The sequence below is a fragment of the Plectropomus leopardus genome, chromosome 14, assembly GCF_008729295.1.
Source record: "Plectropomus leopardus isolate mb chromosome 14, YSFRI_Pleo_2.0, whole genome shotgun sequence".
NCBI classification, from domain to species: Eukaryota; Metazoa; Chordata; class Actinopteri; order Perciformes; family Serranidae; genus Plectropomus; species Plectropomus leopardus.
In genome coordinates this window covers 9,856,073-9,912,994 of record NC_056476.1, presented here as the reverse complement: position 1 = coordinate 9,912,994, position 56,922 = coordinate 9,856,073, and the positions used below count along the sequence as shown (strand labels likewise).

The 56,922-nt window shown below is 39.3% G+C and overlaps 2 protein-coding genes across 5 annotated transcripts; both read right to left on the bottom strand.

Annotated features, from left to right (window-relative positions):
• Nucleotides 1-16,879: 16,879 nt before the first annotated feature.
• diras1b (DIRAS family, GTP-binding RAS-like 1b) lies at nt 16,880-41,914 on the bottom strand. 2 transcript variants are annotated; one of them, XM_042500351.1, is made up of 4 exons: nt 41,821-41,914; nt 41,285-41,384; nt 23,536-23,877; nt 16,880-22,409 (listed from the first exon to the last, which is right to left on the bottom strand). In XM_042500351.1, exons 3-4 carry the CDS (start codon nt 23,842-23,844, stop codon nt 22,122-22,124), a joined length of 597 nt encoding a protein of 198 aa, XP_042356285.1. In that variant the 5' UTR covers nt 23,845-23,877; nt 41,285-41,384; nt 41,821-41,914; the 3' UTR covers nt 16,880-22,121. The 2 variants fall into 2 exon arrangements, with proteins under 2 accessions (XP_042356285.1, XP_042356284.1); XM_042500350.1 differs by lacking the exons at nt 41,285-41,384; nt 41,821-41,914 and adding an exon at nt 39,907-40,040.
• Nucleotides 41,915-43,489: 1,575 nt separating this feature from the next.
• zgc:101744 (Receptor expression-enhancing protein 6-like) lies at nt 43,490-55,509 on the bottom strand. 3 transcript variants are annotated; one of them, XM_042500354.1, is made up of 6 exons: nt 55,442-55,509; nt 55,207-55,340; nt 47,938-48,031; nt 46,884-47,022; nt 44,454-44,644; nt 43,490-44,251 (listed from the first exon to the last, which is right to left on the bottom strand). In XM_042500354.1, the coding sequence occupies exons 2-6, from the start codon at nt 55,319-55,321 to the stop codon at nt 44,245-44,247; spliced, it is 546 nt and encodes a 181-aa protein (XP_042356288.1). In that variant the 5' UTR covers nt 55,322-55,340; nt 55,442-55,509; the 3' UTR covers nt 43,490-44,244. The 3 variants fall into 3 exon arrangements, with proteins under 3 accessions (XP_042356288.1, XP_042356286.1, XP_042356287.1); XM_042500352.1 differs by having other exon boundaries at nt 44,476-44,644; XM_042500353.1 differs by having other exon boundaries at nt 44,476-44,644; nt 55,472-55,490.
• Nucleotides 55,510-56,922: the final 1,413 nt, after the last annotated feature.

Sequence of the window (56,922 nt, the reverse complement as noted above, 5' to 3'; positions counted from 1 at the left end):
TATCCATGGTATCCAAAATGTTGCATGGCCGTGTTTCTACAATAGGTTAGAATGAACAAACTGAATGCAGGTGCTTGCATGAGCCATTGTAGTTATTAGCCATGTGTGACGAGCCAAAGAGTGTTTGAAAAATACAGCTCTTTAACAAGTAACTGTTATACTCAATTTTTTTACTGTTTAAATCACTGGGTCTGTTTGTTTTGAAGAAGAAAAGTCCTCTGTGGATAATTCAGCTCCAGGTAAAAACCTCTTGAACAATGAACACTAAAGGACTCAAGCTTGGCACACGAGAGAAGTTTCAGGTGGTTGCAATCTGCAATCCTCGCCACTAGATGCCACTATCTCACACACTGCTCCTTTAAAATGGCCAAATTTACAGCAGAAATAAATGGTAACAGCCATGGTTTTGGTCTCCATAGCTAATGTCATTGTTCAGGGCAACTGTACAGGGTTGATTTTTTTTATAACTCACCCGTTTAAATTTATCCAGGTCACCTTAGGTCACTTCTGGCTCCAAAAATCCAAGATGACAAAAGCCAGAGTGCCGAATGCCAAGCTTTAAAACAGAGGTTAAAAAAATGAAACAATGGGTTACTTATTTTTATACAGTCTATGGCTATCATTATTTTAAATTAAGTTAACTGCCTGTTTGCTGTGACTCAATATTTTTACCGTCAAACATTAAAGCGGTATCAATAATTTCCTTTAACTCTCAGCAAATAAGAGTACTTCCCAAAATGTGAAACTATCCCTCTAAAGAAAAGTTCACAAGTTGGTCAAGGGTGCTACATTTCAAGATGTTTTCATTCTGTCGCAAACATGCAGATCTTTCAGTTTTGCATAACAAAAACAACATTTTCAGGACTAAACACAACTCACCATTCAATGTGGGTATTTTTTGCATGGTGTCCCCAGAGGACTGTCTGCTTTTCAAACTGTGTACACACACTAAACAACTGTTCACCTCTCACCACTCCCAAAAAAACTCCTGCTCCCAACAAGTCAGTGCAGCAGGTGGCACTTATTGACCTAGTGATTAGAGAGCAGAAAAGCACTGGGTTCAACTCCCCTGACAGTCCATCAGCAGCTGTAAGTCCTGTCCAACAGACTCCACCCTGCACTGTCACTGTACGTTACTGCTGACAAAAGCCACGGCTAAATGCTCAAATGTAAATATGATGTCACAAAGCTCCCTTCTTTCAGCAATTAACCGTCAAAAGCAGATCTCAATGCAAACGCCTCGCCACTCCTTAAACCTTTGACCTCTGACAATCAAACAGCTGTGGGAGAGTGTGTGTTTTTTGTGTATGTTGTCCTAGTTGCCTGTCACCCACCAAAACTGAGGGCTGCTCTGGTGTTAAAGGATAGATCAGGAGGTTGATTTTTGCCACTGGAATGAGGTCCGATGTTGATTCATCCTCTAACAGGATGCGATCCTAAACCTAACAGGGCTTTTGTTTCTATCAGGTCTTTGTATCTGTGGTTAAAAACCATCCTCCGCTATCGTAAGCCTCTAAAACCTGAATGACAAAAGTAGAATAAAAGTAAGAAATGGAGACAGACATGATCCTGACTGACGCAACAGAATAAGTAGTACTAAAAAAATCCAACATCCACAGAAGGGGATTCTGTGTTTAGATTTTGTATCTTACAAACACTGTACAGGGTAATACTCAACTGACCAGGTTCCATGGACTCCATAGAAAGAAGAAACTCAAAAAATAAACCCAAAACAGCTACTCTTCAACTGATCACTTCTGCACGTCTGAAAGAAAGTTTATACACTTAGTTTGTTTCTCTTGACTTCATTTTTTTCACTTCTTCATCAGCTTTTACAATCAAGTTTGGTTTGTCAGAGAGGAGGAGCATTGTGGAGGAGAGGAGGAAACCGAGAGGGGATCACTAGCTCGATCCAGTCCTCGACCAGTTTGAGCTCACAAGCTCTTCTACTGGAGAGACTGGAAATTTGACTGCTAAAGCCAGTTATTCTAATAATTAAAGTCAGAATTTATTAGGCATTTAAACAAGACATGCCCTTCTCTGCTTTAGAGGAAAACAAAACAAACAGCTGAATCTTTGCACTATCTAATACAGTATATCTCTTCCCTTATAAAAAATGCCAATTAAAAGGATCAAACATAAGCGGAGAAAATAGGGAAGGGAAAGCGTCACTTTTACTTTTTTAAGATTGGGTTCTCCCCTCCAGCTTTGCAATCCTTGCAGACTGATTCTTGGGTGTGGTTAGTCTGCAACCTCACCCCCTCTCAGGGTAAAGCACAGGGAGGCTTGATGTACAGTAGAAACTTTTGTTTAAGATCCTAGCAGGTATCTGGTTAGGTGTTCCCCCTAGCTCACAACTGGATCTCCTGTAGTTTCATTAATACTAGCAACATGAAGAGAAACCTGATCAGCCAGGGGCAACACCTATGTCAAAGCAAAACAATAAAAAAAGTATTATCTTATCTGTTAATGCTTCAACAAAATATCAAAACGTACATTGAGTTCACAAACAAGTATTTCTTAAGAAAAATGCAGTAAACGTCCAGGGTTAATAGCTTGAGTTCTGTGTAGCAGTTCACTATGTTCCCCTCATAGGTGCAGATCTGAGGTCAGCTTAGACATCGATTTCAGCCAACTGCGGCCACAGTGAGCCGCAGTGGAATCGGTGACAACAGATCGGCATCTAGAGACGACTCTCTGTACAGGTTGGCACAGCTGGAGGTTTGGCCAAAGGCTGCAGACGGCCGCAGTGAGGCCACAGGCAGAGAAGGTCTGTTGATACGGGTTTGGGTGGGAACATGCTAGCCCGACAGAGGCAAAGGCTTTTGCTCCAAAATTACCCGCCATGTTTCAGCACAGGCAGGCTCGTGGGCAGAGACCTTATAACACTCCCACAAAAAAAAGCTTTTATTGAGCTTTTTATGGGACACCAGGTCGTGTTTGGCACGGTCAGCAGTAGCGCCTACCGCCCATTTGTGTTGCCCACATGCATCCTCCCACTCATTGCCTATGGCACTGCTGTCCATCCTTTACCCAACCCCTCATTTCATGACAAAAGAAGGAAAACAAAATCCTGATTTCCTACTGATTATTAATGTCCAAATCCCTTTTCAAGTTAAGCTGTAGTTAATTTACCAGCATACATGAATATTACCAAAGCACCTTGGATCATACTCAGTGATATACTGATCTCAGCCACTGTGAACAGAAGATACCTGCCCCTTCGCGGTGGCTCCGGGGTATGGCGCTTTTCCAGAGTGGCTATTTTGGGAGTGTTTCTATGAGTGTAGATGGCCTGCTTGTGGGTTGTGTTTGTATGTGTGTGTCTGGGGATCAATTTAAGTACTGAAAGTGTGCATTCATGTGTGTGTATGTGCATGCGTGTGTGTTTATGTCTGTGTGTGTGTGTGTGTGTGTCTGATGGCGAGAGGAGCGTAGCGCGGCTATAGGATGATACAGGGCTTCTTGTCCTTAAAAGGGTTTTCGGATGTGGGAACCCCGACCAGCAGAGGGTCGCTACGAGCGTGCTGCTCACAGTAACTCATCAGGTCTGCTGCTGCTTTAGACACCTGGCGAGAAATGGGAGAGAGAGAGATAAGGTGAGGGAATTAAATGGAGGGATATTTATCAAATCAGACAATGTGCTCACTTGCAATTAAACTTTTTGAGACTGCTGAATCCTCAAAGTGGATATCAATGCAGTCAAGATCAGGACAGCACCTCACTTAAATTATAGCATTTTTTATTGCCACATGGATGTTTCGGGCCACGCCCCTCTTCAGCGTATACTTTCGGCAATATCACAGAGAAAGCCCACAGGTGAGGTTAATTATAAGCACATGCCTGAAAACACCTACAGTGCACATTTTGAAGACACAGAATCACCGTAATGTGTATTAAAATCATAAATAAATAAACAATAACTATAAATCTAAAAATAAATCAATAAGTAAATGAATATAATAATAGTAATAACAACAAAAACAATGATCATAATAATAATAATAATAATAATAATAAAAAACTAATAATATATTTTAAAAAAATAGGAAATAAATTGGAAATGTACGGGAAAAGAAAAAGATGATGGTGGATAAGAAAAGGGAGTTTTTTAGGGAGGGAGATAAGATGTGAGGAGGGGGGATTTTAACTGGGGGACATGTAGGAGAAAAACTGGTCATGTAGGAAAAGAAAAAAAATGATGGTGGACAGTAAGGGAGTCATGAAGAAAGGAGATGTGATAGGGAAAGGTGAGGGAAAAAGAGAGGGAGGGGAGCGAGAGAGTGGTGGGGAGGGATTTAAGTGAGGAGACATGTAGGAGAGAATTTAGAAATGTAGGGGGAAAAGAAAAAGATGATGGTGAATGAGAAAAGGGAGTTGTGAAGGAGGAAGATGACAGAGGTAGAGGTGAGGGAAGGAGTAGTGTGCAGGGAGAGAGCGTGAGGGATTGTAATAAGAGGGCATGTAGGGGAAAAACTGGACATGTAGGAGAAAACAGAAAACAAAGGATGATGGTGGAAAAGTCAGGGAGCTCCAAAGGAGGTCGATGAGAGAGGAAGAGGTGAGGGACAAAGAGAGGTGTAAAAAGAGAGAGAGGTGAGGTATTTAAATGTGGTGGCATGTAGGAGAGAAATTAAAAATGTAGGGGAAAAGAAAAAGATGATTGTGGAGAAGAAAATAGAGTTGTGATGGAGGGCAGATGAATGTTAAGGAAAGAACGGTCAGATGAGAATGACAAACAACAAACATGGCAGTAAACTATCGTCCTACCTTAATGCGTTCAATCCCTGCCTCAATCCTCAGCTGTTCCACCAGTTTCCTGGCCTGGGCGATATTATTAGTGGTAGACATACTGATCCATCAGAATACACCAACACAGGAGAAAACTGATGACAGAGAAAGAGAGTAAAAAATGTTTGCTATGCAGATAATGATGGATGATTTCATCAAATATGCTGGCACACCTCAGGTTGTTATGCAGACAGAGGAAGGGCTAGGTGACTCCTGAAAACTTACGGGAACATTCAGGAACGTAGTTTTACATGTTCAGACGGACATGTTGGGTATGTTTTGATTTGGGTATGGGTATGGGTATGTTTTGATTTGTGTCTCATGTGTTACCAGGACAAGATTTAGTGGCTTATCCTGACAAAATTAAAGGTGAAATGTGACAGTTTTAGATTCAGAAAACGTTATTGTTTGTTGTGACAGAAAATTGTCTGTCAAAAACAAACTTGGACAACAAACATCCTGCATGCGTTCCTTTAAAGAAAGCATCATAAATACCTACTACAATAGAAAAAAATACAGTATTCTACTGTGTGCAAAGTATAACAAGTACATAATGCTTATACAGATGTGTAGATCATTACCTTTTGTTTAAGATGTTGGCAGTTGGAATGAAGATTGACTGTTAACTTGTATGCCCAAACAAACGTGACTAGTCAATACTACTTGAACTACAAATCGAAATCAGAATGCCTCAAATTCAAAAATCTTGTCCCGTTGCCCCCTAATTCTGCAAATGCAAATATTTGTTTATAGCAATTATGTGTAAAGTAGAGCCAACTACTGTCTGTACATATATACTGCAAAAGATATAAAAGATACATTTGTTGTGGTAAGTCAATTGCTAATTGTTGCTTGTGATGGTGAAACTAAATAAATGTTTACCTTAATACAGTACAGTAAATACAACACTGATGAATGTGAGTACTCTCCTTTTATGCCAATTAATATTTTTCTTTCACTACATTTAAAAGGGAATTATTGTACTATTTACTAAACTTCATTTATCTACAGTTGCTGGTTACTTTGGAGATGATATTTTCTCATATTATGGATTAACCAACCACTCAAGAAGTGCTTTAAATAAGCTTTGCTTTATCCAACTACATGCAGTAAAATGCTTAATCATTAATGCATCAGCGTTAATGATCCAATAATATCATAAATAATAATAATATCCAAGAATAACTCTCTAAACGTCATTTGCGCATAATGAGTATTTTATTTTTGCCACTTTAAGTTAATTTTATTGAGAAAAAATCTATAATTTGCATTTAAGTAAGTTTCCTCATGCTGGACTTTTATTTGTAAGAAAATCTTTTTACATTGTGGTGCTCTTCCATCACTGTGGAGTATACACAGGAGTATGCTGCGTGATGTATTTACAATTAAAACAACAATTAATGATGATTTACATTAGCCTCTGGGTTACTGTATATGGACATTTATACTGCATTGATTTATGAGCTGAATCATTTGAAGTCAGCAGTAAATTTAGGGGAGTGTGAGGCCTCAGTTGTAGAGTTATAGCACCACCACGAGGTGACTATATGGTTGTGCATTACTATAAATGACAAACATGCAGTTTCTTGATCAAAGTACAGTTTAAGGAAGTAATATGCATAGTATAACTAATGCTGGAGCATGACTATATTAAAAGCAACTTATTTAATATTTCTTAGATCATTAGATCACTGTTTACCAATCATGTTAAATATTCTTCATGATTTGAGTATGAGCAGAGATGATATAGTGTTACCTGACTGATGGCAGGCAGACAGAACTCTCTGAACACAAACGTGACTGGATGGAGATCTGAGCGATGCACAGACGGCCGGGAAACACTTGCCAAGTCAAAACGACAGAGCCGGATGGCAGCTGAGCTCACATTGGCTTGTCTCTGTGAAAAAAAAGAGTTAGGTGAGATTACAACAGACAAACATCACACACATTTAAATTAATTAATTTAAATTAATTAAATGTTAGTTTCCATTTGTAGTTTTGTATACCAAGCCAGTGAGAAGTGGACCGTGACAAGAATCTTATGCTGTATCTAAGAGTTTGTTTAATGGATCCATATGAGGAGATGTTTGTTGTTTTAGTAATTAGAGTGAAATCTGCATACATTTGGTCATTATCACACAAATTTGAGTATGAATAACTGCTGAATTCAATCATCCTACTTGCAGTTCATGTTTTCATATTTCAGTAAGAATTTTGAGAACATGAGGGTGTACTTTGCTTCACTGACAAACTGTCATCATCAGCCTTTTTTTTTTAAAAAAAAAAAAAATCCTATAACAACATCTATCATCACAACCAGTAATACCAATTCACTGATCAGATGTAGGACATTCCTGCACTGCTGATCCAAAAACAGGAATTCCCCTCATACCTGGGCTGTCAATGATTCATTTAAAACCCTCCAGTGTCTTTCTTTTACACATCTTTTAGCAAAGCGCAGAAGTTTCCTCAGCAGCGCATATGATCAAAACACACCTCACTGCTCACATAAATCACTGTGAGTGTGTTACGACTGTGTCTCTCACTCCGTGTCTGTCTGTCACCCTCTCTCCCGGGAGGAGAGTCCTGCCTTAATTACTCCTACTGTGGAGTAGCTCAGAGATTCATGTCTGTAATTAGGGCCTTTGTGTGTGTGTGTGTGTGTGTGTGTGTGTGTGTGTGTGTGTGTGTGTAAGAGATAGAGAGAGAGAGAAAGAGAAAGTCAATACATTTATAACACCTGATGAAATTTTCTGTCACCTCCATACACATATTTGTTTTTCTAAATTTATGAGAACATTTACTGATTGTCTCACAGCTCACCCTAATTCTAAATCCTAATCTTAACCTTGAGTCCAAATCCTAATCCCAACTAGACACTTAGAGGCAAAATGCCCCCATTTTGAAGGGTTTCTTTTTATTACTGGCATTTTTCTGTAAATTTTCTCTCTCCTACACATGCTAACTCGTTTTTGACATCATTGGATTTACTCCCCTAATTCCCTGGAGATTAGGCATGAGTGTATCGATACTGCTCATCTTGTTTTGTGTATTGATGCTAGCATTGATATAATTGTTGGCAAATAAGTACATTAGTGTGATGTTATAGATCACGATCTGGAAACATGAGCGCTCATTAGTTCTTGGAATTAACACACAATTAATGTTATGTTACCATTAAAAACACAGCACAGTAAATGTGTAAATGTATTCAGAAGTAACCTTTAAATGATGCATTACCCTCACAAATTATGGCAGGTTGCTCTCCCTAAATAAGATACTTTTAATAGTAAAAAATATGTATTGGAATCAGTTTTGGAATTTTTGGGGGGTGTCACCCACCCTGAAAATTAACCCTAATATTAGTCTAGATTAGAGCTGCACATTACATTGTTTTGTTTATTTTTATTTTTTAAACACATTTTGAAAGACTACAATGTTGCACTCATTGTTTTTTTAATTAGCTGAAAGAGAGAATCAGTAGAAAACTGTGAGAATCACTCTTTTAATTATTGGTGCCTTTTCTGTTCAGTTCAATGTTCAATTTGTTTGATGTAAGAATGTTGGAAATTATTTCCTTTCAATTCAACAAGGAATTTGTTGAATTTTAGCAGTATACTCAGTAGAAATTCAGGACTTATCTATTTTTTTTTTCAGGAAATATCGTTATCGCATTTCTCATATTTGCCTAATATAGTGCATCCCGAGTCGACTGTCCACTACATGCCTTACTCCAACCGTGACCTATATATATATATATAAGCCTAACCTTTACTAAAAGCAAACATACAAACAAACAAAAACCCTAACAACTTTTATCCCGAGACTGCAATGATTCATGTGAGGACCCTGATCGTTGCCCTCAGTTAGGAGCTAAGTGTGTACACGTGTATCTCCCTAAAATGGTTTTAATACAAAAGCACACATGGAAAGACACACAACCTTTCCATCACAGCATATGTTCTCATTCTCTGTGTGTCCCTAAATCACTCCACTGCCAGCCGGCAGAATAATAAATATGCTCATGAACAACAGCAACTTTCACAGACAATAAACCAAGTAAACACAACACATTACAACCTGTATACCACAGAGCTCAATCAACACCTGTCACAGCAAAAAATGACAACTATAAGCTTTCTGAAGGAGTAGTTTTTGCTGTCAGACCCCAATATGGGATCTGCTTCCCTTTAAAATAATTTCTTGGAACATATGTGGGCAATTATTTGATAAGTATTTATTTCAAACATGTAAAACAAACTAAAAAAAGATTAAAATAAAACTAAATAACAATAATTGAGATGGATGATTATCTATACAAAACTCGATCAATAGATTTTAATAACCAACAAAAATAAGATGTTGAAAAGGAGTAGTAGGAGGTATAAACTAATGATTTCCTACCCCTTTTCAGTCACTCCTCAGTTGATTCTTGAACTTCATCGCTAACATATTGAAAGGAGGTGACAGCACTTATATCCAATTTGTTTTCACGCTTCCAAATGTTGGTTTTCGTATTTTCTCACACGTAAAAGCAACAAACGTGGCAACACAGGGAAAGTATTCCAAAATACAAAGCCTAAATCACTTCTTTTTCCACACTTCATTAGTATTATAAACCGAGAGCCTTGATTTCTTCAGCCTGTTGATTTTTCAAACTTTCTGCTATGGCGCATTCCATGCTGAGAGAGGGGAAGCTGCAAGAAACAGCACAAATATGAGTTTCAGCCCCTCCACAGTTAAACCTCTCCTACGCCCCCCAAATAAAAAACATTTCCTTGTAATAGCCGATGCAGAGACAAATATAAACAGTAAGCTGGTCATTTGTCTCGGCCTGGACCAAAAACATCACCAGAGCTGGACAGGCCCCGGTCAGCCTGCCAGCGAGCCCACCGCCGCTCTCGAGACGCACAAGAATGCATCAATCCTTATTGATCCTAGCAGCTCCTGAGCGCTGATCGGGCCTGCAGCACGGAGCCATGTCCTCCGCTATAGGCCCTGCTCGCTGCTCTACCGTGTGAAAACACAATGCGGGCATTTTGATGGATAGAACAGCATGTCCTCTCTCTCCCATGGCTATCAACACTCCACACATACACACGCATACATACATAAACACACACACACACACACACACACACACACACACGCATACGCACAGTGCGCGAAAGCACAGGCAGACCTTGTGCACATATCAAAGCCAGAGATATTTTCCCAAGTGAAGACCAGACTAGACCGCTTCAGGTCTGCAAACAGGCCCTGATTGTTAGCCGTGGGAGCAGGGTGGTGACATGTTTTGAGGGAGGCAGGCTCCAGCAGCCAATATAAACCCATCCAGCGACAATGGGCACAAGACTGGAGCGCATGCCTTTATGTTCCGCTATTATGCAAATTGGTCGGCCTACTTCAGCATATAAAAATCCAGAGGTTTTTTTGAATACAGTGGCTTGTGCGTCCTTAAAGTCCAGCCGAGCTGTAGGAAATCTTCCACTGACCCTGTCCCCGGTCCTCCCCACCCTCTCCGCCGGCAAAGGGCTGGGGAAAACCGGATTCGTGACACTGATGGAGCCCCTCTCCGCTGCAGCCGCCCTCGGTGACGAGAAGCCGGGGTTGCAGAGGCGCACAGACGCGTTACAATTATTAAACACAGGGAGAAAAATACCCGAATATCTCCAAACTCACCTCCGAATGCGCTGTATTGGTGATTTAAAGGGCCAGATCCGCTGGTTTCTCACCCTCTCTGCTCGTTCACTCCCCGTCTTCGCCGAGCCAAACGCCTCCCCCTCCGCTACCAGTGTCTGTCCACTCCCCTACCCCCCCCCCCCTCCCTCTCTTCCACCCTCCTCTTCCTCCCTCTCTCCTTCTCCCTCCCTCCATCCGATCCGGTGACAGCACCTCTAACCCAGGGGCTCCTAAACAAACATTCACACAAATCCTCTAAACAGCAGGAGAGTGAAAAGACATGGATGTATTTGAAGTCATCTGGTGGTGCATCGAAGATTTAAGTAAATTTGGAGAGATGTTTTGAATTGTAGATTGAATGGGCTAACCCTTGCTGGAATGAAAGCCACATTAAAATTAATTCAGAAAATATCTTCTCCTGCCTGCTCTCAATGTGCACACCTTTATGAAGTGAAAAATATCTTCCTGGATTCCTAAAATCCTCGATCTGCAGGACACAGGCGTATTGAATGACTTCATGTCACCAGCATATTTAATTAATCTTTTTTATCTGTGGACATGTACTTAAGAATGTAGTGCTTGAACATTATATATTTTCAACATTTATTGTATTTTTGGGGTAGTTTGTGCTCAGGTAAAGTTCACTGGCATTAAACACTGGCATTAAATAAGACATATTTGAAAACTTTACCATAACTTGAACCCCACCTCCCTTTACCTTGGATGGATTAATGAAGGCACAGGGGCCCAAAGTGTCAGGGTCCCCTCTGGCCTTCACCTGGAAAATGTGGTGGAAGTGGTGAAAACAAACAAACAAAAATGGTGCAAATGAAATACAGAGGCCATAATAAAAATATTTACAAAAAGGGGCAAAACAACCACAAAGAGACACAAAATTACCAAAAAAGACAGAATTATCCAAAAGAGACATGAAATAGCCAGGAGTCAAAATGATCAAAAAGATTTCACAAGAACTGCAAAGAGACACAAAATAACTACAAAAGTGGTGAAACAACTACAAAGAGACACGAAGTGACCAGGAGGGGACTCAAAATGGTGCAAAAGATGCAAATGAAGAAGAAGAGACTATAATAGAAAATATTTACAAAAATGGTCAAAACAATACAAAAGACAAAACTGACCAGGAAAAGACTCAAAACCTTTACAAAAAGATGCAAAGGAACTACAAAGACATGCAAAAAAAAGTACAAAAAGGTGCAAAATAAGCGCAAAGAGAAACAAACCGACCAAAAAGACACAAGACAAAAGATGCAGGATGTAGAGATACAGCATAACGACAAAAAGTGGTAAAACAACCACACACAAAAACAAAACAAAACACAAAACGACCAAAATAAGACACAAAATTACCCCAAAGAGATAAGCAATGACAAGGAAATCAAAATCAAAAACTGCAAAAGCTGCAAAGGAACTGTAAAAAACTAAAACAACCACAATGAGACCTCTAACATCCACAACACAAACAAAATTACGAGGCAAATCAACCACAAAGAGACACAAAAACAAAAAAAGACAAAATTAGGTCAAAGAAATGAAACAACCAAGAAGAGAGTCAAAGCGATCACAAAAAGATGCAAAGGAACTGTAATGAGACACAAAATAACCACAAAAAAGGGGTAAAACAACGACAAAGCACCCCGAAAATACAAAACAAACACACAAAACAAAAAACTCAAAATTACCCCAAAGAGCCACAAAACAAGCACAAAGAGACATAGAACAACCAAAAAATGGAAAGAAAATTACCTCAAAGAGACAAACCGCCAAAAGAGACACAAAATCACAAAAAGATGCACAAAGACAATGAAAAGACGCAGAGAAACAACCAAACAAAGGGCCAAAACCACCACAAACTCTGCAATTCTTGCTCCTCAGTGGTGGGGCCTTTTGCATATCTGTGCCCAAGTGCCCATTGTCTCACAACCAGCCTATGCTTCCTACTTACCCACCCTACAAGCTGTGTAGACCATTTAACCCCATCATATGCATGTCGATGTGTGTACCTGGCAGTAAAAATGTCTCCTGTACACATGTCTCCACTGCTAGGTGCTGCCACACGGTGGCGCCGTTGACCCGGCTGTTGTTCCGTGTTCTCCGGGGAGGTGTGGGCCGCTCCTGCTATTCCTGGCAGGCCCGGCGCAAACACACATAGCATGCATCCTCTGTTTCCACCAAGCCGTAGTGCACTCCTCCACACGGAGCTAAAAGTGCCGCATCTGCTGCACGATCATTGGCTGAACGTGGACGGCTCGCTCTGTGAGGAAGGGGGACAAAGGTCTGATGAGTAGGATAACATTTTTTACACTATATTTTTTCGGTTTTGGGGGGCGTGGTGATGCTGACAGAGATATGGAATAGTACTGCACATATTGACAGCATTACGTCTTCCTCGTGGCTGTATGGAAACCTTTCTCCATCTACTTACTATAACCTCAGGAGAGCTATTTATAACTCGCACAGTACCGCATTGGCCTCATTTCCACTGATGTGTGAAATTATGCTGATGCCTATACATTTCTCTTTCATTTCTTCACCTTATAGCTCTCCCCTTCTCCCTCCTTCATTTGTCTCACCTCCTTCTTCCATTTCACCCAGTATCTCCCCCTCCCTCCTGCGTGTCTCGTGCGTGGTTACAGTGGATTACAGCAGAGCTTTTCATTTTCTAAGGAATGAGCGGTGGAAGCCCATGAGTCACGACTGAAAGATGCTCTCAGGCTGACAGAGGTGGCACCAACACAAACACACCTCTTTTTTTGGGGGGGTCCCTTGCTCTGAGCTGTAGTGTGTGCACGCAGACTTTCCCAGATGTCCAGAAGCGCACGTGTGTGTCTGTGCATGTGTGTGTGTTCATGGACAGGAGTGTTATCTCATTAAGATCCAGCAGAGGGGCTGCCACACTGGCCTGCGGGGTGAGAGTTTTCGTCTCTCCGCGTTGTTATACACTCCAGCAGCAGCCTGGGAGACCTCTGCCTGTCGTAACGCATCTCTGTCCCCACCAGGGTCACACCACGCTCTCATGCGACAACCGTTGTCAACGTCACACCGTCTCCATAGCAACCGCGCTGGGCACAGCATCCCCAAGCAGATGTTAGAGGGTTAAGAGGGAAGTGAGAGAAAAGGAGTGGGAGACTGTGAATACAGCATCTATCTCCGTGTCTGTGTTTTAATCATAGAATATGTGATAGCCCTAGTTATATAATGATAGTTTTAGATATATAAAGTTATAAAATTATAGTTATAGAACTGTAGTAATAGAAAAAAAGATTAGGTCATAGTTATGTGTAAAGAATCATAGTTATAGACTCATATCCATTCCCTTTCTCTCTATTACTACACTCCTACCCCCACGAAGCCCCCCTCATAGGGACTCTACCGCCAATTTATGACCAACTTAAAAAAAAGTAAAAACCGCTCGAAATTTTTCACACAGCACACCCACCTTGCTTTTTTTTCCGCACCTCCTCCCCCCCGGTTTCCACTAATTATTGTTTAATTAACAAAAACCTCCAAATTAAATTAACCTCAGTTAAATAAGGAACCTACCTTCTTCACCTGTCTCTCCTTAACTTTTAAAAAATCCCCCAGGGCTCATGAAACTTCCCATCCCTATAAGATTCATTACACTAATTCAAAAGTCACCCCTTCAACAATTCGAATTTACCGGGCTTAATTCTCCCCATGGCCGCTTAGACAATTCCCCATCAATAATAAACCCCTTTCATCACACCGCCGTACCCCAATCCCCGACATTACCATTAGACTTACATTTCTTTTCCCCCCCGCTTTATTTTATAAATTACCCCCCCTTACTGTTTTTTATAAACTCTTCATGCCTCCCCCTTATCCCTTCCCAATGAATAGCTTACATCCACCCCTGTTGCCACCAATTTTTAACTATTTTCTTGACATGTTTTTTTATATGTCTTAGTTTCTTTTAAAAATCTCACGCCCTCCAACTCCCCCATAACAATTAATACTCCCCATATTTCCCATCCCAGTTTCCTCTTAAAAATATAAATTACCCCCCCCTTCATAACCCTACGGGATAACTCCCTCCACTCAATATACATCATATTGGTGGTCTAAAATCTTCACCCCCCCTCTTTTCCCCCCAAACATATCCCCCCCCCCCCCCCCCCCCCCCGGGAGGGGGAGACTGTAAATACAGCCTCTATCTCCGTGTCTGTGTTTTAATCATAGAATATGTGATAGCCCTAGTTATATAATGATAGTTTTAGATATATAAAGTTATAAAATTATAGTTATAGAACTGTAGTAATAGAAAAAAAGATTAGGGCATAGTTATGTGTAAAGAATCATAGTTATAGACTCATAGTGATAGGCCTTTTTATTATTATTATTATTATTATTATTATTATTATTATTATTTATTTATTTATTTATTTTTAAAGAGTTATACAATTATAGTTATAAAATCACAGTTATAGTTATAGAATCATAGGCCTTATTAATATTATTATTTATATTTAAAGAGTCATAGAATTATAGTTATATAATCACAGTTATAGTTATAAAATCATAGTGATAGGGGACATGAATGTCTGTACCAAATTTCATGGCAATAAAATATAGTATGGGAAGAAAAGTCAAGGGAAGTCGTGAGGATTCATCCTCAGGAAAGCAAGAGTGTCTGTACAAATTTTCACAGCAATAAAATAAAATAGTTTTTGCATTTTTTCAGTCTGGATCAAAATGGTGAAACGACTCATAAACCACCAGAGCAATAGCATCAGCATGGCAAAAACTCATCAAACTCCTATTAGCAACCTTTACACAGTTAAAGTTGAGTCATCACACACCAGCGGCAGGTGAGAGGAAAAAAATCAAATAGACAAGAAACACTCCTCAGTTCACATTTTTATTAGGAAAATCATTTTGCAGATTTGATTATTATTATCATCTATATATATATATATGTTATTTTCAGTTATTCAGAGGATGCATCAGCACAGTATATCTTAATAGGAAGACTATTGCTAGAATAAATATCTATACATCATAATTAGTTAAATAAAAAAAAGTCCCAACAGAAAAAAAGACATAAACCGATTGAATAATTTACAAAAAACAATAAGTGCTTAAAAGAAATAAAACATTTGCAAAACCGAAGCCGTAACTGCTGCTGAGGAATTTATTTAAAAAATACAAAGATGATTCACAGTTTGTGTCCTTGTTCTCATGCTGGCTGGAACACCAATAGGGACCATGCAGGAATGAAGGGCCAGAGCGACAGGATAGTACCAAACTACATTACCCACAAAGTCTATATGCCCCACTTCACGCCCCCTGTCCACGAAAAACAGCTTGTGAGGATCTGAGGCCATCAGAAGAGATGTAAAGGGGCGAGCCGGAGAGGTTAACGGGATCCACTCATCCTCCAGCACTGATTTCCCTCAGATCCTCGGCCTCTTAGCTCGACTCAACAGGACTGTAACCTGCCTGCGTTGGTAGGAATGACTTTATGGATAGTTAGACTGGAAAACCACAACGTTACCTGTGTGTTTAGATTTAACTGACTGCCCTTCGTTTCGGCGTCACAGGGTCACGTTTCTCATCCTGCTATGGAAGAACACATGTGAACCACACTTCCTCTGCTGTACAACAACATGCTCTGAAGCAACATGACCAGTAAGTACCTCTGTGAACTTTGCCTGGTCCGCATCGGAATTTGGGACAAGTGCTGCCACTGTCGATTTCTATGGAGACCCAAAGTGTTTGATATTAAATAAATTAATATTATGGAATAATCACATGAATTACATGAAGAAAAAAATAGACAATAAAAATGTGAAATAATCTAAAATATTTAAGAATACTTTATCTTGCACTTTTTCACAATAGCCTTAATTTTTAGGAATATTTTATTCAATTAGAGCTATTTTTATCCCAGATGTCCTGTTTTTATTTCACAATTCCATTTCCTACACTGTAAAAATAAACTGTTTGTTTTAACTTTAGGAAAGTTAGTAGCTGTGCTGCCGTAAAAATTTAATTTGACAAGTTGAGGTAATTTTGTAATGATTCAACTTGTCTTCTCAAATTCAGTCAAAAAAATTAAGGCAGCCCAGACATTAACTTTTTTAAACACAAATAGTTTGTTTTTATAGTTCAGTAACTGTTTATTTTACAATTAAACTTTCCATCAAAACAAACAAGGAAGACTCTATTATGCGATTGGCTGCGGCTTTGCTCTGAATGAGCAGATGGCCAATGACATAACTGGGTCTGCCCTGTTTGTCTTTGGTGACGGACAAAGACTTTGTGATGAAAAAGTGTTTCTACAAAACAAATGTTCATAGGAAATAAAAAATACAACAAAAACTTACAGTTAAAAGAATATAAATTTAAATTCATAAGGGCTGAATTTTAAACATTAATTGGATTCTTTCACAATTTCATGGTTATGCTCTTTATTTTATCATCATTTAGTCATATGATTATTCATTTTACATCTTAATAAATTTATTGAATATCGGTCACTTTGGGCTGCCGTACATTTCCCCTTTTAAAGTCAATTAACTGCTTTTCTTGAAGAGAACATTATAGCACACTTTGAAAAAAGCCCAAAGTTTCAATGACTTCATGACAGCTGGTGGAGTTGACACAAAGTCACCAAATCTCCTCCAAAGAAACCTCTTGCCCCGTTGCTTCAAATCAGCCACTTTGACTATGAAAAGGAAAGGCAGCTGATGGCACCTTCCCACCACAGCATCATTTCCTCTGCACACTCTCTTCTCTCATCTCTGAAATATTAAGTCCTTTGAACACTATTTACAGCTATCTACAATCAGGTGTGAGCAGGGTCGGCCTTCCGTCTGTTCAAATGCAACCGACTCACAAACACAAGAAAAAAAAACTGAAGGGATGACCGTGAAAGATACTCAAGATTTCTTTGGGCGGACAGATGATTTATGGAGAAGTAGTGCTGACGGTGGTGCCTGTACGACAGCGCAGAGCAGAAAAAAACAGCCAGTGAGAAAATGAGGTTTCACTGACAAGGCCTGTGTGAAAGTAATATGTGTGTAGAAGAAGAAGTGTGTGTGTGTGTGTGTGTGTGTGTGTGTGTGTGTGTGTGTGTGTGTGTAGCATGCAGTCTGTCTATTTTGCCTCCATGCCTGTTTTATATACTTGTGTGTGTGTGTGTGTGTGTGTGTAAAGGGGTGTGTTTGAGCAGGATGACTCATGCAGAAATGTGTAGGCATTCTCCACAGGAAAGCGTCAAACATCTGACAGACATTTGATAAGATGGCACAACAACAGCACACAAACATGCACGCATAAACACTCGTGCAGGCCGCAGTGAGGGGATGCAAATAGGTGGCTGATTGCACACAAAGATGGACCCACTCATGGTCACACACACACACAAACACAAAGATAAACACACACACACACACATACACACACACACAGAGCAGTGAATATGCTTCATTGATGAATGAGATGAGACAAGCCATGGAAGGACGGGGGCAGAGGTGTCTGTCCTGATTCATGCCAGCATTTAGCTCACACAGCCCAAGAAACTCAACAAACGCTCACACACTTCCCATGCACGCCTCCTCACATGCACATTTGAATCTTACGCAGGCTGGTTAGTTAGTGCCGTTTTTTCACACTACTTCTATTAATAACGCTGCCTCTCGCTCCAGCTTGTTGTCCATACTGCTCTCGCACGCTGTCTCATTGTTTTTCCCTCCCTGCTGTATCATATTCCACGCAGGAACATGAGCAACGACAGTCTCCCGTAGACGTCAGCAGAACAACAGATTGCACAAACATGCGCTCGCAAGCTGGCATTTGCGTGAAGCAACCAGACGTGTCAGAAACTCATATTTATGCAGCGTGTGCACCACCGCTGCCAGTAGCCACACATCACGTCAGACCAGAACTGCTTGATAGTTACAAAGATAATTTCCAGGTTTTTTTTTTTTTTTTTTTACCTTTAAACACAGGTGGCTTAGGAGAAAATGGGCCCCTGGGTACAGACATGCAGAGGGCCCCACCACTTCTTCTTCACTGGAGACACTGAGTCTTTTTGAAATTGTGATGCATCTCTCTGTGGTTTTGTGTCTCTTCAGTCTGTAATTGGTCTGTGTAACTTTGTAGCCATTTGTCTCTTTATGGTTGTTTTGCCCCTTTATAGTCCGCAGCTGTTTTGCATCTGTTTTTAGTCATTTTGTGTCTCTTTGTGGTCAATTATGTGTTTTGTAGTTTTCCTGTGTCTCCTGATAGATGGCCCTTTTCATAGTTTGCAGCTGTTCTGCATCTGTAGTTGTTTTGAGTCTTTTCGGTCATTCTAACCCTTAAAGTAGTAATTTCTTTGTAGTTCCTTTGTGTCCTTTTGTAGATATTTTGTATCCTTTTTTGTGGTCATTTTAAGTCCTTTGTAGTTGATTTGCCTCTTTCTGAAGTCATTTTGAATCTATTTGTAGTTGCTTTTTGTCTCTTTGTGGTCATTTTGAGTGTTTTTAGTTGCTTTTCGCCATTTTTTTAGTATTTTTTTCTTAATAGTCATTTGAATTTCATTGTAGTTGCTTTGAGTCTCTTTGTGGTCATTCTGAGTCTCTTCCTGGTCTGTACATGTTTTTTTGAGTTTTGCAGGTGAAAGCCAGGCGGCCCCTGCCACTTGGGGCCTCTGAACCTGTGCCCTGTAGGCCCATTTAGTAATCCACCCATGCCTTTAGATGGACACATCATGTAATTACATGACATAAATCACTCCATCTTTCTGGCATCTAAAACAAACCAATACAGTTTCAAATACAACTTTTTAAAAATATAAACTGGTGAGAAAAATAATAATAACAAAGAGTACAAGTGAGCATCCCTGGCATCTAACAGGTAAAGGGTACATTTTACAATGCAGATTTTTGAGTTAAACAGGACCTCACGTTAGTGCAAAGTACAACACATCGATAACAACAGATTCATTCAGCTTTCAAAATAAATTTTTTTAAAAAAGCCATGGAGTTTGAACCTTTAGTTACATATTCACATTTTGCTAGTATTATCTGACTGATAGATCTGAAGAGTGGATGTGTCAAATACAATATATCATGAGCATCATTATTAAGCTGTATATTACAGTACATAGCAACATCAAACCTCCTACTGTAACAACATTTCCTGGTTACAAAGGACTTATTCCCAGAAAGACAGCGGGTATAGTTTTATCTTTACATGGGTAACATCTTACTTGAAGCTCTTATAAACATTTCATTCAACTACCATATGCTTTATTTACAATAACTACACGTTTATGTGGGTCTGTGGGTGAGAATAATGCAGGAGGGACATTTTACATGGTGCTTATAAATGAGGCATTGCTGATTAATAAGCAAGACTTCAAGTAAAATGTCACCCTAAAGTGCCCAGTTGTTGATTCTGCTGCACACATAAAGACAGAGAAGGAGACAGACGGAAACAGTTGCTGTGCTTTTCTTTTTTTTATCCAGATAGATGGACACACAGTTAAAAGGGGCATCATCTGTGTCTTTGGGTTTAACAGTACAGGAGCAGATTATCCTCCACCCAAATTGTTGTTAAAACCGCCTGAGAGATGGAGAAAAGTAGACAAATAATCTGACCCTCCTCTGCGTCTTACTACAATCCTGTAGTCGCATTTACGAACTCCACAGCGAACCTGTCACATCATCGATTACCCTGTTGTTCAGCAGAACCACAACCTCATTGTGCCATGTACGGGACAAATAAAACACTTTAACATCGAGAAGCTACCGGTGATCGTGATGCGATTGTTTCTCCATGTTCTGGACTGGTGAATAAATGTTAAAGATGCGCACAAAGGAGACAAAAAAGGAAGAAAACCATACAAAAAAAAGTACAAATAGATATGTTGGTAAAAAAGTATTGTGCTTTTGGCTGTCCTGTGTACACTGTGTACAATATTCAGAGCTCCTGCGCGGAAAAAAAGGGTGTGTACATGCACTTTGGACATACAGTAGAGCTATTGCTCCAGGATATTAAGCGAGGCAAAAACATGAGAAATTACAGCTCTGTGTGTGTGTGTGTGTGTGTGTGTGTGTGTGTGTGTGTGTGGTTATGATATAAAGTGCAATGTGAGGGCATTGAGGCTGAGTGTTTGTCTTCATGTAATCAGTCAACGGTGTTACTGGTTTTTTTTTAAACACTTGCATGGATGCATTTGTGCATGCTGTGTGTGTAAATGTGACCCATTCTGTTTCCTGTTAACTGAAGCCTGCATGAGAGGTAATGCGACCAACCAAAGAGGAAACAGAATTAAGCGAATCGGGTCACACTGAAGAATCAGCATGGGGCGATTTTACATCCATACCTTATTTATTTATTTTCCTCTGTGTGCTTTTTGTTTAAGGAGGGCTTTTTGACTTTTACATGACTTTAAAGAGCATCATAAACAAACAAACAAGAGAAAAAAAGGCAAAAGAAGAGAAACCTTCACATGAAAGGTGCCAAAGTAAACTGACATTCTTGACTTCGCAACCGAAAATCATCCCTTTTCGTCTTACCAGCTTGGCAATGATTATCCGAGTGTATTGTCCTCGTAGACAAGGCAGACTTGAATTTCTGTTTCCTGCGTTTGATGAGAGTCCAGCTTTGATTTCATCCTACACTAGATGAGAGTCTTAAAAGGATTGTTGCGTCATATCTTTGTGTGAATACCCTGCCGCTGGATGCTTCTCCACTTCAGATGAGGACGTATGTGATGATTTTTTAACATAATGGCAGCTCGATAAAAGGTAAAGTAGGATCTTTTTTAATCTTTCAGGACAGGATGTTTAGGATGAGAAGATTGAGTTTGGCGGCACATGTGTAGACTAGATGGAATATATTTAAATACCCCATGTTTATATACATCAGAGTCCTGCGGAGTGGCTCTGGGATGTAGCTGGTTCGCATGTTTTGCTGCTGTAACGTCGTCAACGCTCGCAGTCTCAAACCTGCATTTTCTAGCATGGCGGACTGTCTCTTAAAATAGTGTTTCTACCAGATAAGTGAGCTTAAGTAACGACTCTGTTTCATACTCACGACTCTATATTTGTTACGATGCGACGGATGAGGGATGATGAGGGATGTGAGCTGAGCAGTGTGGGAGGGGTTAGATGCAGAAGTGAGAGAGGACACTTGGATCAGAAACTTTCAGTCTTGTTTTTCAAGCGGTGCTGCAGTCTGTGGTTTTTATTGCAGTCCAATGTCTCGATGAGCTCCTCTGCCAAAAATTGTGGCACTTTAATGATGTAAAAGTCCACGCTGTTTCCGACTATGGCTGACGTCCACAGGTAATTTATCTGCGACGCACACTTCTTATTTTTTTAATTTGCCTCTCCATACTCTGCGTCAGCCCCCCCTCATCGCTCCTTTTAGCAGAATGCACATGGATGTAAAGCTCCCAAAACTGAAATTCCTGGATGTTCTCAAAAATAACTGTGTTTGTGAATGCACCAGTCAAACAGAGGAGGATGATGAGATTCCCGTTGCCTTCAAGACATTTTGCTCTCAGTGAGTCCCTCCTCTCTCTCTCTCGTCTTCCCTCTTTTCCTCCTTTTCTTTGTATTTCTTCCACCCTCTCTCTCAACCTCCACCTCCCCTCTCCTCCTCTCCGGGAATTACATCACGCTGCATTTGCCCTTCAGTCTCTCTGCGCGGGACTGCTTTCCCGAGCGCTTGCCATCGATGTTGAGGCTCATGTTCCTCTTCTTGTCCAGATTGAGGAGCTCTTGGAAGAGCTCAGTTACGTTGTGGTTGGTCTTGGCCGACGTCTCCATGAAGGCGCACTTCCATTGGTTGGCCTGGGCTTCCCCGTCCTTGGTCTCCACCTCCCGCTGGGTCTCATCACTCTTGTTGCCCACAAGCATGATGGGGATGGCCTCGACGTTGCCCTTTATGGCCAAGACCTACAGAGGAGGAAAATAAGGGCAGTGCTTGCAATTTCTGGCCAGTGCACACATTTTTTTGTTACTTTTTTTTTTTAACCAAATATGTTGTTGTATTAATATAAATTTCATGATTATTTGCTTTCATGTAAAGTTATATAAAGTCCTTGAGTTGCACGTCATACTGGAATTGTACAACTAAAATCAGGTTAATATTTCTTATTAAAGCTGGGGTAGGCAGTTTAATTCTGGTGTCACTGGGAAAAAAGTGCCATATTAACCTTTGGGCATACTGTAATTCAAGTGGACTGAGAGAAACTTCTGCACCTCCTCTTTGCTCTGTTTTCAAGCTTAAAAAATCTAAGTGGTGAGGGTAGACTTTAGCGCGCCTATCTCTTCTGTGAATGTCTGATTCAATGGACAAAGTTGCTATTCCAGCAGCTGCAACAACCACCTACACTGCAAAGCAAGCCGAAAAAGGAAGACAGACTCATCAAAGAGAGTATCTAAAAGAGAATCTGACAAACAAAATAAAACATGGATCTATATCAGTAAAACATTTCAGAAATGTTGAGAAAATGCTGCTTATAGTTCAGCATTTTGCTAACCGGAGAAAAGGGTCACGGCTGCAACTTAAAGTTCATGTTTATGTAGTTAATGTTCGCAAGAGCCTCCAATCAGTGTCCTCCACCTCACTCCCTGCTGCTACAAACCCTCATGCAGGGAGGAGAGCAGGCAGCCCCTTCAATGAAGTGAAGGGATGGTGGGCTGGATAGCTTGCTAGCTAAGTCTTGTCTCATTTTTGGTCTAATGAACCCAGAAAGCAGGGCAAGGAAGGGATGAGTGAATGCAATGCACACAACTGCACAATGAAATAAGATTAAATAAATGAAGGTACGGGAAACACATGGTCAGTGCTTGAAATGCATGCATATGCAATCGTCGTGTAATGGGAGGGGCTTAGGACCAAGAGAGGAGAGCTGCAGGAGGAGGTTGTATTTTTATATTTTACAGGGGTTTTTTTTGCCTTTGATTTCTGCCGACCCTAGCTTTATGTGAAACAAATTGCCGTAGATTTTACCTTTTTGCAAGAACATCAGAATAACAGATTTATCCAGTATTTAGATTAGCTGTAATGACTCCCCACCTGTTGGTAAATGGGTTTGAGCTCCTCCAGAGACTGTTTGCTCGTGATGGAGTAGACCAGGATGAAGGCGTGGCCTTTAGAGATGGACAGGCGCTGCATGGCTGGAAACTGGTGGCTCCCTGTGGTGTCGGTGATCTGAAGGGTGCACACGCTCTTATCGCAGCTGATCACCTGGCGGTAGGTGTCCTCCACTGTGGGGATGTAGGTATCCCTGAAGGTGCCCTTCACGAAGCGTAGGACCAGGGAACTTTTCCCCACTCCCCCTGCCCCGAACACCACCACGCGATAGTCGTTGCTCTGCTCCGGCATTCTGCCCCCCTCAGGCTTATGACAATGTTACACCTGTGATGTTGAGGGTGGGAGCATGAGGAGGAGGAGAATGAGGAGAGGGGAGAAGGAGATAATTTTAGCAAATAGGAATTTTATCAAATGAGCAGTCAGCAGATCAAAAAGCAGACAGAGGAGGAACAGGAAGGGGAGCATTGGTGGGACTCGACCTCAGGTTAGTGGGTGTGAAAGCACTCTAACTGTTCTCGTGGTCTGACTTTGAGCCAGAGTACAAATTAGAGAGGATGAGTTTGGTGAGGCTCCAAGTGTTTCACCTGACGCAGACATTTCCCTAATCAATACTGTTCGCAGAGTCACAGTTTCTCAGTTTCAAGCCCCAAAACATTCCAGCGTTTCCTCATTTATCAAGCTTAACAACTGCACCAAACCCTTGAAGAGACAGAGAGGCCCTGCAGCATGGGAGAAAAACAATAACAATGACATGAACTCATGTATAATACAACGCAATTCAATACAACAACAACAAATCAAAACACGAGCTTTAAAAATGAGCTAAATCTGCACCTCAAACACAAAAACAGAGCATTAGCATCACAAAACAAGTAAATACTGCAGGACTGCTGTACCTGATTCCATTCGGTTGCATGTGTGCAGGATAATGTGAACATATCTGACTGAACATCAGACTAAAGCTTATTCACTTTGATGGCCTTCTGTTTTATGTTCTTACCCGCAGGGCAGCAAGGATAGATGTTTACTAAATGTAAATGTAAACTAAACTAATTAAAAACGCTCTATGGGCTTTTAATTCCTTTCACACAAAACTGTTGCTCAGCAAATATCTGAAATACAATCAAATTATTTATTTATATTTAACCCTTTGAAACATGGGAAAATTGGCTTTATTTTAATTTATTTTTTCAAAAACATGGGAAGAAGGTAATGAGCAATAAAATCAGAAATGATCAAGAGGTTAGAAGAAAAAAACAGGGAAAATATGAGATTCCTGCAATAAAGAAATGAAAGCACGGGAAACCCTAGGATTACTTAAGATTCACCAAAGCAACAACAACACAAACTAACTAACTGATTGAGGCAGCAGTAAACCAGCAACTCCTGTGCTCAGCAAGGTAAAATTACTGTTTTGTAATTGGAGTCTGGTGGCAACTAAAGTTCCTGGTGAAGGTGATATGGTGAAAATATTCTAATTAAAATGTATATTTAAAATGAAAATGATTAAATGCCTTTTAAGGGACTTAAGAATATTAAAGTAATTTCTGCTAACAGAGAAATTAATTTGCCTGATGCCGGTTAACATTTAACATTTTACATTTTATTGTATTTTTATGAATTTGTTTGCAAATAAGTAATTTTAATTACTTGTCAATACATGTTCATTATATTTAATGTTTAGTATAATATTAGAAGGTAGAGCGAAGATTTATGAGACATTTCTAAAACAAAGTTTAAAAAATAAAATTACAATTTGTCCTTGGTCCTGCTACATCTTTGGAGTTGAAGGACGAGTTGATTAAAATCACCAGCTACTGTGAAAATTCCACCCAGTTGCTAATATAATGAATTTTATTATTTTGAGGGGCACAAAAAGCGTATTTGGACAAATATAGTCCCCCAGTAGCACTGACGCCTTATTATCTGTAAGATAAACCTTCCATAAATATACGAAGGAAAAAAAGCCAGGATTAAATTAAAAAACAAAACAAAACAAATTCACATTGTTTTCAGATCAGGCGTCAACATCTGGGGCTGAAAAATGAAACCTATGTAGGGGTGCCAAACACAGCAACTCCTCAAATAGCCACTTGAGGGTGAGTCCAAAACAGAGTAAATCCCCTTTGACCCACATGTTAAAATGCCCAACTTCACAGCTGAAACAAGCATGTTTACACCCTGGTCCAGAAAGCGGTTTTGGTCTCTATAGCTAATTTCAACATTCATGACAACTGTATGGAGGGTGAATTTTGATTTAACTCACCCACTCACATTTCATGAAGGCTTAAAGTTATGCATATTTAAGGCCGGTTGCTTTGAGTGACAGACAGGTTAAAAAGTGTTGTTACAGTCTACGAGTCAGCTCCACGCTCTCTTCCAAATATGGTCACTTCTGGCTCCAAAAAACCAAGGTGGCAAAGTCGTTGAAATGGGAGTGCACAAACTAGTGGGTGACATCATGGTAGCTACATCCATTATTTTTTATACAGTCTATGGTTCATTGTAAATATAACATTTGCATTATTAAGTGAGAGAATATGCAGAGAAAAACAAATAATTTCAAAGCTATGATGGTTTGCAGTCAGCAGCAACACTGCACATTAATGGACTCCACAAATCTTCACTCTCAAAATTACCTGCTGCAGCTCATACATATGCACCCGAACAATGCGCTCACACCTAATCTATTGCTATCTTTCTAAGTGCTTGTGAGTCTGCTGAGCATCTGTGCGTGATTACACATTGTATCTGTTGCATTATTTATCTGCTGTGGTTCTAAACTTGCTTTAAGGTCCCATAATAAGACATTCATTCAGTTGTGATCATGTGCTGCTCTCTAAGCTCCAGCTGTAATGAAACAGTAAATTGACATCAATACCAGATGGAATAAGTGGATTTCTGTCATGCTTGCACTGCTGGAATCCACTATTGATGGCAGGGTCCCTGTAATTGCATCGCCAGGTTCGAGATAATATCAGTCAAGGAGTTCAAAATAAATGGGGTTTCGGGGAGTGCCTCTTGGGTTTTATAGTCAATCTATAGCTGTAAGTCTGGGTGACACATAACAGTGTTTTATATCCATGCTGAACACACAACCACAGTTTAATCTGCAGATGAGCCTGTGTCTTCTGCTCGTACGCATGCAGACTGTTAACTGCTTTACTCTGGTTTGGCAAAGCAGAAAATCTTGTTTAATGGCTCTCTGGTTCCTCGGGGTGATGATACATTTTTTAGGGATGGTGAGGGATACTTTAAAAAAATCTGTTTAAATGGTGTCTGACAGCAAGATTTTCCAGTGAGATTGAAGCTTAATTAATTCTGAGGTAAATGCTTAAACTTGTAGTAACTGATTTGATGCGCTGAATTTAGTAGCAAACAGCTGCTTATTTACACATTCGGCAGCTACAGAGCAACACTATCACTTATTTTCAGTCTTGCAAAAAACTTTGATCAGCTTAAACTTTTTAACAGGTATAATCAATATTTTTTACCATAACAATGTGTCACATGATAATGTGAAAATGTGATAATGTAAGATGTAGGGGTCGACCAATTCATTTTTTTCAGGGCCATCACAGATATAGATTATTAGTAGTTAATGAGACCGATAACTTATATCTGGAACCAATATGCATTTACAGCAAAAATGAAATATTTGAATTTGGAATATAACAAACTCCAACACAATGTTTTGTTTAAAGCAAATGTTAAATCAAAACTGAAACTTTCAACATCATTTACAGCAAGTTACCAGCAACTTTTTTTAGGTGTGGTTTGTGTGGCAGAATTCAGCCTGAAAACACAAAGACGCCTTATCAAAAAACAGTTGCTTTCTGTGTCACTTTCCTTGCAAGAAATGCAGCAGTGTCTTTCTTAAAAACAACTACGTTTGATGCTATAAAGCCTCCGGAAACACAACAGTGGCTCTCTTAGAAATCAACAGATTTTGTTGTTTGTTGGTGTCAAACAGTGATCTGTAGCTTGGCAGGCATCTAGGTGTCCTGCTATCCACCATCCCCAATATGACAAAATCAGCTCATATACTACAGCACTTTAGAAACGCTGACATAAAATGTATAAAACATACAAATGTTACGCAGTCATGGTTTTCTGAAACATACAATGCCAAAATTTGCTTCTGGTGACTGGGCTGCAGGCAGCAGTTTACAGCCCCAAAGCTCTGATAAAGCCACTGTACCAGTACCAAACCAGTACCAAACCAGAGAGAGAAAACTATACCAGCTGACTGGTGAACATGGTAGAGCATTATGCTGCTAAAGAGCCAAATATTCAGCTCATGCATCAGTGAAAACCAAAAAGAGATAAAAGGAAAGCGAATATTGGATTTGTCAGGTGAACAAAAACACGACCCCAAAAGAATGCTGATGAATCTCAGTAAGGAACTGGATTTGTATTTTAGATGCCAAAAAAATGAATTTCTGCAGATTTAGATGGACTGCCTCTTTATTTTGGGTTAAATCTAAACGTGAAACATTCAAAACATTGATAGTCATTCCTTCTTGCACAGAGTTTTAGGTCAAAGTTGAACCAGAGAGTCAGTATGCAAACTGTTAAGGTTTATTATATGGAAAATGGACTTGCATTTGAATATTTTTCTAGTCTTCTAATCACTTGAAGCGCTTTAAGACCTCATGCACATTCACTCATTCACACATATATTCATACACTGGTGGCCGAGGCTTCCATACAAAGTGCCACCTGCATTCACACACACACACACACACACACACACACACACACACAGCCATCAGGAGACATTTGAGGTTCAGTAACTTGTCCCGCTCTATATTCTGAGTCACAGTTGGCCTTTATTACAGTTTGCCTTCATTTGCACTTCCAAATAAGTTTGGCCAAACGGGATTTCTCGCCCTGTCTGACTTATTTTTAGCAGTGTAGCTGTGTTCCCAGATCTCAGCATCTTGGTGAGTACAGGGTTATTTTTAGGGATAGCAATGATGGCCAATATAGGACAAAAACAAGACCAAGTTCTAATGAACCAGAGCTATTCTACAAAGGCCGCAGTGCTTTTATTGTGTTGATAATTTGCAGTTGTAATAATATCCTGCAATAATCTAGAATAAAAGTATATGGACTGCTATGGTTTCTGTGTTTTAAAGGTCCCTTATTATGCTCATCTTTAGGTTCATTTTGTATTTGCGGTTTCTACTAGAACATTTTTAATGCTTTAAAAAACATTATTTTTTTCACACTGTCTGCCTGACTATACCTGCACTCAGCCTTTGTCTGTAACACTTGATTTTAGCTCCTATCTTTTTAAGGTCTCCTCCAGAAAAGCCCTCTCTCCTCTGATTGGTCATCATTTTTGGGTCTTCAACATCTGCACTCTATTTTTTACTTTTTTGTTGGCTTTTGCCTTTATTAGATAGGACACACTATTCAACGTGAAAGGCGAACAGCGAGGGGATAACATGCAGCAAAGGAGTCGAACCCGCGCCTGCTGTGGTAAGGACGTAGCCTTTGTATGTGGGGCAGCTGCTCTTACCAGGTGAGCTACTGGCTCCCCCAACGATTGCACTCTAGTTTCTGCAGTTGCAGTAGCTGCAGTTTCTATCTTTTAAAATTGTTTTAAAAAGTGTAGTTGTGACATCACAACTTCATGAGGTCTAGACAACCCGTTTAAAGGCACAGTTTCTTCACATAGACTGTGTGCATTTCTTTTTGGATGGAGTGTTTTAATACTCACGGTATTTATATAGCACCAATACTTATAGGGTTGCAATGATATTCCAGTTTAAAGGAATACTGTGATATGCAAGTTGATGATTATACCGTGTATATTTGCTTATCTACAATATTGGAAAAAAATACAGCTGAATGGAGAATTTCACCTTAATTTTAGTTTTTTTCTGTTTTTTTTTTTTTTTTTTTACACATACTTCCATCAAAAACATGGTTTCAAGTTTTAATTATAGTAATAAAGCATTTGTTCAACTAACTCTAACCCTTCTGTTTTAATTAATTCCTAATACTAATTCTGTAATACCGTGATATGGTGGAACTGGGAGACGGTTATCGTACCATGAAAATGTCATATGGCTGCAACTTTACCTGATTATATTTTAAAACAATCTCATTTTTTACAATATGGGACCTTTAAAGCTGATATGTCTGTGCATCTGTGTTGGAGCCACACATTTGCACATGCTCTTGATACTGATATACTTGCAAATATTCTTTGAATTCGTCCTTCTGCATATCTTTTCCATTAATTTATGCATTTTGAAGATGTTCTTCTTTGACCTACTCCCTGAGCGTCTTCTCTCTGTTTCTCCCCCGTCTCCCGCTCTCTCACTCCCCAGGCCTCCATGCTGTTTGATCAATAAACTAAGGCCGCTGTGGTTTTTGATCGATGGGGCTCGTCTGTCTGGGCCCTGTCAGTCTGTCATCCTGCCTCACTTGGTGCCTGTTTTGTTTTTGTTTTTTCTTTTTTTTGGGATGGGGGATTTCAGCTCAATGACAACGATCCTGCTCATCAAAACCTTCCTCCGCTCCCTCCCTGTCTTTCACCTGAACTAAAATTAGCTACCTCCCTCCCCCTGTCAGCAGCTATAACTGCACACACAGGTGCAACCTCACTGTGACACCAAGCACCGCGCACACACACACACACACACACGCACACACACACACTGTACTTCCGCTCCTTTACCATTCGTCCTTGACACCAGGCCTCTGAGATTTATGACACTCCTCCCAAACTCAAGCTGTCTCTCCCCCTTTCCTCTTCTCTTGTTTTATTTGAAACGAGAGGACTGCAGTTCCTTAATGAATTAATGGTATACTATAAATGCATCTGTGGCGGTCCAGCCAAATTCCATTAGCAGATAGCTTTGGCACAGACCAAACAGGCCTCCTCTCCTCTCAGTCAGAAAATAGACGTGACACAGCCGTCTCCGCTCGTTTATTTCACAGAGCGAGCAAGGAAATGTCACCTTTAGCGAAAATATGCACATAATTTCCCTCAAGAGAGCCACTTACGCAGCGGCACAAAGGAAGCGCATTAACCAACATCAAACACAATGCCATTCAACAGATCAAGAGCGTGATTAAATAGACACCCACAAAGCGCTCCCATGGTATCTTGTGGAGAAAAGGGTTTTAATCAAGCCGCGGATACTGGAATGCTGCGGATACACGGCTATTTGGCGATGAGTGTTTTACAGGATCAACAGATTTTCGGCTCGAGGTTCTCCGAAATGTTCCGGCCACAGCTGTGCGCACACACGCAGTCACGCACACAGACTCATCACGATGTCTGAAACCTGCACAAAGTTTCCTCAGCTGCCAGACTGTCAGATAGAGTACGGACGTGTGTGTGTGATGTGTGTTTGTGCAGTCAAGCAAAAAGATTCCCCGTGCTCTGTGCGCACATCAGCTTAAGTGTGTGTGTGTTACAACACACGGGGATGAATCTGCATTTTTAGAAATTTATAGAGACGGGTATTTCTATTAGGTTTAAGCAGATTGAAGAGGTACAATTTATAAATGTTGATAGTCTCACACGTTGAGTCACGCTGCTGCTTTGCTGTATTTACACCTGCTTACAAAACAAATGGGGAGCCCGAAGAAAACGGCTCGCATGTGCTTGTTATGAAATCTTTTGGAGTTCATTTAAGATTTATGAATGTGAAAAAGTTTCTCAGTCGTTTTACTAAAAATGGACGATAAAACAAGACTTTCCTGTCTGCGTCAGTGTGTGTGTCTGTCTATTGGAAGGAGATGATGCAAAGAAAAGAAACACTCCTTTTGTACCCATCAAAGCAAAAATCTGTTCATGATTCATCATGATAATGGATCCTCTATTGGATACGGAGTGTACAGTGTTGTTGTTTGTGTTTAAACGAGATGTTAGATATGGCTACTTTTTGTTAGATATGCATAAATGGATTGCATTTTAAAGGGACAGTTCACCCCAAAGTTAAAAATATAAATTATATGTTTCCCAGTGGTGCTATTTATCAGTCTAGACTGTTTTGGTGTGAGTTGCAGATTGTTGGAGATATCAGCCTTAGAGATGTCTGCCTTCTCTCCAATATAATGGAACCAGATGGCACTCCGATTGTGGTGCTCAAAGCGTGAAAAAATACATTTGAAAAACTCAACAGCAATGTCTCTTTCCAGAATTAACAACTACAACTGCAAACTGCATCACCGCGTGGAGGGAATCTGCCGCTATAGCTCACCTAGCATATGATCAAACAATGAATCAGTGTGATCAGAGACCATTTCAGTCCCTCTGAGGGATTCTGAATAAGTAAAGTAAATAAGACAACATTTGAAATATACTGCAGTATTGAAATATCTAATTATACTCCTCTAATTTGCAATAAACACCTGCATTATATCATTCAAAAACTAAGAAACAAGTTAATTTTAAGTCATGCTAAGTGTATATACAGTAGTGGAATATAAATGTACATTTACTCAAGTACTGTAATTAAGTACACATTTTAGGTACTTGTACTTGTACTTTACTTTAGTCTGTTCTTTTCATGCCACTATATATTTCCATTCCACTACATTTCAGAGGGAAATATTGTACTTTTTACTTTACTGCATTTATCGGAAAAGCTTTAGTTACTTTACAAATTAAGATTTTTGCATAAAAAAACATCAGTGTGAATTTAGTCAGTTTAGTCAGTTAATCAATTAACTGAACCAACTATTTTTTTCTAAATTATTTTGAATTATTTAGAATATTTTTAGTATTTTATTTGGTAGTTTATAGTTTATTTGTGTATTTTTATTTTTTAGATTTGCCTGCATCAGGTACTTTTACTTTTAATGCTCAAATTACATGTTCCTGATTATACTTACTGACTTATACTTAAGTAACATTTTCAATGCAGGAGTTTTGCTTGTAACAGAGTACTTTCACACTGTGGTATTAATAGATTTACTTGAGTAAAGGATATTAATACTATTGAATACCACCACTGGACATGTGTGTATACACGCATAGGAAAACATGCATGTGACGGTACCTGTGGGTATGCTTGAGGTGTTTGAATGCTCTGTGCGAGACTGCGGGCGTGTCTGCATCTCATTAGTGTCAATCTATACTGTGATTGAGCATACACCTCAGTACATGCATGCAGTATGTGCTTTGGACTGCACAAGAGATTGCAGCACTGTGGTCTTGGCTTAGTAGCTAATCATTGAGCTTAACCTCCTCTGTGCTCCTGGCCTGCTCTGCATTGACCCAATTCCCAGGACTTAAGATACCAGAGGTCTCCCAGTAAGACTACATGCAGCTCCGGATGAAGCCCTTTGATAATCCATGCACATCCCTTTGACTCAGCATGCACTGACACTAACTCTGTGGCATGGGAATATCAGCACAGCCAGACACACAAACAGCACGGGTGACATTTATCTGTCTGATAATACACAGAACATCACATTTGAGTTGGTCCAGCAGGTTTTGCAGCAGAAGATCCATCTATCAACCTCAGAACAGGCACCAGGAATTTCCCCCGAAGCACTATTTTGCAAGTTCATTGTTGAGCTGTGCACAGTTTAGGCTGATTCAGAAAACATATTAACCCCAAAGGTTTTATTACTTTCACTAAAATGATGATAGACATGACTTTCTACTTTCTCAAATCCAAGCACAGTGCAGCAGTTTAGACCTGCCAAGACTACAACATCAATAAATCAGTAGGATGAAGAATTGCTTCAACGCTTAGCTTCATGAAATACTTGACTAAAATAAAAGATTTTTACCATCCAGACAGAAAAAAGTCTGTTTTCTTATAATTGTTGAAACACTGACCTTTTGGAGTTCACACCAGCAATGAAGCCTTGTTTCAATCCTTAATCCCGGATTTGGAAACAGCCATGACTAATGTAGTAATGGCAAGCGTGGTTTAATACTACAGCAAACACTACTTTGGAAGCTACTTTGTCAGAAATACAACAGAACAGCAACTTGTGTGTCTGTTAAAAGTGCAACCAAACTAAATAAAGTTGCTAGTGTGCATAGGCAGGGAATCTGAGTTTAGTGACAGAATTGCGGAATTTGCCACTAATAATAACAACTACCTCATAGAGAGATATAGGCCCTCCAGGATTTTGCGGGCTGTTGTTGGGATTGTTGTGGCCTGAAATGTTTGAGTTTATGGCAGCTTTTCCAAAAAATTGTGATGCATGTAATGTTTTTATTCAGTTTTTGCAAGAAAAATGTAGGGGAAAGTGAAAATGGCAAAAATAGTTGTGATGCCCTGTGATGCGGCCCTGAAAAACCAATATTGGTTGACCCCTGTTTCCCACAGAATTAGAAACTATTTTTGACAGTGAGGGGAGCTGACAGCTGATCACTGATTTTCAGCTGTTGCTGCTGTTCAGAGCAGCATCTCTCTCTTGCCTCGATAGCATGAGCTAACGCAGCAGTTAACATCCAACACTGACCTGTTAAACTGTCTCAACATTCTCAAACCGGCACCGAAACAACCAATTACATAACTAAAATAACAGAATAACTGTTGCAGAAAAGGAATACCGACCACAAATAGTATAAACAATGGGGTTTGATTTCAGTACAATCTTACAGATTATAACTTTAAATCAATGATTCTGAGTATTAATAAAGCCAAAAGTTGAAGCCATTCCTTATGTTATGGATTTATTGAAACTGTAGTCTTACAGTGCCAGCTCTAAAGTATAAGTTAGGGCTATGTATAAAATCAAATATCACAATATCATTTTTAATGTTATGTTATGTAATGATATTTTCAGTCTGACTATTGGTGGTTTTACAAAATATTTATGTAATTAGATTTTTGATAAATAATCACCAGTATGGTTGATACACAGCTAGAACAGTTTGGCATATTCAGAAAATTACATAATTTTACTGTAATAGAGCCTTTAAAACCAAGAAAAGACACATTTACGATCTAAGACAACATCTAGTCTCATATCACAATATAAATATATCGCCCAGGCCTTGTATGGGGAGAAAGTTTGTCTTGAACCCACTATTATAAAACAATAAAGTTAAATTTCACTGAATTATCTAGGGCAAGCCACAGTGTGCTTAGCTCACTGGTCTTCTTGCAGAAAACGCACTAGAGGGACATGTAACTGTACAACATAATGTAAATCCTGCCATAAGAAAACGTCAAGGTACTAAAATGTTCAAAAATATATTCAAACCAATCCACAAACAGAACCAAACAGACCTGTCTCACTGCAAAAGCCAAATATTTCTCATCATTAGCATTTAACTTGTTAACATCAGTGCTTGTTGCCAAGAGAGAGGGAGGGGAAGATCAAAAACCGATGCATGTTTTTCACAAGCAAGATGCAGACTTCTCTCCGCTTTGTCAAAAGCCAGCAGCACACTGCAGCTTCAGGTGTTGAGAACCATCTCTCTACCTGCAACTACTCCCTGATAAGTCCAAATGGAAATAGCAAATGTGCACTCTTAGTAAGAGTTTAGGAAGACATTTTCTCCCTCCGGCAGATTGATTCCTGAGCTGTAATCAAACCCTGAAACCATAATCACGCTGTTTCTTTGCAGCAGTTTTTACACAGGACTGCATGCAACATGGCCATGTAATTAGTCTTTGAGTGAGTATTAGGACTGAGTATTAGCTTGACCTGGGGAACCCTGGGTTTCTCCGTCTGGCCTCTCCATAAGACCTCGCTAATACCTCGGCCTGGCAATCTGGGAAACGCACAGGCACCTGGATACTGACACTAGAACCCGACCGAGAAAGAGTAAAGAAATTCTTCCAGCGGTGGTAATAGAGCAATTATGTCTGTTGTCAAGCATAATGTATTCCATTTTTTTTTCTTCAGCAAAGTCTATTCTTAGAAGCTGCAGAGGCTCTGACCTGACTGAAGCACTAATTACAGACTGCCGGAGTGAGTTGCAGGAGCCTGCCTGCAGTGACAGATGGTGACAGGGTTGGTCGTTTTGGATTGACTCCACTGGTTTCAACCGTCGAGATCAACCAGGCACAGCTTTTTTATAATACCACTTGATCCACGCCTGATAACAACGCAGATGGAGACAACAAGGGAATCCCATTCCACACTGCTTGTGACGCCCCCATGATGCAACTGAGATTATAGCAAACTGACCATTAATCTTAAACCACAAAATACTGTCAATCGTCTCTCATAAACAGATTTAAAGTTGGATGGGGGAAAGAGCATTTTATATCAAGTGAAGAGCTCATATTTGCACAAAATGTCAAATGAAACACGGTAACTCAGAGGTCACAGTGTGCATAATGGACCAGAACAGCCATCTCAACCTTCTATTAGTTATTCACGAGACAATCCTGCCTAATGCCATGTATAATGAAGACTGTACAGACCTTTCAAATGAGCTGATGCCGTCAGAACAACTAAAACACTTTAGCATTGATCTGTTCCAGTATTAAAGCAGACGTTATGCAGTATATAGTTTATATATAGCTCAGGAGTGCTCAACAATGATGATGCACTTGACTAGACTTTCACTGTCAAAGCATCAGACAGACTTAAGCATCAGGAGGAGACAGTAGTTAACTATAACTTCAAAAAGCATTTTGGACAGAGCTTTGATTCTCTGCCCGAACCTAACTGGGCCCAACCCGACAGGTTCTGGCTGTAATTTCTCAAATTCCCTCAGGCTTTACTCGTGTCAGATTCACTCCAATTTCCCGGTCTTTTGTTGTTGTTTTGTTTTTAAATGCTGACCTTATAATGTGTATAATGTCATGAATAATGTATGTGCTGTGTTGCCATCAACTCATCCCGACTCTTGCCTCTCATTAATGAGGACAAATGTTATACAATCTCTTTTTTTATTTATATTACATGGCAGTTTCATATATATTTTATGACAGTTGTGCTGCTAAATTTTTGGTAGGAGAAGGTGCATGTTGGAATACAAATGTCTGAATTGCCACATGTGTATGTATGTAAACACACACAATATATAGATATAAATATATTAATATAAATACTTCTACAAATTCTGGTTTTTACATCGCGCTCAGCCTTAAACTGCTGCCATGGTTCGACGCGGGTCATGCTTCAACACAAACTATGCAGGTTAATGCCGGGAAGGGTCTGATATTTGGACCCAATCATAGATCTAATTATGGAGTCAGTTTTAGAGGAGAATAAATTATTGTTTCAAGTTTTTCATATTCAAAGAATTGTAAATCAAGTCAGACTTTCGTGCAGAATCACAAGTCCCTGTCCCTGAGGTGCTACTAGCCATTAAGAATTGGTTATGACACATGCTTCCTATTAAATAACCAGTTTATAGATAAACAAAAGTCAGATTTACTATTCAGTTCATTATGGCTCACTGATTGCTGTTGCAACAATCATTTGCAGTCGTTGCAGTTCTTTAAGTTAACTAAAATGTTCAACAAAAAGTAAAAAATAAATAAATAAAAGAAGAAGGTACAAGAACCACAGCATGCTCAAAAATTGCATGCTTCTCTCACATGAAGCAAGAACACACCTGAAGCTGATTTTAACCTGCTTCAGAACTTCTCTCCAACAAGAAGAAGGATATGTATTATCATATGCAAACACTCGGCTTGTTGACAAATGTCAGTCAATTAACAAAACCGCTCTTATTACAAAAAGGGGAAATTGGGAGCTTTTTTTTTTTTTTTAAAAATCCATTTCCCTTCAACATTTTAATCAGACAACAACCTTCAAATCATGACATAAGCCTTCATCTTATGATGATGACACTGTGAGTCAATGTGTGTATTTGAGTATTAACATCTGCAGTAGACAATTTGAGGGGGGACACCGACACCCCTTTGTTAGCAAAATGACAAAAATGTGTCCACTTATTAACCTGTTACCCCTCTTCATCCCACTGGGGTCAAATGTAGGCAGACTGTGATCTGGGTCCAGACCCAGATCATACTATCAGGACCTGGACAAGTAGCTGACAAGTTATTGAGATTTAATGAATTTTGAATTCACATTTCTGTTTTAAACAGCCTAACATTTCTAGCCTTTACAGCACTGATTTATCAGTCAAGGAAGCTCACTGACCAATTGCATGCTTCGTTTTCATCTCATGTGAGGCTACTCAGCCAATCAGATCTGTGCATTCCGATACGCATTGCAACGTGAATCAGTGAGTGTGATGCACGCACAGGGAAGAGACAAGATGAGAGAAAAGTGTCCAGTAAAAGTACTTTTGCATGGACTGCTCCTAAGAGAGAGAAACAGACAATGAAGACTGAGTGTTCAATCAAGAATGGACTGAATCTTAGATGTTCATTTTTTATTCTACCAGGCGACCTGGAAAGTTAACCCTTTAAATATAAATGAACAAATTGCCTATTGAACATATGCATTTTATTTTCCCCCCCATTTGCCAAAAACCTTGCTCTTTCCAGTTATTCTTATGATGTTTTATAGTTTATGTTTGTTTGTAATTGTTGATAATATAACAAATGTGCTGTTATTAATAATGGAAAAGGATAACAAATTTAAAAATTTAAAAAATCACCTACTGAAAATCTTTTTTTCCCCATGTTGTTTTTGTTATTTGCCTTAAATCTTTTTCTCATCACTTAATTAATCTTATGATATTTTATTAATTGTTTGGTTGTGTGTGCAACATCTTGTTATTGTTGATTATGTAATAAATGTATTATTATCATAAATTTTAAAAGGTAATAACAGTGGCTGGAAAATGTCATAAAGTAAATGGTGAAAAGGAATATTGTTGAATTGATTTTTAATCCCAGGAAAAAAATTACTGTTAGACGTAGTAAACATGGATTGCACTGCAAAAAAAGCCTATTATATTATTTATGCATGAATGGGGGATGCTTAATCAATTTTATAGAAATTAACAGGATAAGTACCCATTTAGGAAACTGCACCCAAATTATTCCAAAAATGTATGTTATTTCATTGTCCGAAGCCAAAAAAAAAAAACTTCTCTGAAAGTTTCTACTCATGGTCCCAGCTCTGGATGGACCTGATCATGATAAATGCAGAAATATGTGGGCTGGTTGTGTGTGTGCAGCTGCCTGTCCCCAAAAAGTGAGTGGCATCCCCCAACATCTGGCCATCCAGACCTCAGTTACCTCACAGAGCTTTGTGTAGTGTGCTGCAATGGGCCTTGGCTAAAAATAAAAAATACCACTCAAATCATCATCTTCAATTATCAGCATCCTTACTCATCTCCAGCATCACCAGAGACGTCAGCATCATCACCAGCATCATCTCCTCTTTCTGTTTTTCCTTGTTACCATGTATTGAGTCATTTCTTTGTCCTGCCTTAGCAGCAGAAGTGTTCTTATGCAACCGTGCTGTGGCCATTCAAGACAGACAAACAAACGGACAGGCAGGCAGGCCACACTCCCCCACACTTCCACTTATCCCCCCATCCTCAACCAACACATGCATGCTTTAACACAGGCTGCATCTCTATGCTACTCCCCAACCGCACACTTTAGAGCTTAATCACAGGATTTACTGCCATACATCCCTCCTCTCTTCTGCTTTCTCGCAAGCCCTGCAACCCACACACACCCATGACTGGCAGTGTTCAATGCATACAGGAAGTCACATGCACGCACACACACATGCAGAAGGCCTGAATGATGCACAACTCCTTTTGCATGTCATCTCCTCTCCAGATCATGAGACCCACAACAACAGGCACAGAGGAGGAGACGTGGTGAAACACAGATCCAGATGGAGGATTAAGAGTGACATTTGCCACAGAAATCGGGCTTTATGCGTCATGCTGGCGTCATTATTAGTGTATAGCCTAATGTTGACGTGCATCTCCGTCTCGGCTGTAGTCAGGAAGGGGTGGCAGGCAGGAGAGAGGGCTTGCCGTCGGTCCGCAGATTGGTGCGCAACGCCATTACAGACCACCCTACTCTGCTGGGTTCATTCATAAATACCAGAGGATCGCCATCTCGCAACGGTGCCATCATTTCGCAGTCGCAGCAAACCCCACCACCCCTCCCTCCTCCCCCTCCCTCCTCCACCACCACCTCCCTTTACTCCTCAAAGCAATATCATAATCTCAACACCCCTCACATCTCTGCCCCCTCTCTCTCCTGCTGACTGCCAATATGGCTGTGCGGGCATAGGCTACATACAATCCACACGACCGAGGTTATCAAACACAAATATGATAGCAGCCAGTGCGGATGCGTTTAAATCAACCGGCCACATAACGAGATTTGTCATCCCGTGAACAGCAGGGATCGTGCGCGCTCAGCAGGCAGAAGCAGCGCGCGGCTTCGCCACTGAATACCAACATCTAACCTCCATGTAAAGATGTGCGGATGAGCAGCATCTCCATACCTGGTCGTGAAGTATAGCTCCGCTTCAGGCTCGTCCTTGGTTTAGACGGATGTAAGACAAACGCCGAAAGCGTCTTAAAGCATTTTACACGGTTCATGTAGAGCTCATGTCGTCCGATTTCCAACACCACCACAGCAGACTCTCTCTCTCTCTTCCTCTCTCCCTCTCTCGCAGATAGGACGTGGGAGGTGCTATGCCCTCTCCCTTTTCTGTCCACACTTGATTTTCTCTCAGTTCATACACTTCCTAGTGGTTGGATGCCAGCAAAATTAGCTATTTAAGACAGACTCCCTCTAAAAAAGTATTTTAGTGTGACTGGGAATTTGGAATCTTACAAAAAATAAGAAAATGAAACGGAATAAGGCCACCTTATTCCCAATATTCATACGCGGAGCCACAGTCTAATCATATGCAATACAAAATTATCAAAGGAACCTGGATGTAAAGACATTGATGGTCCCAGCGCAACAGATCACATTAAAGTAGCCCAACTGATGAAATTAAATGCACGGTGAAAAATGTAACCGAAGCAGAACCCTATTTATTTTCCAAATGATTTTGTCGATGTTTCAGCCACAGCCAAGTAACTACCGGATATCTCCAGGGCCAAGGCAGATTTATGTAGGTTAATTTTGGCTTATAGTTGCAGAAATAAACGACTATGACATTAAAATTCTTGAAAGTAAAAAAAAAAAAAAAAAAAAAATTGTTGGATCAGATACATTAGACTCATCATCTTACATTTTGTTAACATGGACGCATGATAAACCCACCTCGAGTGTGTTTTTTAAAAAACATACCCTTGACATAAATAAGACATGAATCATAAATCTGCTCTAGCCTATAATTAAGCAGAGATATCATGGCAATTCTTATTTAAATGCTTTGTATTTAGCGTCATTAAAATGTATATGTGAAGTCAGTTTGGAGAGCTTCTAATCTATTAAAAAAAATCACATCTCCCGTCTGATCCAGGATCAGCACCACGGAGAGCGACCTCATTGTGTTTCAGCACCACGGACAGCGCCATGCATACATCAAGTGCAGTAAGCTGTATGTACTGTAAACACACACACACACACACACACACACACACACACACACACACACACAGCAAAACAACATGTAATGGGTGGAATGAACGGAAGAGATGACAGAGTAGATAAACCAGGAAGTATATCAGCCCTTGCATGAGCACGCCCATATGAATTACCAGCTAATGTCAACAAGAATAAGCACGTTTCATTCATTTTCTGAAGCATCATTAATAAGTGTGAGGAAGCCGAGCCCGGGCGATAATAAAGGCCGATGGCTGAGTGAGACCGGGCCTTGTTTTGAGCTGTTTGTCTGTACGTGACGGTCTCAGTGTGTGACTCACCAACTCTCCATCCAAGCAGCCGTGTGTTTGTCCCCCTCTGTCGGTGAGCCCGGGAGCTGCAGCAGGCGAGCAGACAGGACGAATGCAAACATCATTGTTTCTGTTGAGGGAATAATGAGAAAAAGATCAGGGGATAATGCAGGGTAAGGCAGGAGAAGAGATTATGCAAAAATATGCAGATGGAAAATCATCTTGGATATAAGAAGAGACTCCAATCTGGAGTCATTATTTAAAACACGAGTCTACAGCTATCTATTTTCAGAATTAAGTATTCTCACCTTCCTTGGTTAACATTTGCTCATTTGCAAAAAGTCTAATTGTGTTATCTTGAGTAAAATACATGAGTTACATATGTGCTCCATCAAGCTAAAGTTTCCTAATACTATTCAGGTATAACAACAAACTTTAAAATCTGAACTCTCAAAGGTCCAGTTTGTATGGTTGAGGGTGACATGTGAAAAAAAAGTAATTTAAATTAGTGTGTTTTTTCCAATATATAATTATCTGAAAATAAGAAATCATTGTGTTTTCATTACCTTAGAATGAGCCTTTCATATCCAGAAGCAGGTCCTTGTTCATGGAGACTGCCATGTTGTTTCCACAGTAGCCCAGAATGGACGAAACAAATAGGGCCATTTGTGTTAAACATCGTAGGTATAAACAAGCAAAACAAAAAAATAAAAACAGACTTTTAATGAGAAACTGCCTTATTCCGTGTTGTTTTTTAGTTTGTTTTGTTTTTTAAAAGCTTTTTTCCTATGTTTTTACAAGTTTATTGTGTCTGAACAAAATCTTTCACCAATCAAGCGAGCAGATATTGAAGCGTTTCGCAGTCTAAAGGGAAAACATTGACCCCTGCTGGCCCTATATTTAATTTAGAGAATCATCAAATTCATTACTCATCGTCATCTGGGCACCATGAATATCTGTGCCAAAACTCATGGCAATCCAGCTGTAAGATGTCAAGACATGTCACTAAAGGCAAAAATGTTAATCTGCTGTGGCAATGAAGAAAAAGTCACAGTCAGGAAAGTCAATATGGTTCATCCTCTGGGGATCACAAATGTGTGTACAAAATGTCATGTCAATCCATTCAGAAGCTGTTGAGATCAACCGACAGACTCGATATTTCCATACTTAGAGCCATGTTGTTGTAGTGCGGCTAAAAAACCGCTTGTAAAAAGAAAAAGCCATCTGAAAAATTGTAATTTAAAACATGTGGTCATACTTTCGCCCCTCTTCTCATTTGTCCTCTTGTCTTCAGCTCTTCTTCTTTTGTCCCCAGCAATTACAGGCCCCGCACCCAATACAAGGCGTTGGATCAAACACCACAGCAACACAATGCAATAATTGGTTTCTGTGTCCAATTTCTGTTTAATCAATAACCTGTCGGACACCGGCGGCTGAGGGGATACATAACAAACACCAAGCTGACGCATCTTCACAGCAGCTATTTCCAGATGGGTGCGTTCCTCTCTTTCCCTGGCAGTGTGTGGCCAATCGCACCGGCTCCATCCACCATTTCCCATGCATTACATCCAGCGCGCAGACACAAAGGGCCTCCCTTTCAAAGCCCCTCAAGCGTGAATACAGAGCAAAGACAAATTAAAGTGTGGGTGGTTAGTCTGTCTGAATGCCCGTAAATGTACTTGAGGTTGACAGGTCAAAAGATCAAGTGGAGACGAAGGATGGGAGGGAAATTGTTGCGGCAGTCGTATCTTCCCGGCCATGAAATCATGAAAAAAAAACGAGAATTCCTGCTATACCAAACGTATATGATAATGAGAATCAATTACAGTTTTGCAGCCACATCTGCAGATTTAGAAAGCTTGAATTTCATGTCAAAAATATCCGGTGGTCAGAGCTGTGGAATTTGCAGTTTTAACTTTCAATGTTTCCCAAGACACAGTGAGAGATATTTGGCTACCAGTTACAAATACAGCAGATAAAGTTCACTAAAAATTTGGTGCTGCAAAATGAACTCGAGCCAAATCCGCAGAGGTTATGGATCCAGAAACACAATTTCCCTGACTTGCCACTGCTATAGAAAAAAACAATTACAGAAATCACCGGTGCGTGAACATTGTAATTCGGACCGAATAAAATCCAATTCCCACTTTGTGAAGAATGACACCTCTTGGAGAGAGGGCACCAGGAGAAACAGAAATAAATCTGAAAGTTTAAAGCCAGACAGGCGGACACTTCTTCAGTTCACTATAGTTCCAGTTTTATTATTTCATCATTGTGAAGATGATAAATTAAGACATATCAAAAGGCAGAAGTCTTTGAGATAATATTAAAGATTAAGAAACTTCCTGATAGCTCAAACAGACTTTAAATGCTGCTTTGAACATGCAAGAGCGAGGCTTTGAAGAGAGAGAACACATTAAAGATATGTTAAAGTTCCAGTTTTGATTAGGAGTGTTAGAAAGTGTTGTTTTCTGAACACATTTAAAGATGCTCTTTTTTAACAGTCATGTTGTCAGCCTTGGTTTTCGGTCACAAATGGCTCATTTTGACAAAAATAACGACTGCACTGCTATTGTTGCTGAAACCTGCAGGCATGCAATGCTATTTTTTGACATCAACTAAACTTCGATCCAGGATTGTTGTCACACTACGACGAAGAAAAGAAGATCACATAAAAACGGTCACAGTTTTTTTTTTGATTGTCTTAGCAGTACCGATGGCAGTAAACTGATGTGGATGTGCAACTTTTATGTATTTTCACGAGTGTGAAGCTTCAGTTCACCGCATGACACAGGGGTTAATCAACGTCATTCGTTAGGGGGGGGGGGGGGGGGGGGGGGCAAAACAAAAGCTAAACAACAAACACAGAAACTCATTCAGTCACTCTTTCAACGACACAAACATACACGCTTACACACACAAACACACACATACAGACGCACAGCCTTTGTCATGTTTCTCACTGGTCCTTGTCATGGTTGAGGGCCCGGTTAACAGCTGATGGAGCAAACAGAAGAAAACACTATAATTGCAGGAAGTTAACAGACTCAAAGATACAATGAATTACTGTATTTGAGGATATATCTTTACATGCTGAAGGAGATCATGCAGAAGTGGATGGAGATGATGAAGATGCAGATGGGGATGGAAGTGGAGAAGTTTTTCTGCTGTTCAGTATAAATTAAGTGACTGTACTTGCATGTATATTGTTGGTATCTCACCCTCCTTTGCCACGGTGTCAGTTAAGGTCTTCGCCTTGGAGCTGAGATCGCTGACCATGCTGTCCATGGCAGCCTGGTGTTTCAAGAAAAATGGCCGGATCACACGGTTGTACAAGATCTCAGAACCGTTCCACGTCACCGGAGCCATACACCACACCAGGAACAAACACTGAGGAGAGAGCAGAGGGCAGATCTAAGATGTTGCTGTGACTAATGTCTGGCTCCTTATCATATGTGGCAATAAAATGGGATATAGACTGTTAAAAAAAACAAGCGATCTGATGGCACCTTGGGTTTTAGGAAATTGTATCACCATTTCCTGACATTTTATAAGTTAATGAAGGTAACAGTTACAGACCTAAAGTAGGCAATTTTAAAAATCAGGCTAAACCTTTTGAACTTCCTCTAACATGGAAACTATTATATTGTGTTACATGACGCGCCTATGTTAATTTACTATGATTCAGTGCATGGTATGAGGCATGTTTATTAATCCTTATATTTCAAGGATTACATCATTAAAACCAAACCATTTTAACAAAGGACAGCAATGATCATCACGGTAATTAGTCCCAAACAATACATAATGAGATGACTTTTTGATGGTTGAAGCAGGGCCTTCTAATCTGTGGGGTCACTACGTTTCATAACACAACTAACAAGTTACCTTCTGTGACAAACTTGTCTTGCAGGTCAGAGAGGACATGAAATGATGATAAAAAAGAATGTCACACCACACAAAATGTCAAAAAAAAAAGAAAAAAGAAAAGAAAAAGAAACATGCAACCAAATTTGAATGATAAAAATTTTCAAGCATATGATATTAGGTTTAAAAATCATGAAAAAAATAAGCAATTATTCTCTTCTCTGAAATGCAGGGGGTGTGTCTCCTGATTAGCTGAGCAAAGAACGCACTGCTGCAAAGTGACAGACTCTCAGTCGCAGCTATATCAGTAGCATAACATAAATGTCTGTGCTGAACAAGTGAGCTGTTGTGCAGCAACAGACTCTCATTTAGCAGCTAAAAGCAGCTACAATTAGCACAGCACACACACCTCCAGCAGTGAGAAGTAACTGTCACGCCAGGTAGCCAATTTGGGCTGTAAGATTGAAAGGTCCCTGAGTGACTGCTGTTTTGCTACTGTTAATATGATTGTAGTTTGACTCAAAGTATATAGACTGTGGTTGTAAGCCTGCCAGTAGGCTGCTGATTGTGGCCTGCATTGTCCCTAACTTTCGCTATCTGTGTGTTACCATTTCCAAAACTCTTGCACCATGGGAAACAAAAACAACCACTGAGCTAGAAATGGCATTTTTTTGACAAAAATGTGGAATGTGCAGTAAGGCTGCCTGCTTTGTTGTTTTGGTGAATTGTTGTAAAGATCTACAACAAATAAAACAACTTACACACTTAGGAGAAGCCAAGCCTCCGCCTCACAGGACTCTCATGCCCTATGTTGATCTGTTTTCTGACACGGCCAGTCTCAGTTGATTTGCCACATCTTTTTACACTGGCAGTGGCATGCAGCAGTTACACTGACTTCACTAATGTACCAATCCGTTCCACTTCACACAAGCTTCTGTGATATTGTTGTTACATTGTTCTGCTAGAGCCACATACAGCCAGCAAATTGTCTGGGGTTTTAATGAGTCCAGTGAGCTCCTCCAGAGCTTAAGTATAGTCATGCTTCAACTCTAGGGCACCGGTTTCCAAATTATGTTTGTCTTTCTTATCACTAACAGTTATATCACACTAGGATATACCTGTGAAAAATGACTGTTTTTTCTGAGTTTTCTTTTGCTGGGTTATTTCAATACCATTGTTCAATTTCCCATATGCAAATGTTCCAAAAACAAGTTCACCCCAACATTTTTACGTATGTATTTGCCTTAATGGGCTAAGAGAGCTTGTGGAACATAGCAAATTGGCTTCTGTGTGCAATCTTGGAGACGAGAAAGGTGAAAAACAGTTTAGCAATCAGTATTTTTCCCCCTCAATATTTCTACTACCACCACACCAACATTTGCATTTTATTCTTATGCTTTGCAGCTGTGAGCAGCTCATCTGATTCTTTCGAGTGACAATAGTCTCAATTCTTTATCATCTGCAGACTTACTTTAAAAAAAAAAGTTAACTTATTTTGATACTTTCCAATTAAAAACACAAGACATGAGAAATGTGTAGTATGGTACTGCAACACAGCAGATATGTCTTTCTCATTTTGATGTTATACAAATTGTCCACAAGAGAGCGCTGTTGGAAAGCTATGATGTACTCACGCCCAAACGCTCATGTGATTCGACACATTGTGACTGTCTGTGGTTTCACAGTGAAAGCAGACTTGATTGGCAAAATAATAAAGAACAGAAAAAAGGGAAACATCATACAAATTAAAAGGTAAGCCTACCTTGCCAGCATAGTAAAAGGGGAACCAGAAGAGGAAGATATCAGAGAAGAACTCGACAACACTGAAGAGTCCATAAACAACCCAGTATGTCAGCCACTGTGTGTCGTCATCCTTCACATTGCTCTCGATGGCCTTAATGCTGAATGGACAGGACAGATTTGAGTCAAAGGATTGATGAGGTCACATAACATCAACAGTACATGCAAAGATTAAAAATCACAAAGTCTGAAGCTTCTGTGACATTTAAAGGCATCCTGTAGAGTTTTAATAAATGTAAAGCAAGTTTTGAAGACAGGGTGGTTCCCTCTATTCTTTGTGTCTCATGCTCATCTGGCATGTATTCAAAGAAAGTATAGAGATGACATTATACACAAATGTTGAATCCAGATGTATAATATATAGGACATGTTTGTAGCAGTCGTGTTTGAAAAGATCACAATGTGCCAATAAAAGAGTGCAAAAGAGATATGTGGTGTCAAACAATTGTTTAAAAGAAGCCACCACCGAATTACATTGTGTGTACCCTTTAGGCGTGTTTGTTGACAATACAATAAAAAATCCACAGGGCGCTATTAAGAAGCACTCAATGGTTAGGTTCAGATTTATGTGCACATGAGTATTGTACTAAGGGTGTCTTAGTACGATATTTACGTATGTACACTGAATATGTTATTGGCTACTGTGCTCATTTTTCCTCTCCATACTAGCTGTGCAGTGACCCCTTCCTTGTATAAATTAGTTTTGGTAATGAGTTGAAGAAAATCCACAGTCCTTGTTCTGAGCAAAAATGCATTCAGAGGTTCAGCTAAAGTGAATATGAGGCTTCAGTAACAAGGATAGCTAAATCAGGACAGCCAAGTGGGTACTTTCCAAAGTTACAGTCTTTTAGAGCCCCACTCCAGTGTATTTTAGCACTTTTATGATATTCCATATTTTCTGGAGTCATTTTCTTACAATGTTGATTAGCCACACAGTTCACCAAATATGCACTTTGTTCAGGCATGCATTCATTTTGTTTAGCCAAGTATTGGAATATGGATTACTTCATACATACGAGAAATATGCTGGATAGACAAAGCCAATCAGGTTGCAGAGCAGTGAGGCTCCATATCCAAATAGAAGGTAGAGTCCGATCAAACTCAGAGCACCTGCAGGGGGAGAAAGAGGAGAGGCAGTGGTGATGTGAGATCAGAGGGAAGGACGGGAAGGGGAGGGTAATGTTATCAAGTTACTTGACAAACACATCTAATGTCAAGCACCATCAATGTGTTGTCGACAGAGTGTGTATGATAGCAGGATGTCTGAACAGCACAGTACCAGGATTAGGAGGAGCACAAGACTCAAGTCAAACACTGATACACAAATTCAGCCAAAGGAAGAGGTGACTTTAATGGACAACAAAGCTCACACAGTCATGTGAAACAGCTGGGCCTATACACACATCAAGTATGTGAGAGATTCCACAAATGCCAGTATTTTTTTCCCATCACTTAAAATTTGTATTACCATTACAGTGTACATGCAATTTACAAAGCAATCTGAACAACTTAATAACTAACAGATGCCTTTACATGCAAACAGGGCTTTCCCCATGCAATGTATATACTTTGGTAGTGCTTTAATTAAATAAGTTTAATTTAGAGGTGAAAAGTGAGGTCAATAAATTGATTAGTCAATCAATATGCGTAAATTATGATAATCGATTAATCATTTGCTGGTTCTCGCTTCTTAAGTGTTTAAACGTTCTTCGTAATCTAAATGTCTTTAGGATTTTTGGTAAGATAAACAAACAATTTCAAGACTGTGTTTCTGATACTCGTATGCAAATTTAAGGGCCAAAAATTAGACCCACCTCTAAATATAATACAGTCAAGTACAGCACAAACTCAACTCCACCAAAATCTGCAGGACAATCAGCCCTGTATGAACTCAACTGTATGCTGCTTACTCTTTACAAAAGCAAGTTGGCTGCAGCGTTTTATCCCTCAGAGGCTTAAACAGCTTGGTGGTTAGCTGGCAGCAAGATGCTGACTTCAAAGCAAATACACTGCAGTCTGACCAGGCACTTTAGCCTATTCATTTCTTTCATTAGATATTGATTTCTCTGCTCAAGTCTTCTTTTTTCTTAGCTTTTGAAAGAGGATATTGTTTATATGCATGTTTGGGTTTTTTGCATTCAATGATGGTTTTCCATCTTCTTCCAAACAATCCCAGGCCAAGTAAGTCTAGTAAAAGATTTTTTTTTCAGAGCTTTTTTGTCTTTGGGACCTTTGTAGTCATGCAAACTTAGAGACAGGTTTAAAGTTTCAGTGTGTAAGATTTGCGGGGCTATTTTGGCAGAAATTGAATATAATTTGACAAGAATATTTTCTTTAGAGGATGGTCATCTAAAAATAAGAATCGAATCACTTCTTTACCCCCTTGAATGAACCATGTACATCTTCATAGGGAGCGGGTTGTCAGTTATGGAGATCCCTATGTTGCACCACAATGTTTCTACAGTACACCAAAATGGACAAACCAAACACTGGCTCTAGACAGGGACATTTGGGTTTTCGCAATTTTACATTTTCACGTCAGCAACCATATTTAGACGCGTATTAATGAAGAGCAGCATTGGAAAAACACTGATTTTTTTTGTATACATAAAACAGCTTTGTGCCGTGTTTTTACCATTTGTTTGTTTTGGAAAGGAGGAGACCGTGGATAGTTTGGCCACAGGTAAAAACCTCCTGAACATCTGGATGAGAGATGAAATGACGACAAAATAAATTATCAAAAAGGTGAGCACATAAGGCAAGCGGGCTGTGTGCGACACACCAAACAGTGTAGGAGAAACACGGATTTGTAATGTAAAATTGCTTTGAATAGCGTTTTTAAACACCTGATCTGTTTGTTCTGGAGAGGAAGAAACCTCTGTAGATAATTCAGTTCTCTGGGGAAAAAACCTTCTCAACAATGATCACTAAAGGAATTGCAATTGGAAGACATCCAACCCTCAAGCAGCTGTAGATGTGAGTAATGCTTTATATCATTCAAATTTATGCAAAACTCAACAGTTGATATGAAATTTAGCAACCAGAAATGCCAGGCATGATGAAGCCACACTGTATCCAGAGGACTAAAAGTCTTTGATAATGTTCTAACCACTGCCTGCTCTTTACATCTCATTTGTTTTTCCCAGCTCATATACAAATGTCCATGTAATTCCCAGTCAACTTGTCTCTCTCTCTATTGAAGGTAAAACTGGAAGAACTTGTTGAAATGGAAGACCCCGAAGAGGCCACGGCTGACATTAGACACCCCAGTCTGCAAGGCAATACTCAACAGACAAATCATAAACTGGTGTTTTTAACTGGTCAGTGATGAATAATAAAAATCTGATGCCGGGATCCACCTAGCTCTGTACTTCGAGTAAGCAACTCCTGAACTGCTCTAAGAAAAAGAACAATGCAGCCATGTGACCTCACATAGATTTTAGAGCCTTGAATGAAACCACATGTTCTTCTCCTGGAAAAACTGGGCACAAAAGCCAACCCCCCGTTATGTAATCCTATAATGTAAGACTCAAACTAGTCATTAGAGTTGCAGTATTCAGCTGCAACTCCAGTTCCTCTTAGCACCCAATCAACACAAAAACCTATTGTTAAGGGTACAGTGGGTGAGGGGGTTGCAGATGGCTTTAAAAACATGAAGTTAACAAACAGCCACTCACTCAGTGAGTTCAGCTGCACACAAAGTGCAGCTGAGGACTCCCCTTCTCCAGTCAGCACATTTGTCTTCCCACTTCAGAGTGTCACAAGAGTCAGCATGAACATGAGATGTTTCTTAGCTTAACAGAGGAATGTTTAGAAGCCACCACTTTGTAACTCTGTTCTTCATGCTGGGCTCAAGGCAAAGTATAACATACAGTGACATAATAGTGATCCAACACAAAAGAATGTCTTGTATGCAACCCATTATCAGGGTACACATTTGTAACAAGACTGCAGTGAGGCCAAAGTATGAAATGAATGACTGTTGCCTCCCTAACTCGCTAACACGATACGAGACTGAAACACTTCTGCAAACAGGATAGGTCAAGGTGTAATTTAGCTGCTCTCTGTGGTTCTATCTTCTGCTAAACGCAGGGTAGCAGGGAGCTCAGTGATATTTGCATACAATCCTTAATATTTGTTTTGCAAGCCAGTTCGGTGGTGGTATGTGTGTGTAAGAAAAACATTGAAGTATTACAATACAGATGTGACCAAGCTCTTTCAGACACCAACTGAATCTGGAAAATTTAAATTTTCTCATCATATGATCATTATTTTTCATCCTAAGAGGGCAGTAGTGCCGAAACTATAGCTCAGAGGGGATGACGTTTGGCAGAGTCTGACTGATAAATCATGTAAATTATATACCGACTGGGGATGTGTGCAATAAGTCAACTAATTGATTAAACGTTGCTATTCTCACTAGTCTTTACAAAAAATACTAATTGGTTGAACTTATCATTAAATTTATAGTCAATAAATACAACTGTGACATGTTGTTGCAATAATTAGGCACACTTCCCTAAGATTTATTAACCTACATCAAATTGTTTTCAGTAAATATTAATTCTAAAGTTTTATTTAGTGTGTTAGACTAGTCGAAGTTTTAAATTCTGTTTAAATGTCTGGAAATAAGTTGATAGGGACATGTCTAATATTGACCCATATAATAATAATCACTATCACAGGAAATGTTAGCTAATTAGGTCTTGAGATTAACTGTTTTTTCTATAAAATGTCAGAAAATATTGAAAAAGGTTTATTGTGGTTTTCCAGAGTCCAAGTTGACATATTCAAATGTCTCAATTTCTGACAGTCCAAACCCCAAAGATTTTCAGTTTATATTAATTAAAAACAAAGTAAAACACTGTAAACAACAAGGAGGGACTTGAGAAGTTGAAAAGGTAGTATTTTATATTCATTTTAAATAAAATCATGGTCACGGACCTTTGGTAACCAAATTTAAAAGATCCTTACCAAAAATACATTGTGTTCAAAATAAATATCTGCCTATATATTAGAACTTTCAAATATCAATATCAGCCACCAAAATCCAATATCGGTCAGGCCTCAGTGTTGGGGGACCTCTATTAAGTGCTATATTTGATGCTGTAAACCCCAAGTGAAAATAGCAAAAATGCTCAGGGCTATTTTTAATATGCTTATGATCTAAAGTCCAACTGAATACCCACAACACATTTCACACAATGCATTCAACATCCCCACATATCTACATCCTCCATGACCTTCAAATTGGTTGTTTACGTGCATATCCATATGATACTGTGAACATATCTGTGAGGATCAATTTTGAGATAAGACAGTGGGTTTGGATGTAAGTCACTCTGGCTAACATGTTTCTTGTCATAATGTGGCGTTGCAGGCAAAATATTGACTACATAGCCTGAGGTGTCTGTCTAGTCTTAGACTACTTTCTACTGTGCAAACTGACAACAGGGCTTTGTCAAAACAAAACTCCTAAAGCTAACTGACAGCAGCCTGCAGTTGAATAACCAGTCATCCTAGAATCTCCTTCCATCTATGCATTGCACTGGATATTTCAGGACGAGATAAAAATACCCCTGAGACCAGCTGCTGGTCAGATTTTGGAGGCAGTTCAGTTCATCAACAACATATTCAAATAGTTGTGGGGGGTGTGGGGGGTTGCGGTACATTTTTGCCACCTTGCGCATTATCTTTTTTCTAATGCTTTAGAAAGAAGTCAAAGCAATTTCCACAGGTTCCAAAGTTCAAATGCTAGTAAAAGGCATCTGAATGCAGCACCATGACAATGATGTCAATACAGATCGTAAAAGGTTAAGAGAATTTAACATTTTTTTGTGACATAAAATACCTCAGTGAATACCCCACTCATGAACTTTGAAGCTTTTACGTGTCTTAAAAAAGGCAGCTGCTAACAAGCAGCTAAATGAGGCTACAAAATTTTAATCACGCAGAGCCGCTCTTAAGACAGTTTTACAGCCTTGTTTTGGTAGCGACCCGACAATAGTGTAGTTTGTTTACAGCCAAATGTTAGCTTTTTAATTCTGACGATTGCATTAAGGCTTCAAATGTCCTAAAAGTGGTATATTTTTGTAAAGATTATCTTGCTGAACAATATGTGTTGTATATTTATGTAAGTAAATCAACATTTGTGTGACAGAAAGCTAATTTTCTGCTTTATGCCAAAGGAAAAATCCCAGTAGCTTTTTGACAAGGGAATTGGGATGACACTAACTTCTGTGTCAGCCTACAGAAAAACGTTATCCCCAGAGCACTCTGTTGGGTGCACTGGATGCACTGCACTGGAGTTAGTTGTCTTGGGCAAAATACAAATCCTATTTGAAATAGATGTGTCAAAAAATGTAATTTAAGAAATGTTTAAAAGAAAATTTGCCTTTCAAACTCAGCAGTGGGATTTAGGGTTTAAAACAGGGGTGTGTGCTTCTCAGTTATAAAAACAAAATCATGTTGTTTTCTGGGTTAGTTTGATTAATTTGGTTTTATTTGAGTTTGTTTTTATTTTGTCTGACTGTGGACACTTTTATATCTATATACTTTGTATTTGTGTATAAAGTCTAAAAGTCAGTATATTTAAAAGTTGACAAAAAATGACAAAAAAAATCTCATAAATAGCACAAACGCCACTGTTTCATCTATAAATGAAAAAGTATTCAACTTTCAAACGCTCCTGAAAGTTGCAGCCCTTGCTGTTGACTTTATACTTCTTTGATGTGGCCATGTCTGCTACCTTGCACGAAATATCTTGTGTTAGGTAACTGTATGTTTGCGTGTTTACTGTGTGTCTATGAAATCACGAGTTCCACCTGTGTAACTACTACTTGATGGATGTCTACAAACTGCATGCCTGAATGAAAAAAAATTGATTTGATATTGGTCTGCAGTCCCTTGGTAAGTTTTTGTAAAGTGGTACTGAAAAATATTTCAGTAAGGCTGACTCAAACAACCGCAATCAGCATCCCCACAAGTGTGTCTATTAGCAGACAAATATCTTGTACCGCCAGGTCTCCCTAAAGCAGAGTTTGGATCGACAGTAACAGGTTTTATCGTAGCAGCCCAGCTCATTCTGCGTAAATAAAGGAGCCCACATAAGCCAGAGTTTCCAGAGTTTCCAGAGTTTTGTTGTTGTTGCTTTTTTCCTTTTATTTTGATATAGTCGGTTTCATTTCATTTCTTTTTTCCTTTTTTGATTGTGGATCCATCTGTATCATTTGTATTTTTGAATTTAGTCTAAAAAGTCAATGTATGTAAATGGATGTTAAAATGATCAAAAAATTAGTGGTCAACAGATTATAGGCCTGGCCAATTACTGGGGCTAGTATGTGGCATTTTGCTGGTTATCTGTATTAGCATTTTATTTTAGTGATTGCTTATAAAATTAATTCATCAAGTGTCAGCGTGGGAGGAAGTTTTACTTTGAAAGATCTCATGGAGCTGTTTTTATTTATTCATTTTCTAATTTAAATTTTCACTTGACATTAAAAAAAGGTTGCTGGGAACTTGCTGTATATGATGTGAAACGTTTCAATTTTGATTAAACATTTGGTAAAGGCATTTAGAGAAAGATTTGCATTGTTTGTTATATTCCAAATTCTACATAGTGACAGAAGATTTCCATTTTTATTGTAAATGCATATCTATTCCAAATATTGGTTTTCTGTCTCATTAAGTACTAATAATCAGTATTGGTATCAGCCCTGTAAAATCTGTCAACCCCTACTTTGGACATGGCTGGTTTAAAGATTATTTTAGAATAAATATAAAATAAAACCATTTAAAACTGTAGATATCTCTCGAAGCCAAATACACAAGTCCCTCAACGGTGCTTAGAAAAATAGATGACATGCCTCCCCCGTTTTGCACCACTCTTCCTCCATTCATGACTAACGAACAGTCCCTAATGTTGCATAAAGGTCTGAGCTGACTGAACTTTGATATTCGTGCGTGTGAAGGGCAATAAAATGAGACAGCTCACAGTGGCACAGGAAATGAAACCACACAGAAAAGACAAGTACTCATGCAACAGAGAGACCACAACTGGCTGCCAGTTGAGTCTGTGTGGCAACTTATAAGCTAAACTAGCAAGCTAACGTTCGCTTGTTTAGTCGGCTAACATTTAAAATTTAGCTAACGGTGGTTGTTTCGGAGGAGACGTTAAGCACCTTAAACGAGTTTATTATCGTGTCAAGCACTTTAAAAGGACACGCAAGTTTGAAAGAAAGTTTATCAGCGTCGTCTTTCTTCTTTTCACCAAGCCGTTAACTTACCCAAGGCGATGTACTCTCTCTTTACTCCCGTTTTTTGCTCCAGCGTCGCCAACTGGTCTGTCACTACGTTCTTCTCATGGAGCAGAGTCACGAAACGCTCCTTGAAGTGACTCATTTTCGGGCTTTTCCTGAGCCTGTGGCCGACACAAACCAAACAATGAGAGAAAAATGTCAAAACGTGCCAGTGCTAGACGGGTTTGTGTTAAAAAAAAAACAACGGGGTTATTTTACTAACCTTGATTTAGTGAAGTGCCCGAAAACTTACCGCTGGTCGCTGGCTGGCTCTGGACTCCGCTGAGCTGGGGTGGCAGCGGGGGGAGGAGTTTGACAGTCGGCCGCTGACCAATCACAGAGCTCCGGAGAGAAACGTCCACAGCTACAGGTGATTAAAACAACGGCTTGTGCTCGTAGACGGTATATAAAATACCATGAAACTTCAATTAATGAAGACAACAAGTTTATATTTGGTATATGGGACATGTATATGGGACGAGGTTATAATTCCTTTCACACAAAACTTGCTCAGCAAAGATGGAAATGCAATCAATTTATGTATTAAACCCAAATTGGATTTTTTTTTTCCAAAAACATGTGAAGAAGCTGATGAGCAACATAAGAAAAAATTAGCAAAATAAAAGTTAAAAAAAAAAAAAATGCCCAAAAAATTTCAAACAAACAAGCAAAAAAAGAGAGAGAGAAAGTTAAATAAATAAATAAATTAAATAAATAAATGATGATAATAATAATAATAATAATAATAATGCAAAGAAAAGAATGCTTTAAAATATGATAATTCTGTAAAATAATTTTAAATGTATGCTTATGAATATAGTTCACTGGACATTTTTCCTTGCTTTTTACATCTACAAATCTCACTTTTTTTTTTTTTTTTTTTTTTTTTTTGTTTTTTTTTTTTTTTTTTTTTTTTTACATCCCTCTTTTTTACTATGCCAATAATACTATCTTCTTTGTTCTCATGGTGTCAGTTAAATCAACTGAATGATTGACATGTAAAGAATCTTACCAAGCTAACAATGTGTATAGCATGTCCATACTGTCAAAAGTTTAAATATTTATTATATATTATAATATATATATTAAATATATAATATATATAATATTATATTTGTATGCGTGATCTAAGCAGCTAACTAACATTATCTCCAGCAGGTAGCCAACAACCCATTTTTATAGATCCAAAGAACTTTTATAAAAATGAACAGCATGGCAATCAGGCCGGCCCTCTAATTGAGACAAGCCTTTACCTGTCAAAATCTGCCGCCACATTCAGCTAGTAAAAGTAGAGACTGGGCATCTAATTGGGACTAGGCTTTTATTTTAAGTTTTATGGCATAATCTTTATATACAGTCTATGTTTATGCTGTGGACAACTTGGCAATTTATAACAAAACCTTATCTTATCTGCTTGATGTTTCTTAGATTGTTTAAGTGTTTTCTAATAAACATGATTTTCAGTTAATGACATGCTCAGAGGTTTACAAAAGGCAACTCAATACCTCTATTTAGGATACAGTTGTGTCATGCTAATAGTTATCATTTTGTACAACAGAGTTTAGCTGTCACTTAGCACTAGAAAACTAAATCCCATGGTCAATATTCAAATATGCTCAAAATATTGCCTACTGTAAACAGCAATGGCAATTTCATTTATATAGCATAATTTATATAACACATAAACTCAGATTGCCTTACACT

Coding starts and splice junctions, on each gene's coding strand:
- zgc:101744 (XM_042500352.1), bottom strand. CDS start 55,321: ATGAGTCACTTCAAGGAGCGTTTCGTGACTCTGCTCCATGAGAAGAAC. Junction 48,032..55,206: donor GAGAGAGTACATCGCCTTGG/GTAAGTTAACGG, acceptor CTCCCCCTGCAG/GTGCTCTGAGTTTGATCGGA. Junction 44,252..44,475: donor TGACACCGTGGCAAAGGAGG/GTGAGATACCAA, acceptor TTGCTCCATCAG/CTGTTAACCGGGCCCTCAAC.
- diras1b (XM_042500351.1), bottom strand. CDS start 23,844: ATGCCGGAGCAGAGCAACGACTATCGCGTGGTGGTGTTCGGGGCAGGG. Junction 22,410..23,535: donor TCAAACCCATTTACCAACAG/GTGGGGAGTCAT, acceptor CCTCCTCTGTAG/GTCTTGGCCATAAAGGGCAA.